The sequence below is a fragment of the Esox lucius genome, chromosome 3, assembly GCF_011004845.1.
Source record: "Esox lucius isolate fEsoLuc1 chromosome 3, fEsoLuc1.pri, whole genome shotgun sequence".
Taxonomy (NCBI): Eukaryota; Metazoa; Chordata; class Actinopteri; order Esociformes; family Esocidae; genus Esox; species Esox lucius.
Window position 1 is genome coordinate 16,694,878 of NC_047571.1, and position 60,948 is coordinate 16,755,825.

Sequence of the window (60,948 nt, forward strand, 5' to 3'; positions counted from 1 at the left end):
TACTTTACATTCCAGGTCAAATGTGTTAATTTATCTGTTTCTCAAGTGTCCAGACACTCACAGAAATTGCAAATCCAACGAAAGATTAGAAATTTCTTATTTCACAAGACTAACTTCAATGTTTATTGTAAGTCGACATCACAGTGTGAATCACCAAGAAAAAGCTTCAGTCTGAATGACTCAAATGTATCTAAAAAAACAAGATATTCAATGAGTCCTTTGGAACAGTGGATTTTAAAATATAACAGAGAGAGGGAGAGTGGGAGAGTGAGAAGGAGCGAGAGAAAGAGAGAGAGATAATTGTCATGAACAATATGTGGTAGGTCTATAAACAGGCTGGGTTAGCATCCCTGCAGGCGGTCATAAGGAGTAACACAGAAAAACAATTGGGCCATTCTCTTGAACCAGGGTTTGGAGAGAAGCTGGTGGATCACGCTGCATCTGGCGGGACAATCAGGCCTCAGAAGACCCCCTTAATTTTATTTGTTCCACTTGATGGTCATAGAAGAACCATACCATTCACCGTTAAAAAAGCAGGTTTCAAAAGATGTATCCCGATCTCATCTATCTGACCATTAGTCAGAGGACAGACTGCGGGGCAGAATTATGAGATATTGACACATTCTTTAAAACCTGTATTCTAAACAGTGAATGGTGAGAACACGCATGTCTGTGGCAGTATTAAAAAGTACTTTGTGGTGTCAGTTATTGTGTTGTTTGTAGCAGCAGTTCCAAACCTTTTCTCGCAAATTTGAAATAGTTCATGCATTGAGTCAGCTGAACTGTGAGTCATGCTTTATTGCTGCCCCTTTCATGAAAGCCCCATCCCTTCTTTTTAATTATTATTTGATTAGATAATGATTAAATGTGTTAGTCCATGTGATATATGCACCACCAGAATGATTTAAATGTGTTTGTCCATGTGATATATACACCACCAGAATGATTTTAATGTGTTAGTCCATGTGATATATATAGACCACCAGAATGATTTTAATGTGTTGGTCTATGTGATTTATACACCACCAGAATGATTTTAATGTTAGTCCATGTGATATATATAAACCACCAGAATGATTTTAATGTGTTATTCCATGTGATATATACACCACCAGAATGATTTTAATGTTAGTCCATGTGATATATACACCACCAGAATGATTTTAATGTTAGTCCATGTGATATATACACCACCAGAATGATTTTAATGTGTTAGTCCTATTTAATGTATATACACCACCAGAATGATTTTGTTTAAGTTCTGGGACCTAGTAAATGTTTCCTGCAATTCAACATAATTGAAGTGTAGTTTAACAACACTCATGATATCATTTAGATTGATGGCTGCGACAACTAGTGAAACTACTGCTGTTATTACTACAAATAACAATAAACTTGATTTCCCTAAATGTTATTCCATTATAAATATGTTTTCTTATGATATTTTATATGAAACTTCAGTGAAAGTATCCATATACTGTATGTGTTTATGGAAGGTGATTAAATAAAAGAACAAAATAAAAGCATCAGCATCACCTCTTGCCTTTAGCCTTGTTCATCTTAGATGAATGTATGGATTGATATTGTACAATATGTATACATATAGTAAAATATATATATTCATTGGGGTCTGGGGATCTTCCTAAGTTTAGGGAGATCCCCAATACATATATTTTACCCCTAAACTTTAGGAAGATCCCCAGACCCCATTGTTGGCAACCCAGATTAGGAGAGTAAGATTGAAATCTTTGGGTTAAATAATTTTTGGGGATGAGATAACTATTTGGAACCTAACAGACCCATGCAGTCAAACCACTGAACAGCCTCTATGTCTCCTCCCTCGTCTTCTGCACCACCACTTTAAAATGAACTATTTATGCATTGCATGCCCTTTTCATATCTGATAAATCAGCCAAGCTATTAATAATCATGGCAATAAAGATAAATAGTAAGCCACAACTCACAAGAGAAGGAGATAGCAATGGAAATATTATGAGAAATACAACACAGGCATTGCATTAAGTAAAAAGAAACATAAAGAAAGTCGGCAAATGCTCAGAGCATATGGGGCATTTCCAGAATACCCCAAAACAGCTGTTTCATAACTATTTTATTGGGACACGCCTTCTTCCAATCCTCTCATGGTTCGTATTTTGGTGATATTTCAATATGAAATTCTGACTATATGGTTTCCATAGCTGAAAGAGAGTATCTAGTTAATGTCAATGCCTGCACCTGCCTTACAGTGAGGTCGGGCAGTAAAATCCTGTAGGCACCTGGTTCAGTCCTGGTCCAATCAGAGGAGCTCGGGAGAGCACCTGGAATAGCTTGACAGTGACTCATATGTACGGATCTAGAACCTACCTACAGGGGAGAGCAGCTCAGCAGCCCTACAGAATTAGCCAGAAGGAAACAAAAGTGTCTGTCAAGTCGCATCACTCAGGTCAGCAGCTTTTGGCCATTTTCTCTGTCTGGATTCTACCACACTGGCGTCTGTTGGAAGTGGAAGTTCTACTGTATCCTATTGGCATTGTACTTTTTGGTGTGATTTTAATTTTTTTTTCAAACATGCAATGGTACAACATACTGTAAAAGTATACAAGATGTAGCCTGAGGAAATCAGTTTTAATCTTCGGTGGCACACATCCCAGAATCCTCGGAGGTTGTCAAAGCAAGGCAAATCTGGGGATTGAGTGGAAAACATATTAGAGGGTAGAACTATAAACTATTACAGTGCCTGCTCAATGATTGCTGTGATTTAAAAATTCAGTTTCAGACGTCTGCTTATGCATTACTATGAAGACAGATTCAATCAGTACACTACTATCAGTTCACCACTCACATAGACACACACTCCTGAGGTATCCAGTTGATTAGCCTAAATTGGATTACAACTGATAGTTGTCCACAAATAATCAGCACTTCTTTTTAAGAAAGTAACATTGGCTATAGGCAGGCAAATAGAAAGCAGTTGGCCCTCAAAGGGTGGAACAAGTGGGTGCTGATCAATATAGCCAGCATGTGTTAAATTTCAAGTTTGTTTGATGCCTGGACAGGTTCAGAAGGAGCAGGTTCAGCCTTGAGTCTAGGTTGAGTCATCCTGATATCTTTCTACACCTCCACAATAGAATCAAAGCAGACTGGAGAAATAGCCTGACTTGTGCTGTGTTGTACTTTACACTTTGAAGTAATTTGAACATTACTGTTTGAGGCTGACAGACTATAACTCCACAAAGGTTGTTATCAGAGTAAACTTGGCAAGTAGTTACACAAAAGGCAAGTAGTTACAGCGAAAATAGTCAAAAGAATCCGGAATGCTAATTGGCTGATCACTATGCAATATGAGATCGTATACCATGGGTATGATCTCACATCACAATGTATTGCTGTGACTGCGTGATAAATGTATCATGGCTAATCACCACACACATGATATATTGGCCAAATACCACACCCCTTGTGCCATATTGCTTTTATATATATATATATATATATATATATATATATATATATATATATATATAAATATATTCTCACATAAATGGTACATTTAATGATACATGAAATTATATGTCCTTTAATGACTAATCTCCTTAAGTTGAAGTAAGGACATTTTAATGAGAACCTTTCTAGAATACCCATACATGTTTGATAGAACCCTGATAACAGTCCTTTCACTGAAGAAGAATGTCAAACATTTTAAAAACATTTCATTAATCTTTATTTTAAAAAGCATCTTAAAAACATTAAAATCGTTCATTCAGTATCACAAATCATACTGTCAAATATACAATCATGTCAGTCACACAATACATTCAAATATGTAAAAATATAAATGCATTTTTTTTTTAGAAAATACATAATTGCTTAGACAAAGTGAGGCACTTGATAAAAGTATTGCTATCTTGAGTGCTGGCAAAACAGTTACTGTGTCATGATTGTGCAAGATTTGTAATACTTTCGCCTAAAAATAGTCTTTGCACGTGTTCCCAAAGTTATGATGGCTTCTAATATTCCATTGGCTGTGCACTGTCTGTCTCAACTGTTTATTACCACACACCAAGTGGAATAAGTATATGGTTTCTTAAAAAAGGAAAAAGATTATGTTATGAGTGGAAACATATCCTCTGAGAGAGATTGGTGTCAACACCTAAATGTTGGAGAGGGCACATTTAGAAATATCTCCACTTCCCAAAAGTACATTAATAGATGACAGAAGGCTCTTGTTATAACAAACATACTTTTCAACACTGATTGCAATGGCAGAAAAAATACTGCTTAAAATGAAAAGCACATGACAAGGTATAACGCTGAAAGGAAATGGATTGTCAGTAAATCAGAAAAAGATTGTCTTGCATATTTGGTGACAAAGCCTCAGTAATATCCCCTGAATAGTTGTTGAGGACTGGAAAGTAGTAGAGGTCTCTGGTGGTGACACGGTACCCCAGCTCAGCAGTCTCAATGTGCTACACAACAACCAGATTCCTCATGCTTGTGCAGAAGAGACATTCTGGAGAAGGTTTTGGAACAGTTCTTGCACTGGTATTTTTTCACATCCGAATGGGTTTGTAGGTGAGCTCTCAGGTTGGACCTGTCCGCAAACGCCCTACTGCAATGGGGGCAGGAAAATGGCTTCTCTCCTGTAAAATGGGAAAATGAAATAAACGTGTCAGTAGTTGCAGGCAGATAAGATATAAATGAGTTCAATGATCCACTCCACAAATCTCTGCTCTGCTTTTTGCTCCATAATCAAATTAAACCACAGAATGTATTGATACAATTACTCTCATTGTGACAAAATTAGGAAACATGAGATCTATATTCATTCTTCTCTGACTTGAATCTTATGGCTTAGCATAAGATTCAAAATCTTTAAGGCTACTCAGTGAAGAGTGAAACAGAACATTACATGTACAACATGGAACAACAACTGCTGTGATATGAAAACCAAGACTTATCACTTATCACATACCTATTTATGTAACTGCAGAATTGCAATGCAGTTTGCAATTGACGTATAATACTGTAAACATATTTAAAGACTGCCAAAACCTGTTACAGTCAATTACATACAGTCGAAAGCCCAGTGGTTCCCAACAATTTTGGTTTCTGTATCACCAACTGAATGTTACCCCTCATGTCCATCTTACAAGTAAGGCTATGGTCTCATTAGTTTTCTCAAGTATGCTCTGTTTATAGGCCAAGTACTCTCAGGGGGCCTAGGACCTTTGTTTGGAAACCACTGAACTGTTGGACATAGTTACTCCAACATGCAACAGCATACCATGTAGATATCTTCAACATTTCCAAGTACGGTACAGCACAGTAACATGGTACACCAAATCTTTAAGCACTCACCAGTGTGGGTTCTGATGTGTCCCTGAAGCAACCACGGTCTTGAAAAAGCTTTGCCACATATTTTACAGACGCATGGCAAAGTGTGAGTTCTGATATGCATTTTTAGGGCTCCAAGACTAACGTACTCCTTTTCGCAATATTTACAACTGAACGATTTCCTTGTCTGATCGTCGCAGTGCAGTTGCTTATGCTTCAGCAGTCCAGGGTATGTTGAATAAGACTTGTTACACAAACTACATTGGAATTTATCTGCTTCCACTCCATGAGGGTCTGTGAGTTTGTTTAGCATCCGCTCGTCTTCATCGCTCCTGGGGCTCTCAGATCCACTGTGGTCTTTGGATGAGATGTCAGACAGCGAGGAGGGGTATCCAGAGATGGGAGAAAGGTCACTTGAAAGCGGAGATAACGGTAAACTGCTTGTAGTCCATACTGTGATAGGGTTGTACACCACTGAACTAAGTATCTCCGGTTGAGGGATGACAGGCAGTGGAAGGCCTTTGTACAGATATGGAGAAATAAATACTGAAAGTAGAAAGGAAAAAACAGATTTAGGTGATTACAAGTAAGTTAATTTCCATAGACAGTAATATTAGGCGACTATGTCCATGTATGATTTACTTAAAACAAGAACTGAATTAAATCTCCCCACTGCAGAGCGCATATTAGAAAGTTACAAAGTATCAATGACGCTGACATAAAGACACTTTACAAAGTATCAATGACGCGGACATAAAGACACTTTACAAAGTATCAATGACGCGGACATAAAGACACTTTACAAAGTATCAATGACGCGGACATAAAGACACTTTCAAACGTTGTACCCGGGTAATAGCCTGACCGCTGTCAATTTGTCAACTTTGTTGTATGTCAGTGTAATAATCCACGTAAGAATCACTGTTGATTGATTGATTTAGAAAACGTTGTTGCTTTACCTGTTGGACTTTCCAGTTCGCTATAATTCGGCTTCTTAGAGGAATTAATATGCTTCTTGACAAGAAACGAGCGTGGCATCTTGGAAAAATAAATGGGGTTGAAACTTTGGTATAAAACGTTTTTTGGTAAATATAACGGTACCCTCAGGGCGCGACAAATCACTGCAGAGACGGAAATCCCTATTGCATAGTCCAGTGAAGTTTCATGGTGTACTGCACGCAGTGCTGTTGTAACAGTACAGCAGGCAGCAGTAAAGAGCTGTAAATACTCTATCAGGTGCATGGGAGGAGTCTCTCAAAACGTATTTAGATGTCAGGGGTCTTGGGTGTCTTTAAACCAATTAAAATCTGCTTTTCTACGCGTACTTTAGAAATGGGCGGGGTCAAGACCCACCCTCTTGGTAGACAGGTGTTTGTGTGTGGACTGGAACGCACCGTACGGTTTGGAGAAGGGGTAAACTAACGTATCAGACTTAAAATAAAAGCCTGAGTGGATTTCTAATTTCATGTTTCAAAGGGAAACAGAAGCTAGATTGAAGAAACCAGTCTCCCTAAAAAAACAATTGTGACAGTTTAATGGGGACGCTTTATGAAAACCGTGAATAGAAGTGGAACGGCTTGAGGTCCAGTGGTGCTGTTAAGGCTTAATGTCGGGCAGCTCAAATCTAAGGAATTAATATCCATTCAACTGTCAATTGTCGAAATGTACTCCATATTGGTAATGAGTGTTTGGCGTCCCATTGCTCAGAATGCATCAAAATGGACAACATGTGCAATGTCACCTGTGAGTAATGCAATGTAATGACGGATATTGCTGTATAAATTTACATGTTACATACGTTGTATTAAATTGCATTGTTCCCTATGTTCTACAACAAAACGCACATCTATTTAGGCTGATGAAAGGTACGTATTCAATCCAGTGACACAAACATCCAGAAAAAGGTCGAAGTGGAAACACCATTACTCATTGAAGGGGTTGTCTTGAGGGGGAGTTTCCTCTGACATCAGCCTGTATGCAGACGAATCATGCATTTCCATGACATTAATCTAATAAAGTATAACCACATTGACCTCTGTCTGCTGAGCCTACAGAGCCCAACCTGCTGTAGAGAAAGACCCTTATCACTCTACGCCCCCTTGTGTCCAGTTTAGTCTGGGTGATGAGTAGGCATGACGAAGCAGGGACCGAAACCACAAGAACTTGTTTCTATAATTCATTTGAGGCATCCCGTTCTGTATCCCAGAGTAAGATAACACATCCCCACTATTCCAGAGGTCCATATGTCCATATGCCTGGTAATAAATACATCGCCCTTAGAAACAATATAAGATCCAACACAATAAGCGCACACAAGCCGACAGAAACGGCGCAGGAAATAACCCAGTGCAGGAGAAAGGCATCCGACATCTTTGTCTCTCTGTGTTGAAATGACTCCATGTGCTCTCACCAAGCATTCATAGCTGCCGTAAGGATTCACCGCGGGTCCAGACTGCTTTCATTCCTGTCTCAGCCCTTAGTTTCACACTACTTGATTACTGTGCTGAGGGGACTAGGCTCAGTCTGTCCTGTCTTAGTTCCAGTTGTTTACGCTGCATTAGTTTATGTGACGGGGGACAAGGGTCAGTCTGAATTATATGCTGAGGCATCCTTTTGGATCCAAGGAACGCTAACTCTGAAGATTCTGGTGTCCTGTTAGAACGGAGCCCTTGGATGACTGTTAGATGTGGTCCTGTGGTCGTCCCTCTTATTGTCCACCTGATTGTGCAGCTAATGTGGTTTCTTCCTACGGACTCCAGACACAGCCTACCTGCATTTATCCACCCAGTGATCTTCTGAACAGGCCCAGAAAGATCATCGACTCTTACAATATTCAGCCGGCACAGCCGGAAGAGGACTGGCCAACCCTAAGAGTCTGGCTCTTCTCAAGGTTTCCAACCCTCCTGGGGAGTTTTTGCTAGCCACTGTGCATCAATGTGTGTTGTTTCAGACTTGGTATCTTTAAAGGGCTTTATAAAATACAGTTGACTGAGGGATTGTGGGACGTCAACTCAAGCACAAAAACCAGGGGGTTTATATTCAGTAAAATCACATAACCTAAAATCACATGACCATCCAATCAACCAATCAGATTATGTTTTGTGTGTAAAATGCAATTACTCATAACTGTGACAGTATTTTAAAGTTAACTGTGAACTGGCTGTCTTATCTTCAAACAACTAATTGGGGAGAGTTAAGAAGTATCCTTTATAAAGTGTAGGACAGGCTGTTGGCTAATTAGCTGGGTGTCTGCATTTTTAAGGATGTTGCCACCGATACCTTATGTTCCTAGACCTTATGGATAAAGACTTGGCCTCAGTGGACTGACATGTCACAAAATATCACTCGCTTGTTTGTTTTTGTTGTTATTTTAGCACTTAAGATTGTAAAACCTCAAGTGCTAAAAGAACAACAAAGTTTAATAAATGACTATTATTATTATTATTATTAAACTGTCTTGATCAACTGACTGTATTACAGATTAAAGGATGTGCTGCTTATTTGTTTATTTTAGCATTGGGCATTGTTTTTTCTAAATAGACAAACAAAAAACACCCACAGTTAATTGACATAAATTGTTCATGGTGAAAACCACCAATGTATCATAAAGGATGTGTACATTTTGGATTAGCTATATTCCACTTAACCCTAACCCTAACCCAAAATACACAAGTCAATACTTCAGCTTACCACATCTAAATCAACACAGGTAGCCAGTATACAAGGGTTACTCACAAGTTGTTATTACAGTGCTGTATTGAAGGATTTGTTACTAAGGCAGATTGGTTTGCTTCCACTTCAATCTAATCAGCTCATGTTCAAGGCAGTAAGGTTATAATTGATTACACTTTTTATAAATATGATCCAAATCATCTGAGAATAATTATTTGTAAAATTAAGAGGTAATGGCTATGAAATGACATCACGGCTAAGAAGCCGTATGTGGTACTAGTGTTAATAGCATTTAAATTCCCATTACTGTTTCATAAGGGCCATTTTAACTTTCAGGTCCATGATCCTCAATTTGGTTCCACTTTAATCAAGTGTGTATAAAACTGTTGGAAATTGAATGCACTTACAAAGGTGAATGTAATTATTAAAGTCACATTTTTTTTTTAAAACCTCTTAAATTAAATACAAAAATGTTGATACATGCTAAAATGTATATACCTAAAATGGTTATTCTTATGTTAATAGGTAGGTATGATTAAGTACACATTGTCATGGATTTCATTAAACAACCCTTTGTTTACTGGTCGCATATTCTAAATACTAGAATACACCAATGCCACGAAAAAAATAAAAGGAGTTTGAGGACACAAGCCCAAATACACATAGTTACAATCAACCAGACATACTCGCTATAAGATGTCACTTTATGATGTTTCTTATAACTGTAAAATTATTACAGGCACATTCTGTACAGTACAAAACTGACACTATTTCATACAACTCATGACGGTGACTGATCGAAAACATGCCTCTGCTTAACAGTGTACATATAAGAAGTTCTTAGTTTTCAATTTCTTTAGCTCTAAATTCACCCAGGAACATCAGAATGAGATCCACATACGATATTCTGGACACCATTTGAAAGGCTTCATGGCTCTGAGCCAGAGCAAATTGATTTTTCATGCTGATAAGCCAAGAATTCTAAGCTAGTTCACCCTGTGCAAATGACGTCACATATTTCACGCACTTCACCCTAGCTTCTGACTGACAATGGGGGGTGAAGGGAAAGACTGAGCTGTGTCAGTGAGTATGCGGGAGTAGATTTTGCACCCTTCACAGATCACGTTGTACAAGGAGGTCCCCAAACAAGGAGCCAATTTCAAAAGAGCGTTTTGTTACTACAGTAGTGACAGTTGTTAAACATGTGAACCAAGAACTTAAGTCAGACATACACAGTGTGGAGTGCAGAAAAAAACCAGACACTACAATAATTAAGCTACATACAGTACATATAGGCCTTGGGGAATCTGGTAGCTCAGTTGGCAGAGTATGGTGCTTACAATTCCAGGGTTTTAGTTTCATTCCCCACAGGGGACCAGTACAAAAAGTATGTTATTTACAATATTCATCTTCATCTTAGCATCAGCTAAGTGACTTAAACGTTAATGTAAAATGTCGCTCTAGAAAAGAGCATCTGCTAGATGTCTTAGATGTAATGTAAATGCCTATATACTCTCTAGATGGCTATAGAGCTCTGATTGCACACCTGCAACTGAAAAATCTACACAGCTGGTCCCCAATTAATAAGAGCTCCAGTGTAGAGGATCTCAAGGCACTGAACACAGCTGTCTGTGGATTTTTGAGGAGCTGCAAGTGAGTTTCCTGATCTGCTCGGAGTTTTCTGATCTGCCCACACTGAATCCTGAAAAGGCTTCTCTGAGTAGCACAGCCGTGAGAGACCGACCATGTGTCAAGGAATGATAACGGGTTAGAAATAGATTTTTATCTTGATAAACGTATTCCAATTAAGCTAAAGTGTTGCACACTAGATGGGTTAAAAAATACCGTTTTTAAGATGTTTTGTTTTGGAATTGGATGCAATGAATCTGATTTTGCGGTAATTTGCTTCTACTGCAGGTTGATCAGGTCCGGGTCCCATTCTCTAAAACCATACCGCAGTGCTCGCGGATAATTTCCTTTAAAAGCGCTCCGTGCATGGGATACCTTTTGCTTGGACTTATCTAAGGCTATGTACATATTAGATGCTCAAATATGAAAGTAAATTCACACCCTATTTTATCATCGGAAGAGATGTGAGTGGTCCATGAGTAAAAGAACAACTGAGGCGATTGACGTGAGTTGAAACAAATCGCATGTGATTTTCAGCCAGTCATTTTGGCACCAGTGCCATCGTAAGGGAAAATATGACACTGTATCCCATGCCTGCTGGATACGACTGTCGACGGAAAGGATGCCCGGTCTAGTTTCTGCTTGAGAAATATGAAAAAAAGACACGCTTATCGTGTAAGTCTGGGAAATGTAATGTTTTTTGCACATAGCCTCCGTGTAGTGGATATCGTGGGCGACGGTGCCACAAAGATATGTATGATTTCGCAGAGATTTTGTTTGGAATCTGTAGCTTTCACTGAATAAATAAACACATTTCAGGAAGGATTGATGTAAGGGGCGGACTGGATCCAATATCTTCACCACCTGTTACCAGAAAATCAGGTAAGCTACAGCTAGACCTTCCAGGTCAACCACTAAATGTACATTGTATAATATAATAGAATGTAATTTTAACTTAAGATAACGGTGGTCATTCACTGTAGGAGACAAACATAAAGCCTAATTATGTAGCCTACATCTAAAAACGTTCACTTATATTTAAACGGAATTTGTGGACTATCACTTGCATGAAGCCTTATTCACGTCTTTGCCTAACAATCATCATATCTTCTCATGACTGCGTAATGTAGCCTACGATGGGGTACAGTCAGTTTAGATTAATTTATGATGGAAAACATATATGCAATGAATTCAGGGTGCAGAATGCGCCTTATATTGCCTCCGACGGGTCCAAATGTATAAGGCATCCGCAGTTCCCCCAGCGATTGCTGTGCCAGTCCTTTTTCGGTCCACATTGATGTAGATAAGGTTAAGTTCGCAGGCTAAACAGTGCGGATATCGACATTTCAGCCAGTCTTGTTAATTGTTCGATTCTTCTGCCATGGTAAAGTAAATGTTTTCCACCATATTAGTGTTTTATACATGGTTGTAGCCCTTTAACAGAAAAAAGATTGCAGTCGGAGTGCATACTGCAGTATGCTGCAAATACTGCGTCCAAAACATTTATTTTTTTACTTAAGTGATTTTGCAGTATGACTGAAATTCACCTAAAGTACATTGACGTTTTCAGCACACGACTGGACCAAAATACCACGATGAACTGCAGTTATTGCACTTTTACAGCAGTTTCAAAACGGCTATATTTTTTTGTAAGGTTGCTAGTCTGCAGATAATCATGTGGAACAGATGCGATACAAGCAGGTCATAATATCAGCAGCCCCATAGCAACCAAAGTTCTTTGCATTCTGGTTTTAATACATTTTTGTATTCATTATTTGCACTTTCTTTTGAGGTACTATAAAGTAAATCATTCAACTACTACCCAGATTACCGCCATGTCTTTACTTTTCAGAACTAGAAGTGATTGGTCACAAGATAAATATTGTAAATAAAGACACTACATGAACATAGCTCTGGCAGGTTTGAATGAGTGTTAGCCTTACTTGAATGGCCCTTTGAAACATCTATGATCTATGCCTGTGTAATATTTTATAAAATAAAGAGACGGGGCAAGTAAACTCAGTAACGTGAGGAATGTATAAATGAGTGTAGAAATAACTACCATGCACTGGCTTGTAGATGGAGGTTTAGACCTAGCTAGATGTAATCAACACTTTTAATTTGTATTTCATGTAAGCAGTTCTGAGCTCAATGAAACTATAGTTGCTACACCTGTTAGGACTATATCATGGCCTTATCATCAATATGCTGTAATTGTTACAAATTCTTCTGAAGTAATTATTGAGCCGCCTAGGTCAGTGGTCAGACTTACAAATCTGATGGATATGTGTCAGGTCCAGGTTCCTATGGAATGAAATCCGATGACATGCCATTGGTGTCTTTGTGCTCTGACTGTACCCCTTTATATTATTTATCAAAGATATGTGGGCAAAGTGACAATGTTTTTGTCAAGAAAATCAGTCTTAAGGGAAATTAGACCATAATATCCTGTGACCAGGTGTCATTTAGCCTTTCACTTACCTACCGTCCCACACTAATATAGTACAATGAAGTATAGTCTTCAAATAAATAATAGGTCCTACTTATCTTGTGATCACATGATATTCCTTATCGCCATAGGGGAGCCCTTGTTGGTGTGAAATAGAACCCATTGTAAAGGGTTCTACCTAGAACCCTTAATTCTGGATTATTTATAGGACCCTCTGGAAATTATACTATGGAGGGTTCTGCCTAGAGTCCTCTATAAATGCTACTAACAACTTTTTTGTAATCTAAAGCAGAGATATTTAACTGTTACCCTATGATGTCTGGGGCCTGATGGTTGTCTGTTCTACCTGCTAATGTACTGCCTCCACCAGGTGTCAAGTCTAAATGAGCCTCTGATTAGAGGAAGACATGTTTTTTGGAGTTTGAGGGATCTAAAGGTTCTTTCTCTTTCTTCTATGAATGGTTTTTATTTCCTTTAACCAACATTTGGTTAAGGGAGGGAATTACTGGCGGCAATTGCAATGTCAATAATATGCACTTGGGGTCGGCCCAAGGATCAAACCTTGAGGAATGGCCATAGATACTGCCAGAGGTGTGGAAAGCAGGCCTTTGAATTTGACTGTTTAATTGCAAGTAGAAACTGTTGTTTAGGATCTTTAGAGATGCTGCGATGCACCCATGGCACTGAAACTCAGAGAGAACCCTGTAAGACCCAAGATGGCGGGGTAGCTTTTTATTGACCAGGCATTCAGATACTTTAGAAAGGCATGGCATTGAGAATTGAGATTGGCCTCAAGCTTGTCATCCTCTACGAAGAGTGGAATAATGTCGGCAGTTTTCCAATCCTGTGGGATCACAGTAATGATGTTTTAAAGGCAAGCAATTGGGGCTGGGATATTTTACCAGGAATTCTTGGATTTTATGGTCTCTTTAAAGTTAAACTCTTTGTGAAGATGCATTACATAGCATAGCACTTTCCTTTGAGTGTTAGGTCATCCAGTAAACAAGTACCCTACAAATAAAGGAGTTCTATAACACTTTCTAAGCTGTTGCTGTGGGGGAACCGTTTTGTTGCCCCATACAGAGACAGTTGTTTTTTTTACCTTGAAACCAAAATACAGAGAACTGTTTTAGGTGTATGCAGGCCAGTACACTTGGAGATTAGGATGCGCTCTTCCAAGTCATTGTGCCCGGTCTCCCTACCGTAACCATATACAGTGCATTTAGCCAATGCTCTTATCCAGAGCGACTTACAGTTAATAACCATAACCAACTGAACAAGAGTATCTGAAGTCTCTCTCCACTGAACTACTCCAACTGTTCCCAAAAAGAGACAGCAATTGAGCACACAACTGAAATCCTGTTTATTTTGTTGGTGTGCGATTGGCCTGTCCTTAAGGAGAGAGAAATTATTTAAACCCCTAGTTTATTAAATATTACCATCTAAATAACCAATGCAAAAACGTAGTTTACAGCAATGCTAGATATCCTGCACTTAACGTTTTTGGCAGCCTAATCTAAGTGTCAGTGTAGTTGCCTGTTATGTTTCCACCAGTGTTAAAATATTTGTATAGGTGAATTGACAGAGAGAATCCATGCTGTGCATATAGATTTCCTCTTAATAATGTTTGTGTAGGGGAAATCTGTATGCACCTATTTGCCACCTGGCTTTGAAGAAACTTGCCTTATCCATTTTATCCCCAACTTCGAAGGAATTCTGTTATAAAGACAAACAAGCTTTGATTATAATGTAGCAATATTCTCTACAAAGGGTGGCCAACCATTGACAGGGGAGCTACAGGGTCTCAAATCATTTTCTTTCTTTTTGGTGGTTCAAACCTGGAATTCTTATTTCTCTTTACAATGCAAACTTGGAGACACTGTAGATCTACAGCCGCTGCTTCTCAGAGGTGTTTTATCAGTTGGTCTATTTTACGTTAAATTCTTAATATTTTTAATTTCACATTGGTGTTTTTGATGTGTCGGTGTTTGAGAAAAAATGTGTTGTTGTGCTAAAAAAGTCAATAGGTAATGTGGACATAGATATGCTAGGTGTGCCTACATTTGTAGACCAAGATAATTTCAGGCTGTCACATATCTATGTGTTTTGTATTTGCTAAATTGTTCCAAATAAAAGCCAATTCCAATGTTATAAGACAAGATCCTAAAGTTATTCTGTATGGCTCCTGCCTCTGAAAAGAAACATGGAGAGGGTATAGAGAAGGTAGATGTCAAGGTGAGGTTGTGGCCAAGCACATCTGAACAGGGGTAAAAGGAAGGCTATATCCCATCTATTTCTGTAGGCTCTGGGGAATGCCGATACAGGCTGATTCGGTCGGCCATCCATTCATATGAATTTCCCCAGACGTTGAGTAAATTTTATTCAGGACAAATGCTTTAAGGGTTTGTGTAATGAACAGTAGCCCAAATATATTTGACTGTAGATGTTTTATTCAGTCAGTCAATCAAAATAGTCAGCCAGTTAGTCAATCTGTCAACACAGTCAGTCAATCAGTTTACTTCCAAGTGTCATCTTTGTTTATGAGTCACTGTTGTACAGAAAGTAAATTGTTAGTCCTCAGTTACCCCAGACAGAGGGATGAGTAATCAAGTGAGTCCCCACCAAGTCTAATAGCAAAAAAACAAAACAGACAGCACTTATTTAAAATGCCTCTTATCAAAAAGGGCCTTGAGGAGATTAACTATATAGGTCTTGGACTCAAAAGACTGCGGTAGAAATTATCCTATTTTTCTTCATTCTAAAATGTAGAAAATACCTTCTTCCTCAGGCTTGAATTGCTAGCATATAGAGCCTTGCAACATTGTTCATCAATGTGTGACTTGAAAGGCGTGTGGTTAATATTGAGGCGGGAGACAGAGCCTGCCACAGCTGTGTATTTATTAGATTTAAAAAAAAAATTGACCAAATTGTTTTAGGGAATCTCAATGGGACATATAAAAAGGAAATAACTAAGAACTATTTGTAAGATTCTTCGTTTCAGAATTTACATCCAGAAATCCATTTCCTTGTTTAAATGACATGCGCATCTTATAAGAGTTATGATAGATGGTAAGAAATCAGCCAATTAAAACCAGTGGCTGTTTTCACCACTCTTGCCATTCAAGTCTCTCTCGGAGGCTGTGAAACTAGATGTCTTGACAGAGAGAGAGCCGGATGGTGGGCGAGAATATCTCAAATTGAATGCCAAGAACTTGGTTGCACCTAGCCAATTAAACCAACTCTACAGTGAACTTCATCCAAGGAGAATGTATATTGCAATACATCTTTTTGACAAAGGTCAATTCTTAAAACACACCATCTATATGTTTGCCCAATGTGTCTTCATGCCTTTCTAATAAAATTCAACCACTGATTGCTTGCTTGTGCCAATTTAATCTCTCTTTCCAAATACTGATTGTTCAATCAAATCATGTTCTACTACATTCTTTGTGTGCAATTTGTATGATCTTAACATGGTATATCTAAAATCCCACAGTACATCTTTAATGTTAATTGTTTGGAATTCAGTCAAAAGAGAAAGCCACATAGTGAGGACAAACATAGTTAGAAATATATTTTTTTGTAAATAGAAGAAGCATTAACTTTTGGAACATCAGTGAAGTTGGAAATTATAGTCCACAAACCCTCGGCTGAAATCTGTGGATTAGGTTTATTGTGGAGTTGAGTATAATTGGTTCGGTCTCACCGTGGTTGGTCTCCAATCTCTGGCTTATTTTTTTATTTATTTTTTACGAATTGCTTAGCATGCAAGTGACAAAAGGTAGAAACAAACGAGGCATTGACTTAAAGATTAGCTAGCGTATCTCTGCCACTGGATTTCTGTCTGGTGCTGGCAGGTATTTTCTAGATTCACAGTCACTAAGCAGCCTGATTAATAGCCTGCTTGTTGAGTATATTAAGAACTGGTCTCTGCTCAACCCAGTTTAGGCCAATTTGCTTTACCACTACATGGATGTCTAGAGCTGTGTTTGTTTCTTACATTTTTTATAATCAATAACACACTGGTGCTTTTCACAATACACAAAACCCATTATGCTTAATTCCAGATGGAAGAACATTTGTCCCAATGCATAAGCATCATTCACCTGTTTTCACACATCTATTTTACATTCACACTTTTTAAGTCTACGCACAACTCTCTTTGTAAAGCACAATTGTTGCCATACAGAAAACGTTCAATAACCAAACTCAAATCATCACAATTCTAACAATGTCAACAAACAGTTGTCCAGGTTTAGACACTAACAAGCATAATTAGTCTACAAGCAATAAGGATTTTGGCATGAAAAATACCACATATGAGCTCATCTTTGTTTTAGAAGCTTGGATGACAACATCAGCGAAAGTGAGGTGGAAGAAAAGTAAGAATGAGAGTGAGACAAGGAAGAGGATAAGTAACAATTATCCTTAATGAAATGTATGCGTGATATGACCATAAATGACTGTAGTTCGACCAGATTCTTGTACATGGTACTGTATGACAATGTGGAAAACTGGGCAAAGAATACAGCCAGAACCAAAGCCTTGCCTCTGTTGCATCAATTGTTCCTACTTCAGAAATGAAAATAGGTAACTCGCTGTAAACCTATCTGACAATTGTGCTGACTTCCCTGTTTTCTGTTCTCTGAATCTGCATGCATTAGCACACAGAACAGTACAATAAAATTACATTAACCTGAGACTTATATTCATTTTCTATAAAATACACTTTCTTGCATTGTATCTGAGGCCCAAGAACTAGACACTGCGGACATGGTTGTTGTCGAAAAAGTAACGGTTTATGTTTAGTGAAATCCAGTCACAAACAACAATCCAAGACAAAAGGATTTTCCAAGCTATAAAGACCATCTGCCCACCTCAAAATGATCAATCCTGATATTTTTGTATTTTCGGTACACTTCAATGTACTCTTTAGAAATAATGCAGTCTATTATATGCAAAGTGCAAATTCAGTTATTGTTATTGACAGTAAGTCATTGAAACAGTTGGTTATTGATTCATAAATACCTTTTTCATTTATATACGTTTTCAGTTGCTCTCACCAATACGGACGGGGTATCAAGTTGTCATTTTATTTTTGGCTATTTTGTGACTTTTGAAGGCACAGTTTCATGTGTATTCCAGATCATATGGTTTTGAGTATTATGTTTAATTTTAAGAATTCTGAGGTACATTCAATAAGGTGTGAGTTTCAAGAAGTGTGTTTTTAGTTTTGAGAAAATGTAGAAGTTGTTCGGGAAGTATGTATTAGTTTTATATGGTATCGTAAGTAAATTTCCGCTCATGTTAGCACAGTGGTGATATTTCTGTTCTGTCAACGAGCATAAATGTGTGCAATTCTTTTAAAATGTAACTATCCCAAAAAAGTACAAAACAGGAAGTACACAATTTGATTTATATCCCTGTAACAGCCAAATGACATGTTTTTGGCTCATTGGCTAAAAATACATTAGGTAATTGTATTTTAGACAAACAATTTATGATGTTATTTACTCATTACAGATGGTTTTGACTTTGTTTTAAAGGGTAAATGTGTCAGTTTTATATTAGGCAGTGGGGAAATGCCATGCAAAGGCATTGAATCATTGCTTGGTAATTGTTTTTTTATGTGCTGCTATTCAATATTTTTTCAATTTGTCATTAAATCGTACTATTTAAGAAAACAAAATTTGATTATTCTGATGTACACATACAAATATGTCCCTTTATATTGTGATCTCAAGTGAGGCATTCATTCTAGTAATAATAATAATAACATATTTACTTTTTGAACAAATGTGTCTCTCCCTACAACCCAGTCATACACGGTCATATTACAGAAGGAATAGGCCACGTCCTCTGACAGCGCAAAGCTGTTCCTATCAGTCTAAAGCTCACTGCAATACACTTGGGTTATTCATCTTTCATGTCTGTGTATCCTCACAGTATGTTGTCATATCCACACAAATCCCCCGCAACTAGGACTGGCGTGTTACACATCTAAACATGGATGCAGCTTGACTTCACTGTTGTATTTAATCAAGAAAAATACATAAACTATGTAGAATAAACAAACCTGGGAATGGGAATCACCTCAATGTGCATGAATACCTAGGAGTTAAATTCATGCATTAAGGTTAATTGAGACAACCATGTCAGATTATTTGCTTCACTTAACTCGAGCCATTAGTTTATATGTTGGTAAATTATCTTGTGTTATTAATGGAACATGATGAATTAATTTCAATTAAGTAACTCAGAGCAGAAAATAAAATATGAATTCATAACAAGGGGCTAAGCAGTTGATCTCTTTACAATAATTGACACCTCTTAATAGTCACTATCTAGGGTTTATGTTTAAAGCTCACCAGTTGGTTTGGTAATATTCTAAGGGATGGGCCTGGGTTTTACATTATAATTTTTTAAGGTCTACATTTTTAAGCTAGACACATCTATACTATATCAAACAGCACACTATCTGGTCAAAATGAACCCTACCTGGATATTCACTGTTATGATGGACAGAACCAGGCTACTGTTGGATGTTAAAGGCTCCTGTTGGATTTAATTTGGCACCTACCTGATAGTTCTTGGCTGTGTCACGGCAGATACCATTCATCATAATCAGGAAGGTCAAGAAGCAGCTCCATAAATGTGTCCATCACTAATTTACCTCTCACTTTCATTGTTGAGGCGCCTTGGCACAGAGAGGCCATAATAATGGCCTTTCTATATTTATCGGTTTAATGAACGACTTAACCGTTTGGTAAACCTATAGATTTTAAACTGTTTGGATTTTGAGATATACCTACATAGTTAAACATTTTTTAATAATTGGTATAATTTTCACAAGTATGTGATTTATTTATAATTCTATTCTGAAATTTCTAAACAGATCATCAGAAGGGCTCATGCAGTGGAAAGTCGCTCTTAGATACTATTTTGAATTATAGTTTTGTGTACAAAACATTCCTGGCGCCATATTCACAAAAACATTTTATCTTACCACTAGGAGGACTCGTAAACAGCACTAAATGTTCCTAGCTGAGAGTTTCCTCTTAAAACCTATTCACAAAGCTGCTAAGACCAACTTTTACTAAGGAATGGGGAGAAAGGGCGGGGTTAACCCTGTTGCTATGGATGATGATGTGTTCCACGAACAAGCTTACAGGTATTACTATGCCAACAGTGATTGGCTGATAGGGGAGGGGTCTCTGTCAGTGAATTCATCGTAGCAATACTGTAGAACAATGTGTCATGTTGCCATATTTTAATAAAGATATTCTAATGAAAATATAGGCTAAGTGTCACTGATTAAACATGAAACCAGGAATGATATACTGACTTGTCAAGATACAGTGGATATAAAAAGCCTACACACTCCTGTTAAAATGCCATGTTCTTGTGATGTAAAGGAATGAGACAAAGATAAATCATGTCAGAACTTTTTCCACCTTTAATGTGACCTATAATGTGAACAATTCATTTGAAAAACAAACTGAAATCTTTGAGGGGGATAAATAAAAAATCGAAAACTCACAATAACCTGATGTGCACACCCTTAAACTAATACTTTGTTATACTTTGTTGAAGCACCTTTTGATTTTATTACAGCACTCAGACTTTTTGGGAAGGAGTGTATTAGCGTGGCACATCTTAACGTGGCAATATTTGCCCACTCTTCTTTACAAAAGTGCTCCAAATCTGCTCCAAACATTTTATGTGCACAGCCCTCTTCAGATTACCCCACAGATGTTCAATTGGTTTCAGGTCTGGGCTCTGGGTGGGCCATTCCAAAATTTTAATCTTGTTCTGGTAAAGCCAGAAGCCAGAAGTTGTCGTGCTGAAAGGTGAACTTCCTCTTCATCTTCAGCTTTCTAACGGACGCTTGAAGTTTTGGTGCCCAAATTTCCTGGTATTTGGAACGGTTCATAATTCCCTCCACCCTGACTAAGGCCCTGGTTCCAGCTGAAGAAAAACAGCCACAAAGCAGGAATCTGCCACCACCATGCTTCACAGTGGGTATGGGGTTCTTTGGGTGATGTGCAGTGTTGTTTTTGCGCCAAACATACCTTTTGGAATTATGGCCAGAAAGTTCAACCTTGGTTTCATCAGACCATAACACATTTTCCCACGTGTTTTCAGGGGACTTGATGTTTGTTTTTGTAAACTTCAGCCGGGCTTGGATGTTTTTCTTTGTAAGAAAAGGCTTCCGTCTTGCCACCCTACCCCATAGCCCATTCATATGAAGAATATGGGAGGTTGTTGTCACATGGCCAGTACTTGCCAGAAATTCCTGCAGTTCCTTTAATGTTGCTGTAGACCTCTTGGAAGCCTCCCTGACCAGTTTTCTTCTTGTTTGTTCATACATTTTGGAGCGACGTCCAGTTCTTGGTATTGTCTCTGTTGTGCCATATTTTCCCCACTTGATGACTCTTCACTGTGTTCCATGGTAATGCTTTTGTACCCTTCTCCTGACTGATATCTTTCAACAATGAGATCCCTCTGATGCTTTGGAAGCTCTCTGTGGACCATGGCCTTTGCTCTGAGATGCAACCAAGAAAATCCTACTAGAACAGCTGAACTTTTTGTGATTAATCAGAGTCACTTTAAATGATTGCAGGTGTGTAATGACTTCTATAAAATGTGTGTTTTAATGTGATTGGTTAATTCTGAACACAGCCACATCGCCAGTTATAAGAGGGTGTGCACACTTATGCAACCAGGCTATTGTAAGGTTTTTATTTTGTATTTGTTTTTAACAGTGGTGTGTAGACTTTTATATCCACTGTATGTTCAGCTAATTGTCAGCCTCTTACATGTCTGGCAGCCCGTAAAGAAATGTCCATTTAATTTGTGCAATATACACTGTATATAGCAACTACACTGTATATACCAACTACACTTTATGGCCCAGCTATGGCCATAAAGTTGACTTTGTGTTTTTTGTAATTGCGAATGAGGAAACCAAATGATTTGTCGGACGATATGAGATCAGGAGAGCACATTTATTGTTTGATGTAATAGTCTACTGACATATGACTGATGTATATGTAGTATGTCTGTGCTGCATAGCTGCATTTTCCCTGTGGCCAAGTAGAGTAGAGATGTCACAACCTTTATCACAACCCTAGGCTTAGGCAGTTGCTTAGGGCCCCTGACCTTTAGGGGGCCCCAGTCCGCTAGTGAGCCCTGGACCAATAGGGATGAGGGGGCCCCCAAATCAAATTAGCCTTAGGGCCCCCAACAGGCTAGGGTTGGCCCTGACTTTGTTCTCCGGTGTTATTGGGTTATTCTTTTTGTTGGTGAAGTGACTGCATCAATGACTAGCTCTACTATGATCATAATACCCTAGTGATTAAGGTGATACCTTTGTAGAAGCTCAGTATCATTAAATGTTTCCAAAACATCAACCTGATTACAAGGCGCAGCAGCCCTTTAAGGATTGTTTGTGATTTGGTCTTCTTTTCACAGATTTAGGAGCTGGTTTTAGCGCTAAAACGCTTTATTTAATACTCTTAGGCCAAAAATGTAGGCCAATTCTTTTAAGAGTTACTCCTAAATCAGCAAGTTAGGAGCTATGTAACATTCCTGATCTTCCAAGCTCACATCCAAGAGGCTAAGACAGTACTGTATCAGTTCACAAATTACATTTAAAGGTGATCAATGTTAGATGGTGCCTAAATGGAATGCAACTAAGTGCTGTATTTTTTATAGTAGCCAGCATAATAGATGCTTGTTTCTAAATATGATGCAAACCCAAGTGTTTTTCATTTTATTTCATTTTTAAATTCATATTTTCTAAAAAGGTTAAAACGCAGTTCCAAATTAAAACACAAATACAGTAGAATGCACAAAGACATTCAAAACATTAAATACATGACACAAAATCAAGTACTTGCATGAAAAGTTACAAAAGCTACAACTCAGCCAAAGTTATTTCAATCAATCTTTACATAGTGGCCCAATAAATACTAACTACAACTATCAATATACCCTAGTATGGTATATTAACCCTATTGTATAGGGTCCAAGTACAATTGACAGTTACTTTAACACACAGGTCTAAACTGATGCACTGTTCACCAAAATAAAATAAATTATATGCAGAAAGCACTAAGACATTCAATACAAATATATTGTACTCTATATAATGTGGGATAGCTTTGCACTTACCTATTGACATTCTTGAATATTCTTAGTATTGATGTTCCATTTGAGCTGCTGCCCAGCCTCTCTTATGGAAAGGCCATGATTGACAAAATGGTCAATAATTGTGTCACATATTTCATCTAAAACTATTAGGGTTGGGCACCCGAACTGGGTACTTTTAAGGATAAGGACTGAATTACGTTGGTACTACTGAGTACCGATTCATGTAAAATCTGTCGGTGCCAAATTTCTGTACTTGAGGGTGCATCTGGGTGAGAGAGTGGGGACACAAAGAGTAGAGAGAGAGAGAGAGTTCGGGAGGGGGAGAGAGAGTGAGGGAGGGGGAGAGCGAGGGAGCAGGGGGAGTGGGAGGGGGAGAGAGAGCGAGGGTGGGTGAGCTATATGGAATTTCAGTTTTGTGTCAATTTTGCTTTCGATGTTTGGCCATGATATCTTGTCTACTTCGCAATTAATATTTTCATTGTCCATGCACTGCTGGAAGAATCCTTTGGCATGTCCAATCCAACGTGACATTGCTCACTAGTGATGTTTATGACAGCTTATCCATGGGCTGAAAAGCCTGCCTTATTAACAAAGATGTACTTGTGATGATTCACAGCAGCTCATTGTAATTTTGACCCTGTCCAGGGGCTTTCTGATCTACTTCTCTGACTTGCTGTCTACCTTCCATTTTGAAAGTCAATGCCAGTGGTCACAGGATTTATATGGCTATATTGTTACCAGTTGTGGTTACTACTATGGATGGAATTTTATAAAGTTTGTGAAACAGGTCTTTCAAGAATCTTGGTTGTACTCAGTCAGTGTCAGATGCAACTGAGCATCGCAGGAGTCACATAAATATGTAACTATTTTGAAAAACGCGGTTACGTTCAGTATGAACATATCCGCAGTGCTGTTATGTTCAATATCAACATATCCCAGTGTTGTTGGTCCCACTCCCACTCAGTGTTTTTCATTTTCTGTCGATTACACCAAGAACCACTGTAATAAGGTTAAGGAGTGATTAAGGACCAGTACCACTGGGGATATGTTGATAGGGAATGTAATTGCACTGATTTAAGTTCATACTGAACACAATGGTAGTTTACATATTAGTTGTATACAATTGGTCAGATGTGCTTTGAATTATTATTTTTTTTGATAATCTGTTGTGTTTTTGTACTTACCACATGATTGAGTGAATGATACCAAAGCGACTAAAAACACTATAAATCAATGTGGTTAGTATTTGTATTTCATACATATAGTTTGGCTGTATGGCATCAGAACTGGACCATGGAATAATGGAAGAAGGTGGCTTGGTCTGATGAATCACATTTCCTTTTACATCACATGGATGGCTGTGTGCGTTTTCGTCGGTTACCTCGAGAACACATGGCACCAGGATGCACTATGGGAAGCAGGCAAGCCGGCGGAGGCAGTGTGTTGCTTTGGGCAATGTTCTGCTGAGAAACCTTGGGTACTACCATTCATGTGGATGTTACTTTGACACGTACCACCTACCTGAGCATTGTTGCAGACCAAGTGTATCCTTTCATGGCAACGGTATTCCCTGATGGCATTGGCCTCTTTCAGCAGGATAATGCCCCCTGACTCAAAACAAAAAGTTTTCAGGAATTTTTTGAGGAACACATCAACGAGTTCAAGGTGTTGACTTGGCCTCCAAGTTCCCCAGGTCTCAATCCAATCGAGCATCTGTGGGATGTGCTGGACAAACAGGTCCGATCCATGGAGGCCCCACCTCGCAACTTACAGGACTTAAAGGATCTGCTGCTAACGTCTTGGTGCCAGATGCCACAGCACACCTTCAGATGCCTAGTGGAGTCCATGTCTCGATGGGTCAGGGCTGTTTTGGCTGCAAAAGGGGACCTACAAAATATTAGGCAGGTGGTCATAATGTTATGGCTGATCGGTGTATATATAAAGAAAGAACAAATAAAGGGACAGAATGTGCTAAAGAATCAATATGGAAAAGAACCAGCACTCAAGTTATTCACACCAAAATCTTATCAAAATATTCTTATCAGGTAACCTATGGGCATTAGTTATGTTATGTCTAAGGAATTAGCTAAGCTGACAGTCTCTAAAAGCAATGACTATCACTTCATTTTCCCTGTCCCATCACTTACTTTATACTTGACTGAATGAGGAAAGCTACTGGGGGAATGATGGGAGAGGTTTGACAGACCCTTTTTCAAATGAGGAAAAGTAGGAGGCAAGGATATAGGACCTACAGTAGCACAATATGCAACTCCATTACACACACACACACCCATACACACACACTCCCACACACACAACCACACAAACATGGCCTTTCTACGAGTATCATTTGAAAACCAACAGTGTATTTAATTAGTCTGCTCTTGAAGCTAAGAACTCCTCTGTAAATGTTTATTGTTTTTTTTCTGAGGTAAACTTTTGGATTCCAGTCTGAAAACCAATAAACCTGTTCATTTATTTTTCCTAGAGAAAGAAAATAGACTTTTTGAAATCGAGCAGAGACTGGATAAGGATATGAACACTATTATGAAGTAATAACATGGCATGGGTAATGAAATGTTTTAGTGAACAGTCATCTCACTGCAGGGTCACAAGACTGCTTATGCTTGTTCGGTCACCAGTTCTTTTAAGTAGACTCTAAATTAGAGAAATATGTGCATCTGGTTACGATTCCATGAATCTGTAGGTATGAGTATATTTTTGATAAAATACTGTAAGTTATTTTGAGGAACGCATGGAGGTAAACATCACAGATTAGTGCAATGTCAAAATGTGCATGTGCGTAAGCAGTTTTTCAAATTTCAGGCCAGTCACTGACAGTTACTCAATTAGCCCTGTCAGAAGAATATTTCGTATTATAAGTTAGTCAAGCTGTCTAAACTGGTAGTAATCATGGCTGAATGACTACTGAGCATGCAGAGTTTGAAAATAACATCCTGTCCATGGCAAAATGCTCATGTACAATATGTATAATATGCATTTTTGAATTGGAAACATTATTTTGTTTGCATATCCCATTCTTGATGCTGTCACAGCCAGTGGATGAGTCATTGTCCACTGTGACTCTGGATGTTTAAGGTTAACTGGCTTGATTAAGGGCTTAACAACTATTGCTCACCTTATTGTCCTCACATGGATTATTTCAGTTATTGGCCCTATTCTCATCACTGCTTGGCTACTCTAGCCACATAGCATAACGTCATTACAGAAAACCTGCTTAAAAACAGGAACATTTTATCAATTCCCCAAGGCAACATGTGCAGAATTGACAGATAATGAACTTTAACTTACGGTCATGCTTTTAGAATTGAAAGTGTGTTGGCATAGGATGACTGGTAAATAAAAACACTGGATAAACATTTAGCTGTCGCTTATTTGAATATATCTGGAGTTTACATGTTAACAGGGTCTGTTTTCTGAAGGGGCCTTGTCACAAACAAAAATGCTAGGATCAAACATTTTGAGCTATGAACTAATACTCATCTTCAGTCAGTAGTCTTTGGAACACCAGGAGGTTTGTGGTTTTGTGGTATGATGCATTCTGCTTGGTAATCAATCCCAAAGTCTGATTGATACTGAAGCAGTAAGTAAAAAATCTTTAAGAATGGCCATCAAAGCACACTTATGAAATGGGTCTAATAATTTGTTTTCTTATTCATCTCCCCATGTCCTCCCTTTCTCAACCATAGGACCTGCTTATTTAATGAGGAAATTAACATTGTAATTCAAATATATACTCATGGTACCTATGGCTTTATTGATGTCTAAATATTGCAAGGACTTCAAAAAGGTTTAATGCTACATGCCAGTCGTCATTGATTTGGCTGAATTCAGTATGTTTGAGTATATCATCATTTTCTAGGCAAGTTTCCTCCACTACTGGACCAAACCAAACAGCATTTACCTATGAACTGTGACTGCATGTGATGTTGATTAACTAAGAGCTGAAAAGAGCAAATACTGTTTTGATAATTGTATGTGTCATGCCAGTCTTTACAAATAGATGTACAGTGGATAAAAAACCTGGTTATTATTAGGTTTTTATTTTAAATGTTTCCCCCTCGAAGAATTCAGTTTGTTTTTCAGTTGAATTGTTCGCATTATAGGTCACATTAAAAGTGGAAAAAAAATCTGACATGATTTATCTTTGACACATCACAAAAACCTGGCATTTTAACAGGGGTGTGTAGACTTTTTATATCCACTGTAAATATACAGTATGTCAGAGTTTGTGTCTGCAGTTTCTAGGCAAGGTGATGTCTTCATTAGCCAAAGCCTTCGAAGTGACTTTCCCTAATGTTGTGTCAAAGCCAGAAGTGCTATTTGAGAGGCTCTGTGCATGGAATTGGTTTCGGTGGAAAGATCTGATGGCGTGCCTACAAGTTGCGCTGACTCAACATAAAATGTACAAAAGGTTCAGCTCAGTGTGTCTGACTGGGATTGTTGCAGTGAAGTGCTTGTACTTGTCTGTTTGTTCTCAAGGGCACCTGCGAGAAGCAGGTCTCATTCGTCTTTAAACATATGAAAAACATTCCCTAATTTAGAAGATAATTTTAGGACTTAGATGTCCAGGTGTAGAAAATCATTTTTAAAGATTGCCTGAAACATCAGAAAATATACCAAATTAGTTGGCTACAGGCTCCAGATGGAATGCTGAAGTATAGAGAGACATTACAAAAGCTTTTCCTAGGTAACACTTACCACAGTTTAATTACAAATTTAAGGATGGTTGTTGTTAAAAACCAAATGGACCAAATAATTTGTTTAAAATGCCTTTATTTTGTTTATCACGTATAACTGAAATGCAAATTGAAAACCGGAATACTTTCTGGCCACGTCAAAGATCACCTTCCATCAACAATCTTTTGGTTGTATGGCAGCAGGGTTTCCCTTCCTCCTTTTTGTTCTCCAAGTATTATAGTTAATTTTTATAAGACATAGTTGTATTTTTATATGTATCTGGTGGTTTCACCACTCACAGGATGTAATCTTTTGTGGGCAAATGTGATGTGCTGCGGGTGTGTGTTTAGTGTAAGATTAGAAATGATACAGGCTCAATAGGATCTAATTACCTATCGATTAATCTTCCAAATCTCTGCTCAATTCTTTTCATAGCATTTGCCCTTCCAGAGTGTTTCATATGGATTAACTTAGGTGACTTTACAAAGAAGATTTAGTTCAGATATATTGATATATAAGACATACTGATTAACCTCACTGTCTGGCTTCCACCATATGGCTGTCATCCCAAATTACAACATTGATTAATAATAAATCCGTTATGACAACATCAAGGATATGGATAAATCAACTGATACACCACAGAATACTTGCGTTGTCTGCCTACGTTCAAAGTAGTTACTCATTGTTAAGTTGAATTACAGTGGAATGTGTCTTCATGTGTATTAGTAATTATTGGGTATTTCATGTGAACCGGTAATTAATGTGCGTTACACATCCAGACAACCTGGTCCTAATTTCAAGGTGTCTGGAAGTGCCGTCCAAATGGGAGGATGAACACATGGAGGACACCACAGGAGCAGTAGATGTTAAATCTGTATAATGTAATCAGGGTAGGGAAGGAACAAATGACATGTAATGGCGCACCATCAAAACATTTCACATTCTGTCCTGTTGATCGCCCATTACTGGGTAATTGCTTATTTTGTATTCAAACAGGTTGAAATAAATGTTCACAATTATTTTAAAAACATGGCCCCTGGTCAATCAGACACTTGTTTGGGCTCTATTAAGTTATTGTTTGCTGCTTTTTAGCAGTTTCACTCTCGTTTAGGTCCTCTTAGTAGTGGGAAATATTTAATCATTGAGCAAGATTGATGTTTTTTTTTTCCGGGTCTAGAAAACTACAACCAATGACATCATGAGCAGGAATGTAATGTGGTATAGGGGGTTCCACTGGTCTAAGAAGTTGCCTCCGATACACATGTACTGTATCAGCATTGCTTTCAGTATGACCCACTACTCTTTCGCCCAAAATCTCTCTTCTCCTACCCCGCTGCCTATCAAATAAAGCATAAAAAAGCTTGTGTCTGCAGCTTTTCATGCCTCACCCAGATGCATTGCCCTATGCCCAAACCTGCACAATTCAGCTCTGGAATCTTCGAGATCCTCTCAGTGTTTTGGTAGTTACGTTAGATCCAAACCCTCAACTAATTATCTTGGGAGTCTTCGAGGCTCTGGGAAAACTGAACACAACCCAATGACAATGTATCTCATAAGCCAAGTTTACACTTTGCATTAATATTTGGGTGTCATTATCTTATCAAAATGATCCGATTACGTTTTGTTTGATATGGTAATAAATGTCTTTTATGTGCCCATTGCATCTGCACAATGAAAAGATTCACTGGTTCCTCGTATGTTAATTATTCCAGTCTGCCTTTGAACTCCACTAATGACAATAGGTGAAATGGACAGAAAACAGTAGACTTTTACAGTCAGATGTTTTATCCTATCATCACTGTCACTGTAACGGTCCACAATCTCTCCCATTCTCAAAAGACTCACCACTCCAAAAAGCTGAGCATCTGGCTGCGTGTAAAAAATATAATTAATGCAAATTATTCATAAACCATTATTCAACACACCACAAATTGTTGACCAGCCCGTTCCATTTTCCATAATGAATCAAGACCGTAGTCATGAATTGCTATCAATATCACAACATGGGGTTGAAATAATAGCCTTGAATATAGAATGGAAAATGTACATAACATGACAAGGTATCATTTGAACTGTGAATGAAATGCGAGTTGAAAAGGGGTCTTTATGGAATGATCACTGAAACAGATGGCCATTGCAGCCCGACAAATATCATGTCAACCAAAATGTGCTAACAAGAAGACAATAACTTGTGCTGAGATTTCATTTGAAACACAACAATACTCCTCTACAGAAATGTTCATGCCTGGCCTACAAATGACGGCTACTGTAAATGGAAGAATTTGAGTTAATTGCTCCAAGGTATTTATATTATTGGACCCAGGGGTACCTACAGCCTGCAGCTGCTTGGTCGCAAACTACTTTCTGAAATTCACCCACTGCACTTGTTAAACAAATTGCCTCTGTGCATTCTTCCCCCTTACCCATACACTGGTCTGGAATACAAGCCCCTCGGATCACTAGCATTTGGCCGGTCTTCAGTCTTTTTGCATTGTGTTTTGGTACCATGACGGAAGCCACCAGGACACAGACCCTGTGGGTTATTACTGCTGTGCCGTAGTGTTTTGGGATAACCCCCTTATATGTCTTCACAGTCTAGTTTTCCACTACCACAAATATGAACTAAATTGGGATGTTGTCTTTTAATCTCAGCTCTTGTGATTCCGGATGTGAGTGGAACTGCTCAGGTCCATTGGGCTCCCTCCCTAACCACCATAAGTGTTGAGACAGTGCCTGGGCCACGCCAACCTCCACTTGCAGCAGCCCGTGCACCAGCCAGCCATTGCCCTACGGCGGTCTAACACCAAGGAGATCACAGGTCAGGCTCTGACACCAGCTCCAGGTGGAGGGCCTTTATTCCCCCACAGCCATGCCCAGGAAAACACCTTTGCCACGGGTAGGATCCGTTCTCACTTGCCTGCTTAATGGCTAGACCTCAACAGACAAAGAGCCGGGGGCTTTTCTACTGAGGTGAGCATTAGATATGGTATGATACAAGATATATACCCACCAAGCATAATGTTGTTATACTGTAATTCCCTTTCAAGGATAGTAGTTTGTTCACTGCTGAATTCAGGTCTAGGGAAACATGTTTTTCTGTTTATCTTCATCCTTAACCTTTGGCATTTATTCATGGTTCTATGTTTTGAAGAAAAAAAGTTACTAGCAAAGAAAAACACTGTACTACTTCTACTGTGTCTTGTATTTGGGTCTGTAGAGTGTATTAGCATCACAGGGCTACAAGGCCAGTCCTTCTGAGACTGGTGTTCAACAGCTTTGGTTGTTGCGTGTCTCACTGTTTTAATTATTACTGTAAGAAGGTAACGGATTTGGTAACACAGTCAGTGTGGTGATGGAAGCCATGGATTCCATATTGAAACATTTATCAGGACAGATACTTAGGCTCTCACCTTCAGCTTATGAATTATTCATAGACATTTAATGGTCTATGGTTTTCTCCCTGATTAGTCCATGGGGTTCTGTACAGGATTGTACTTGAAAGTGAAATTGCAAAGAAAACCTATTACTCTGGATTCCTATTGTTTGGTCCCATAGGGATGACAAGGCAGTAATAAAAATAGGCAGACCATGCTGGTAGGTTTGTGTTTGCATTAAGTGGTAACTGGTGCTCCATGCAGTACATGGACAAACTGTCATATTACTACAAGTGAGAAAATTCGTTTAATTGAATATCTGATGGGTATTTTGTTCAGGAAGCTATTTCAATTTTCTCTCCTCTTTTGACAGGGCAGTTTCCCTCACTGTACCATAGCACATGGATTTCAAGACTTCAAATGAAGAGGTAGCTATAATTTCAGTTGAATAGATTTTTATCCCTCAGCATTTTACAAAGATAATAGGAGCAAATTGGACTGCCACAGCAACTAGCTTCATGTCTTTTTACTTTACAGTGTACTCAACTGCTTACACATGTTAACCTTTGCGCTACAATAAGTGCCATTTAATTATAAGAATGTATCACTCCCTTAGGTAGATGAAAATGTGACTGTCCTTGTTGCATATCTTGTGCCTGGTGCCTTACGCCTTCAGCGTAATTTGTAAATGTACACAGACAGTATCTGATTTGAGTTGATGATAGAGATAATAATGGAGCGAATTGGGCTGGTGGGGTAATGATAAAACACATGATGGGATCAGAGATAAGGGTAATTACATAGATGCTCTACAGCGGGTCAAACAATATTCATCCGAGCTGGGTAGAGTAGGAGCAGCTCCTGACCTACCCAGGGCTACATCATAACACTGATTCTCCTGATTCTCAGGATAATGAGAAAGAATTCCTCCAATTAACCCCCCTTCTCGCTTTCCCTCTTGTCTCTGTTTTTCTCCCTCTCACTTGCTGTTTTGTGAGACACACACACACACAAACAAACACAAATGCGTATATGTGCACTGTAATTGTCTTTCTTCATTTGAGTTGTGAGGTTTAACTGTGTGGATATATTTAACCCTTGTGCGCCCCTCAAATTTACTATCCTTTGGACACCTTTGTGGACAAAAATGTACACGTACAATAAACTGATATAATATATTGATACATTAATATTTCTTTCAGCTTTTTTTTTTCATAAATCTCTTATGGAATGTATGTTAAAGAGTTTATTAATTCTCTAATTGAAAGGGTTCGTATGCCGAGCTAGTGTATGTCATTTTAGAGCTGCAATGTAGCTTCCACTCCATGACTAAGCGTGTGGCTACCACGCAAACCTTCCTGGTTGTGTCTTGATGGATGTATCCTTCTGTGACTCTGCTGCGTGTGTCGCCAAGGATACAGAGGGACATTGCTTGCTTGGCTTTACATTAGTAATCATGTCAGGTGAAGGTGCTTCTTTTATTTAGACTTAACTGTAGTCTCAAGGACAGGGCACGCATTGCAATTAGCTGGTGGGTGGGTTTATCAGAATGCTAATTTATGTGGATTTGCATGTTTTAAATGGATCACGCATATCATGATTTCATCCCTTCCTCTTGTGTAACACTGTATGCATATCTAGTGACTAGGCATCATTTATGGAAATCTTTTAATATAACACAACTTTAAATGAATAGAAAAATTAAGGATTCACTATTTCATTGAAAATGTACTCAGTTAAGTTATTGTAATTATTGTTTTATATGGTCCCAGATTAAGAGGAATATAATTGTAGAAATATCCTTTTTGGAAAGGTAAGACATCTTTTTTTCTTATTTTTTAAGGCAGAGGTTTTTACAGGATTAGTGGGATTCACATTAATGATTAAGAGAAAAACAAATGGATCTCTTCCTGGAAAAAAAAAACAGTCAGGGCCTTGGTTACATAAGTCTGCACTTTTTGGAAGTACCTTTTGCTTGGCATAAGGCAGTAAGTGTGTTTGGAAGGTGTCTATCAACTTACAGTAGCACACCTGGATTTAGCCATGTTATCTTCTTTGCAGAAGAGTTCAAGCTCAGTCAAATTGTGAGAGGATCTTCTGTGAACAGCCTAGATCAGTCCATAGATTTTCTCTAGGATATCGTCCTTTTGATTGTCCTTTTAACAGCAGGTTTTGAGCCAAATTATCTTGATATTTGGAGCTAATTATCTTCTCGATCCTAACTGGAGCCCCTGTCCCTGCTGAAGAGAAACAGACCCATAACATAATGCTGATGCATCTGTGCTTGACCATAGGTTTGGGTGATGAGCCATGTTGGTTTTGGGCCAAACATATATTGGAATACATTTTCTACCATGGTCTCATCAAGGAGATTGAATGTTTTCTTGCTTAATGTATGCAGACTTGAATATTTTTTTGTGGCAAATGGCTTCTGTCTTGTCACCATACTCAACAGCTCAGACTTGCACAATGGTTTAAAATGCAGGGATTTCCCAGTTTCTGATGGAAATTCTTGCAGTTGCTTTAAGGTTGATGTTGGCCTCTTTGTAGACTCTTTAATAAGCTTTCTCCTTTGTTTGGACATCCTGTTATTTGCAATGTGTTGGTGGTACCATCATGCCTCCACTTCATAATGATGGCCTTCAGTGTTCCATTATGTTTGTAATGCCTTTGAAATTATTTTCCATTCCTACCCTGATATGTCCTTTAAACGATAAGATTCCTTCAGCTCTTTTGTTAGCTCCTTATGGACCATAGCTACTGTATTTGTGCAGGAACAGATGAAGGAACTCTTGAAGGAACAGATTATTTTAATTAGAGCAAATCAGAATCACTTCAGTTGATGTCAGGTGATGACAAATTACCTTTGTACATTATTTGGTGTGTGATTGGTTAGATGTTAAGACCGTACCAACACCCCCATTAAAATGGCTGTGTACTACTATGTAACCAAGTGACAGTTTTTTTAATTTGTTTTTAGTTGTTGTTTTTCACTTAAATCTTATTGGTTACAACAACTTATTAAAGATGAAACATTGCCTTGATATCAACCTTTACATCAAGATAGTCAGCTTTTTCAGTGAGGATGTGTAGACTTTAGATATTGCCTGTATGTCTCTAAGCTATGCAGCAAGACTACATTTCTTCTTCTATTAACATTATCATGAATATTGATATCCTTTGACGTAACATGCAATGTAAATTAAACCCTTCCTTGATTACTAGATAAACTTTATTTCATTTCAGCTTTAATTCACATAATATGACTGCATGCTTTTATGTCACCATTTTGAAATTAACAGATTAAGAAGAAATAGATTACTACATTTCTGTATTATTATTATCTCTGTCGTTATATCATATTTCTCCAGTGTATTTCTAATACATTGTATTTAGATTTTATGGACGTTAATCTGGGCAAACTGTAGAAGAATGATACATAATTTTTCCACTTGGAATTTACTTTGCAGATAAAGACTGGGGTTTATCTGCTGCAAGATGGTAACGAGGAGCCTTTCAATATTCGACTGCACTTGGCTAAAGACATTCTGACGATTCAAGAGCAAGATGTCATCTGTGTGTCAGGAGAACCATTTTATTCAAGTGTAAGTACAGTAATCTGCCCTGCCCATCAATTAAAATATGCATGAATAAAACATGACAAGTAAGATGCTTAATTTCATTGGTCCATGCTTAAGCGTGTCTCAACTCCATTGGTCCTGCATACATTCCCTGTTCTTTTTTTAGTCCAGTAGTGGGTTTAACCGTTGTCCTCAAACCAGGTCTAAGCGTTTAATGTGTATGTCGTGATGCACAGAAAAACAAGGAACACTCCTGTCTCATATTAGGTACCATTTAAAATGGACATTTCTCTTTTTATTACTATTGGATTTCAGCTATGTGGTTCATGCATTTAGATTTACAGTATAAATGCTTGACTCTTAAAATATGAATTGGGTGCACAAAGTAAATAGCCAAGTGGGTACATTTCCGCAGCACATGAGACATGCATGATTGTAAAGTTTGACGCTGTTTTGGTCCTGTGTTCTCCACACACTCTAAGCATTGTAAAGGGAACGCATGTTCAGATGCTACGAGATTGTTTAGCTGAATCTAAGTATCTCAACAATAAACACTGATTCTTTGCAGGAGAGGACTGTAACGATCCGAAGACAGACAATTGGAGGTTTTGGTTTGAGCATCAAGGTAATTAAGATCTTTATCGATTTGTCTGTTTCTTCCTATTCTCTGTAAATGTAATGTCACCAAATGCAATTGATCTTTTAAAGCCACCATTGATTCATAACAGTAGACTAAAGGCAATTTAGGAAGACAACCATATTTCATTTTTTTGGTAATATTTTCCTTTATATATTTATGCAACAATTGTTGTAACTATTGACTTCAAACCCTAGGGAGGCGCAGAGCACAAAATCCCTGTTGTAATATCGAAAATATCAAAAGAGCAAAAGGGTAAGCCATCTTTGCAAGTTCTTTGTTTCCATTTTGTTTTGCATTATATAATATTGGACTGGTTTATTCACCCAAACATAATATGTATTATACTATCTGCAGCCGAACTGTCTGGGCTGCTGTTTATTGGTGATGGAATCCTCCATGTAAGTAATGATGAAAACATTTGTTTACTCTTAGTGTTATTCAAATCATATCAGAATCAAATCATAGGATTCTTTTGGTTTGCAGACACAGTGAAATGTTAAGCCAAATGCTCAAGTTGCCAGCTCCACATTGTAACAGAACGTCAAACAATATCAGGACAATTTAAAAACTGTGAATGTCAGCTTTCATTGTTTTTGCATCAATTCTGTTTTTCATCATGCCAACCTTTACCCACGCTGACAAGTATACCCTTGTAAAAATGCCGATGCTGCCAATCCTGGACCGTAGTGACACAGTTTATAGGCTTTATAGGCTGCTTTGTAGCCAGCGTCCCCTTCTACACATCACTGTGCTCTTTACAGCCTAGTTAACTGGCCCTTGCTACATTCTCTACACCACCAGCCTGTTACCAACTTATTTACATGTTCCACTTAAGTAAATCTCTGCATGCTTCTGTAAATATCTGACGCTGGTCACTCCTTAAGTCCATAATTCCATTGCCAATCACTCATTTTAATTCTCCACTGCAAATAACTGGAACGATTACCAAAACACTCTGACGTTCATCACACCTCCCTATTTCAAAAACAAACTAACCAGGCTGCTGTCTGAGTTATCCACTAGTTGAAAATCAAATCTATTGGTTTGTGTGTTTTTGCTAATTGGATGATTATGCATATTTCCCTTCTAGTGGATATTTGTATGTTTGTAGTGCTCTCCTCTTGCATTTGCATGCCATTGGCCTGGTCTTCAACTGGCTGGTTAAATAAAATAAATGAAATGGCAGGATCTGTGTATTGCTGGTAAAATAGCATTTCACTCATAACATCAATTTGATGGATTGGATATTGTACTAACCATCATTTGTTTTCAGATAAATGGAATAAATGTTCGAAGCTATCGCCACGAGGAAGTGGTAAGAAGCTGAAAGCTCAGTACCTCGTATTAAACTGATACTCTCGTAACACCTGCTTATCTTGTTTCACATTTTAGACCTCATCTTTAAAACATCTCATCTGTTTTACACATTCCAATTTGTAAGAAAACTATCAACCTACCAAATATTGGAGACTGTGTAATTCTCCAAAATCTACCTACATCTATGTGTTCTAAGAAGTAACTACATCCATCATCCAGTTATGTTGTTGAAACGAGTAACAGAGGTAAAAGTCCAATGGCAAGATTGAAAAGTCTCCTTTCTGTACTTTCCAGGTGCAGGTGTTGCGAAACGCCGGAGAGGAAGTCACACTGACTGTCTCTTTCTTGAAGAAGACACCAGCTTTCCTGAAACTGCCCCTCTTTGAAGACTGCACTTGTAAGTGTCTTAAGCTTTGTGTACACTGCAGGCCTTCTTTCTCAAATCAATTTGGATTTTCTAAACTGCAAGTTACAAGTTTAACATATTTGTCCATTCTGACAAAAATATGCAATGAGGGTTTGCAATGAGGCTTGAAGTATCTGATTGCATTTAGCTTTTTGTCTGTTCAGACCGCTGGCAGAAATAACTACTCTAATTCACGTCAATAAATTGGATTTGGGTCACGCAAAAGAAATGACAGAAAATAATAATGTCATCCACATCATCCACACGTGGATTACCAAAGATGACGTTTCATGCAACGTCTGACTATTATTTGACTGATATTATTACCAAGGAAATACCTGAAGGGACTATGGATGTAAGAGTCTGCTGTGTGATAAAAAGTTGTTTTGTTTTAACTGGAAACAGAGTTTCCCAGAAATGTTCCACTGAATATTGTACTAAGGCTAAAAAGAAGATGTGACTTATAAATGATGAATACCTTCTGGATGTCATTCTCCTTCTCAGGTGTCCCCAGTGACCAAAGCAGTGGAACGTCCTCCCCTCTGTGCGACAGTGGCTTACACTTGAACTACCATCCTAATAACACGGTACAGTAGTGTTATGTTAAAACTCCAGGCGGAATCTTTCACTCTACAAATGGTTGCAACAGTGCCATTTGTTGGTTGTGATCGCGCAGTGGCATTCACAGTGAGAAGGTGGCAGTGAAAGTGCTTTGAAGCTTTTCTAACTATTTCTCTGGGTTATATAATAAACTAAAGATATTCGGTAGTTCCACAAGGGCTACACTTCAAAAATATTTTAGACTTATTTTCTTTATGACAAATCTTTGGATTTGAAGTGTTATATGAAATGTAACAAACTTTTCAAACTTTCAGCTTAAAAAGGAGCATATTTTACTCCCTATCAAATACACCACTGAGAAATTAAAACAGGTTTTCTGCATAATTCCCCCATTTTGGGGTGACAAAAGCAAAGCCCTGTTATTAGGCAGATATGCTTGTTTGCGATGTTAGTGATTACGCACGAGAGCTGTCAGTGGCTGGTTTAGGACTCTGGAGACTGACGACATGAAGACAAAAGTGTCAATGCAATATAACCTAACGGTCACGAGGCGCATAAATCTAAATAAACTGATCCGAGACAGCCAAAATACTAGGTTTGCCGGAATCAACAGTTTGGTTCATAAAGAAGAAAAACAAATGTGATCTCAGCTAGGGTGGTGGGTGGAGGGGTGTTTGGGCTAAGGTGTCCAAAAACATTTGGAGTTCACCGAATCTAGCATCTGCTGCTTACATATCTTAGTAGGCCATGGGAGACAATATTATGTATGTTTCAAACGATGAGGTGGTCTCAACTCTGTCTGTATAAACCCCTCCAGGACACACTGTCCTGCTCATCTTGGCCCACGTCCCCTGGGCTCCGCTGGGAGAAGAGGTGGGTGGACCTGCGCCTTATCCCTCTCCTCCACTCCCGTCTGTCACAGCACATTCCTGGCTCTGACGTCTGCAGGTAAGCGGGGCCGAGGTAGGGGGACCAGGCACCGTTCATTGTCAAAACACAACCGAGGGCTATTATCTGGCACACTGTCACGGCTGCTGAAGGTTCAGTGGCCCCTGGGCCTCGGCTCTTTCAGAAAGGTCCCCCGGTGAAGAACTTTGGAGGCTCTGAGTTGAGATGACATGTCTCCTCTAAATACCTTGAGACTATTTAAAAGTCAGCCATTGGCAGCTATGACAGTGATCCCTCCATTTGCTTTAACTCCTTCTTGGCTGTTTTTACTTATTTCTCTTGAATGTACAGTAATAGAACTGATTGTTCATGGTTCATCATAACATATTGACAGAAAAGCATCTTGCAAGACCCAAGCCTAGACCGCTACAATGATATCGATATAAAATTAAACTGGTGTGCATTTGTCTGATCCTGATATCTATAGGAAAAATGCTTTTCAAGTCGTAGCCGTGGATGGGGTTTGCAGTGGTGTCATCACATGTCCTACTGCTGAAGACTGCCTAGATTGGCTCCAAGCAATCGCAAGCAATATATCAGCGCTCACCAAGCACAACGTGAGTAAAATCAAACCAACCTTACACTGGGAACCGAATACAGGTGGAAAATGGACCATTCTGACAGTAATCGCCCACACTGGAATGTGATGGCTGTGAAGTGAGGCAGTGTGTTCATGATGTAGGAGCTCAGGCTCTATACTTCACAGTCCTGTGTGGGTTTACTGGGCAGCCTTTTTGAACTTGCCCTGCATGTGGGATCACTAAACCTTGTTGGCCACCTATTGCGAATGTCTTGATGCCTGAGTGAGAGAGAGGCTGGAAACTAGGAGGGATTTTAATTTCCATATTGTTCTATAACATTTCCATATCCTAAAACTCTAGTCGTGGACAGAAAGTTGAACATTGTTGATGTACAGTTACAATGTGACATCATACCCTGCTCTCAACAAAACGAGCCTATGTAACACCTGACCATAATTACAATATGTCTCTCTAAGCTTTCTTGTACCAGTCTAAAACTGTAGGATTTCTTTTCATAACCTAACCATTTACAGGTTGACATTAGCTTTCAAACCATGACCATCTGACCCAGATGCAATATACACAGAGCAGTTTTTAGACTGTAAAGAACAGTAATTGTGTGATGTCGAGATGTGGGGTTTGTAGTCCAAATGAACTACAAGTGTGCTTGTTCACATTCTTTAATGTCACAGTTAGCTCAGAAATCACCTCATAGTCGAAGACTAACTTTGACAACTTTGGAGAAGTGTGTCCACTAGGAGACACTAGTTTCTTTCAGTCAAACCTTGTCTTTTCTTCTATCTCCCACCTCACATTGTCAGGAATAGTCTGATCATATTACTGCTTGTATGCACAGCGTTTTCAAATGTTGTTATCTATGTGGTGAGGAGTAGAGCCCATTCAAAATGCCTATAAAAGGGCACTGGGTTTTTAGATGGATTCAGTCATGACAGGTGGACGAATGTGTTCTCACCTTTGGTCTTGTAATTTCCCTATAATATTCAAAATGTTCCCTTTTAATTCTTGCCATGGTTATTTTTGTGCATTTGTATAAAACGTTTCAAAGTATTCTTATTCAATTCCCACAATGGAAATATTTCTATGACTGTTGGGGTTGTTTCCTCACGAATCACAATCAGAGCATTTAAAAAAAGGAGTCTTAGGTAAATGTTATGATTTATTGGAAATGCAGTATGATTTCAAAACAAAATGACAAAAAACGCATTGACACTAGGTATATCTTATATATCTTATATCTTATCTTATATATAAGCCATGGGTTTGATTTTGATAGAATTTGCAATAGAACATTATTACTAGAGTAATGTGAATTAAACATGGCTGTAAAAGGGATTTAGTAACAAAACACAGCAGTTGACGTGTAACAATGTTGTTTAACAATGGTGTTAAAAAACTACTTATCAATACATTTACACCACCATTCAAAAGTTTGGGGTCACTTAAAAATCCATTAAATAACATAAAATGTATCAGAAATACAATGTAAACACTGTTAATGTTGCAAACGGTGGCGTTTTTACCAGTAAAGCTACAAAACTCCCTCTTGCTACTGATGTGTTTATTTAACACATCAACAAACAGTGTGGCTCCACAAAACACTTTTAACGACAGAGCGACTTGCTTATACCAGGTGTTGTACTACACATACTGGAGAGAGAGAGACATTCTTGTGTAACTGCTCTCCTTCTCTCTCACACACATGTCACATTTACAAACCTAAATTAGGAATGCAACCAAGCTCAGAACAAATGTGTCTACAGGACCAAACGTGAACAGCAATGAGCTCAACACCACTGAAGGCCACAATGAAGCGGAATACAGATCCATTCTATGACAACAACCTAAATAGATAAGCATGGACACACTGACACTCATCACCATCTATATCAATCGATCCAGCACAAAAATATGACCAATGCACAGACCAGCAGCACAAAAGCAGGATGATAAAATATGCTTTCACTCACCAAGGCTGAGGGCTCACTTGAAGAGAAAGGTGGCCTGGCGGTTCTTCCTCTGGGCAAACTTTTTCAATGAATTTAAGGTGGAAAAGTTCCTCTCTGACTCGGATGTAGTCATAGGTGTTGTTATGATAATTCACCATAGTGACGTCTCAGCAAAAGCCTCCTCTAGGTTGTTTGAATGGACGGATCTTAACAGAGACAGGGCCGTCTTACTAGTGTAAGAGGGCCCTGGCTCGTCTGTTCCATTGTGAACGGTGGCAGCCCATTCATCAGTTTGCTTCCGCATATTCTGGACATTCTCCTTGAAATGGGGGAGCGCACAGCTAATCCCAGATGCACTGATGCTCCGTTTTTGCAGTGTTGTATAAAACATCAACTTCTGGCATAAGGAAGAAAAAAAAATCCAGCAGCTGCAGAAAGGTTCAGTCCCTGAGTTTTTTTTGACAGGCCGTATGCCTGACTTATGGTGGCCTCATCCCATCCTGGTTGTGTGCGTATGTCCTCCATATACAGGAGCAGCGCAGCGCGGTTTTCCCAAACTGCATTGACAGTTATACTCTTAAAGTTCCATCGTACAGCGGGTGGCCTTGGAATGCGTCTCTGTGTTGCCTCAGCAACACGTTTTGGAGCGCCAAAGAAAAAGGTGACAAAAGCAGGCAAATATGCAAAAAGTACCTTCAGGATGCTCATCCTTGCTGAACAAAGTTCAGTGCTATGCTCACCAGCTGAACCTGACCTTGCAGCAGTGAACAAACTGGGCATGTGGGTATGCCTCTTCCTAACACAAATGATATGCAATTTAGGAAGAGGCTAGATTCATAGATAATAAATTATAGGGAAATAAAATTAAAATGAGAAATAAAAATGACATAATTTTGGAGCATCTGCTTAGGCGTACAGAGGCCCATTTTCAGTAACCATCAGTTCGGTGTTTCAATGGCAGGTTGTGTTTGCTAATCCAAGTTTATCATTTTGAAAGGCTAATTGATCACCTAAGTCATATATAAATGAATGTATTTTCATGCTGTGTGTCGTGAAACATCCACATAAGTCCAAATACCTGAGATTGCCCTTGTATTGTCTGTAGTTTACATTATATTGTAATGATGAAGAGAGGAGGCAAGCAAACAAAAACTCCAGAGATAGTATACCTTTACTGAAATAAATTTCCTTGTTTGAGCATCTTTCTAAATGTATTTATTTCTCTGGGTGTGTGTGTGTGGAACAAGTTAGTACTTGAAAAGTGTAGCATATCTAAACTGTTTCTGGCTGATTGTGTGGAACAAGTTAGTACTTGAAAAATATAGCACATTTAAAAGGCTCAACTAAGTCTCAAATGTGTACTATGCTTAATTTCCGTTTTGGAAATCTTTCAAATCTATTTATTTTGTTGTGTGTGTGGAACAAGTTAGTACATTGTTTTACTTCCAGATGGATAATTCAAAGCCCAAGCCAGGAAGGAAATCTAAAAGCTAGACTGGCTGTCGCTGGCTAACACTACGTCCCACACAGATAAATCCTCATTCTGGCCTGGGTGGGTGGTTGGAGCACTGCTGAGAGTGTGGTTATGAATGTTGTAAAGAGCATCTCAGCACCTAGTATTGTATTAGTAGCGTCTGAGAAATGTAATTATAATGTCGCCTGGTGGGGGCAATGTGAGGGAGATCGAGTCTCTACAGGGCTAATGTGGCGTAGGCTAATGTAGAGTGGAATAAGTGAGGGGTCACACTCAGCCCAATTCTGATGAGTCACTGTCACTACAGTACCATGTGGAACACTACAGTGCCATGTGGAACACTACAGTGCCATGTGGAACACTACAGTGCCATGTGGAACACAGTGCCATGTGGAACACTACAGTACCATGTGGAACACTACAGTACCATGTGGAACACTACAGTACCATGTGGAACACAGTACCATGTGGAACACAGTGCCATGTGGAACACTACAGTACCATGTGGAACACTACAGTACCATGTGGAACACAGTACCATGTGGAACACAGTGCCATGTGGAACACTACAGTACCATGTGGAACACAGTGCCATGTGGAACACTACAGTACCATGTGGAACACAGTGCCATGTGGAACACTACAGTACCATGTGGAACACAGTTTCATGTGGAACACTACAGTACCATGTGGAACACAGTACCATGTGGAACACTACAGTACCATGTGGAACTGTGGAACCCCCCCCACCCCCACGCACACACACTTCTTCCATTGTCGAGGTGCAAAGGAGAGGTTTCCAAGGCACTGGACAGGTTTAATCTGACAAACACTGCAGAATATAGCCAACAACCACACTCATATAGTGCTTTATTTTACTCCAGGGCAGAACTCACCGTCTTGCTCGTCCAGTCCGGTGATAAAAGGCATCTCTGCATGACATTGAAAACATTGGCTGCTGTCCTGGATCACAATAAAAATGTGTAATTTTAGAAATGAGATGCTATTAAATTAAAATGTTATAGCTACCCTCTTCCAGAGGAATACTTTGTGTGGAGGCCAGTCAGGTATAATTTGGTGCTCTCTTGGTTCCTGTGAGTGTTCTATTGATAGCTCTGTGTAATAGAAAATGCAGATACCTGGGTTCAAATACTATTAAAAAATACTCAAATACATAATTTGTGCTTAATTTTACTTATGTGGTTTAATTACGAAATAGTATACTCCCATATTTGTGAATCCCTCCCATCTGGCAGTCAAGGTAGGCTAGAGCAGAAAGTCAACCTGTTGGAAAGATTTGAAATAGTGTTTGAACACGGGTGTAGCTGCTGGTACCTGTAATCTAGCAGAATGTTTTCATTTGCAGCCTCACTGCTCTCTCTATCTCTATTCCTCCCATGGCTCCCCAGCTTTATTACAAGCAGAGACTGAGGGAGGGAGAGACAGAGAGAGGGAGGGAGACTGGGGGAGAGAGAGAGAGACAGAGAGAGAGAGAAAATAAATGTGTGTTTGTGCTTGTTGAGGGTATGATAATAACTTCAGAATAATGTTTCATTTCGATGTTAAATAAATCTAACAGGTGTTTGTTCTGCACCCACTTCATCTTTTGAACAAAAAATCTTTCAAGAAAATACAGTAGCAATAACAGTTATTGGGGTCCATATCTGTTGGGCTATTAAAATAAATGAGCGGTCTACCAAATAAATGTTTCCCTAAAATAAATTGTTATGAGTTTCTGGGTCCCAATCATCAAACAAACATTTGTCTTTTTTTTAAATCTTGGAACAAATTTTTGTTTTTGAGTACACAATTATGATTCTTCTTTTATGTTTACATACAGCATACACTGTATAATATCAGCTAGACAACTATAAAAACGGAGTTCCAATTTGTCAGCTTGTCTGGGCTGTAGTATTACATACTAGACAGAGCTTGACAGTGCTTTCTTTTAAATAAATGATGAAGCTATATATGAAGTAGTGTTTATGTTAGGATAAGATGCGAATGTTAAAAATTGAGAAAGTGGTGTCTTGGTTAAACAAACATGCAGTATAAATGTCTTGCCTCTGGACTAACGTCAAGTACTATAAAATATGATCAATATATAATGGCTTAGTAAGATTAATGCTTTATTTTACAGGTGAAGAAGATAAACAGAAACTTTCCAGTTAATCAACAGGTAAGATGGAAGTTATACTACTACTAATACTACTACTACTACCAATACCACCACTACTACTACTAATAATAATAGTACTATCATTACCCCCACTACTTATATTACCATCACCATTACTACTACTACTACTACCATTACCACCACTGCTTCTACTACCACCACTACTACTACCATTACCACCACCAGTAATGCTACTACCACTACTACTACTACTACTACTACTTCTACTATTACCACCACCAGTTCTGCTACTAACACTACTACTACTATTACTATTACCACTACTACTATTACCACCACCAGTACTGCTACTAACACTACTACTACTATTACCACTACTACTACTACTATTACCACTACTACTAATACCACCACCAGTCCTGCTACTAACACTACTACTACTATTACCACCACCACTACTACTACTACTACTATTACCACCACTACTATTACTACTACCACCACTACTACTACCATTACCAGCACCAGTAATGCTACTACCACCACTACTACTACTATTACCACCACCAGTACTGCTACTAACACTACTACTACTACTACTACTACTTCTACTATTACCACAACCAGTACAGCTACTACCGCCACTACTACTGCTGCTGCTACTACTACTACTACTACGAGTAGTACTTCTACTATTACCACCACCACTAATACTACTACTAATGCAACCATCACCACTGCTACTAGCATTAACACCACCAGTACTGCTACTACCACCACCACTACTACTACTATTACCACCACTACTACTACTACTACTACTACTACTAATACTAATACTACTACTATTGCCATCACCACTACAACTACTACTACTTTTACTATTACTACCTCCACTACTACTAATGCAGCTACCACCACAACTGCTACTAGCATTACCACCACCAGTACTGCTACTACCACCACTAGTAGTACTACTCCAACTATTACCACCACTACTACTGCTACTACTACCACCAGAACTGGTCCTACTACTGGTAATACTACTACTACTTCAAATAATGGAACTACTACTGGTATTACTATGGATACTGCTACTACTACTACTACTTCTACTGTTACTACGACATATTAATCCCTCTATATCTGGAAAGTCTCTGGGTGGGCATGCACATGTCCTGGAGTCCTAGCTGATCATTAGGCTATAATGTGGTTTGATTGGGGTTCAGACAGAGGCCTGATGGATGGTTTACCCCACCTGACACTTGTATGTCCTATTGGTAATTCAATCATTGAGGGCTATCACAGGGAGGCGGTAGGCTACTTCAAGCTGTAACATTGACATTATTTTCAGAACATTTATTCAGGAGAAATATATGCGCAGCAGGGATGTGTCTTTGTCAATTTCTAGTCGGTAGGAGACAGTAAATTGTACATGTTTCCTAAAAAGTATTGAGGTGCCGGAACAAAAATACTTTTTTTCACAACATCCCTCTTTTTGATGTCACATAAAACACTGCTATGGAAGGAGTCTCAGACTGAAACATATTGAATGATAGCGCAGTGGAAGATTCACTGAGATGTTAGGCAATCTAAATTCCTAATCTGCAACGATCAACTAAATATGTTTTAAATTATTACCTAAAACACAATGCCTGCAATTGACTATTTATTTTTTTGCTGTGGTCTGGTATATATGACATGCATATACATGAACAATTTAGTCTAGGATATTTCTGTTGCAAGAAAACTGTGTCGTATTGACTACAAAGTGGTTCTAATAGGCTAGTTTATATATCTTCATCTTTTTGACTATTTGCCACACATGCTCAGAGACATAATGCCCATAATGCAAGCACTTTCAATACTTAATTCAATAGTGAATGCAATTTCAATACCTCATTCAATGCTGCATGCACTTCTTTGGGTGAGCTATCTATTAAGTTTAGCTCACCCAGTTAATTCTGTGGGCGATACTCAGCCCTGGTTGTGCTTGGTTGGTGTCCCTGTGGGTGATGCTTGGCAAAGTGGGTGGAGTGACTTCCTGCCTGTTGGGTCCTGTCCAGGGCCTCCCCCAGATAGGGCCACAGTGTCACTGGATCCCCTGGTCTCAGCTCCAAGGTTTTAAACTGCTAAATTATTGTGCTGGGGGAGTAGGGTCAGTTCTCTTTCTTCTTTGTAAATCAAATGCGCCCTCTAATTTTTCCTTTTTCCTTTATCATGCTCTGTTTACACTTACCATCTGGTTGTGCTTTTGATTGTGCTTTTGATTGGGATGGGATTATGTTTTATAGAGTGTGGATACATCCCACATGCATTTATTAATTATTTCAATTTCTACTCTTAAAATGTTAGTCCTCTTCAGCACAACAGAAGAGGACTGGCCACCCTTCAGATCTTGGTTCCTCTCTAGGTTTTTGACCCTTTTTTTTTTTTACCCTTTTCTGGAGTTTTTCCTTGCCACTGTGCATCAACCCTGTTGTTGTTTGCTCATTGGGGTTTCAGGCTGGGTGTTTTGTAAAAGCACTTTGTGGCAACTGCTGATGTAAAAAGGGCTTTATAAAACAAATTTGATTGATTGAGGGCTGTGATACAGAGCCAGCTGGAAAGCTCTATTGTAGGGATTTTTAAGTGTTTTCATTTTGTGGCATTGAAAACTCAATGTTTGAACTCGCCAGTCTAAAACATTTGACATTCAATTTTGAAATAATCATCGCTGTTGACAATAAGTTATCATGACAGTCTATTGTACAATACATAATATGATATTGCATTCATTTTTGTTTGTTTCAAGAAAGAGGGAGAATGTAGGCATCATAAAGTCAAAACCGATAGAAATCATCTGGGAGGGAGTATAAAACAGGTTCCCTTTGTCCTCACTTCCTCACCATTCCTTCCACCAGCCAAGAAATGGATCATGAACTTGTTGAAATAATGAATCCATCTTCAGTCCCCCAATGACAAAATCATGAAGTAATTTGCCATCTCATCTGTTATCGTCGAGGCAATTAAAATACACTGGAATTGAACAAGTGCTCATGCTGGTTCTGAATCTTTTTGTAGTTTTGTCATCCAATCAAAAGTTAGGGAGAAAAATGCAAGCAAACATTTTCACTGTGGCTCGCTGCATTCCTGACTTAATTTATTGTGCTACCGCTCTTCCTTTCCATTTTTACCACTCTCTATTTCTCTCAATTTCCCCCGCTTCTCTTTTCTCTCTTACCCCACTCTTCCTGTCTGATAGATTATCTACATGGGGTGGGTTGATGAGAAGGAGCAGGACTCCGTTCAGGACCGAATGTATTCTCCTAAGTTCCTCGCCCTACGGGGCTCCTCACTCTTTAAGTTCTCAGCACCTCCTGTAAGTTGTATAACCTCCTGTAAGTTGTATAACCTCCTGTAAGTTGTATAACCTCTTGTAAGTTGTATAACCTCCTGTATGTTGTATAACCTCCTGTATGTTGTATAACCTCCTGTATTTTGTATAACCTCCTGTAAGTTGTATATCCTTCTGTAAGTTGTATAGTCTTTCCTTTGGTAACAAAGGTAACATTTTATTTTAATGCCTGGTTTAAGATGGTGCTTTCCTAGTATTTAACAATGGCTGGGATTCGTTAAAATCTGACATAACAATGTATAAGCAGGATCTTTATTGACATAATTAATTCCCCAAACTTACAATTCTGAAATTGAAACCATACCTGTGAACAGGGTTGGCTTGCTAATAGGTTTTTATACAATACCCAAGGCTTATATGTGAGTTAATTTGACCACAGATATTCATATTATCAACAAACTACCTGACAGTGTGTTAACGTGTTGGTTAATATGTGTGTAGTCCATTGACAAACCAAGAGTATATCTATATTAGTATATATAATTAGTATATATAATTGATGTTAGTATAATATTTGTATAGTATAGTAGTATAGTATTACTATATTTTAGTACAGTTATATTTACTGTGGATTGCTGCAGGTGACAACATGGGACTGGACCAGGGCAGAGAAAAGCTTCTCTGTATATGAGATTATGTGTAAAATTTTAAAGGTAAGGCAATAACTTTTTCACCTATAATGTTTAGAATTATTTGAATTTTATTCCTGATACATTTTACTCCAGGTTCATCTCCTCCCAAGTTGGTGATGTCTAATTTGTGACAAAGGCTTTGTTACATCATAGCAACTCCCAGCAAGCAGGGGACAGTTGAAGATCAATAATTGTTTCCTCTAATGCACATCACCCACAGCCATTCTGCTCCTATCTCACTGTTTGCTCAACCAGAAAGTATTTGCCAGAACTTATGTGCCCAGAGGTGAAAGCATTGGTTGGCTAACAACAAAGATTAAACTCAAAGTTGTCTGTCTGACCCACTACAAGTAGTCGCTTAAGTGCAATGAGACAAGGCATCTCTACCAACTGCCCTCACACTATCCCCTGAACAGTCTTCTACTGGACCTGCAGACATTGAATACTGAGACCAGGTTAGATCCCATGATGCAATGAAGCAGATGGACTGTGAAGCAGTTACTGTAGAGTTGCATCACTCTGTTTAGATTATTAAACTTGTAGATTTCATAATGTGTTCAAAAGACAAACCATTCAAAGTAGAAGACCTCTATGCTCATTTCATCTTCGCAAGACTATTTCTCAAAACACTGGTTTCTCTATAATATGTCTGTGGAACTCACAATGTTGCTACTGGAAGTGGTTCTAACTGGAAGTTTCTCAAACTTTTCCCCATGCACTTTGTGTTTGAAATGCGGAGCAGCAGGTCCCGTGGGTGGAGGGTGTTGACACTTGATTTAGAAATCCTCACAGCCGCAACAACAGCTCCACTTATTCATTTATCAAGCAGCCGTGTTCACTCCAACATACTGCCTGAGCTGGTCATTCGGAAAACATCACACGCACAACTGTGACTCGCTGCATTACCTATATGTGTAACAATGGTTTTAAACAGCCTCTGAATTTTGACCTGAATGCTGATTGAATTCCAGCCAATGTTTGTCACTTCCCCTCAGTGAATCTCTAAACTCCTCATCTGCATACAGTACATGAGTCCTAGCCTGTCTCATGTGCAGATTAAAAGCATGGTGGCAAATTATGTTATTACCATTTAAAATATGACTGAAAATGTCTCAAATTTGCTAACCCGTGTGATGGCAAACATGACGAACATGTTTCTCTCAGGACAGTGACCTATTGGACAAGCGAAAGCACTGCTTCAGTGTCCAGACGGAGTGTGGAGAAGACCTGTTCTACAGCGTAGAGCTGGAGTGTGAGCTGCTCATTTGGGAGAAGGCATTTCAGATGGCTACGTTCCTGGAGGTGGAGAGAATACAGGTACCCTAAATATATTTCAAGGCGTTTAAAAAAAAAAAGTTGGGACGCTGCGTAAAATGCAAATAAAAACAGAATGCAATGATGTGCAAATCATTTATCCCTGTATTTAATTTAAAATAATACAAAGACCACATTTAACATTTTGCATTTGATGCCATTTTGAATTTGATGCCAGCAACACGTTTCAAAAAAGTTGGGACGGGGCATGTTTTCCACTGTGTTGCAGCACCTCTTCTTTTAACTCTAATCTGTGTTTGGGAACTGAGGAGACCAAGTGCTGTAGTTTTGAAAGTGAAATGTGTTCCCTTCTTACTTGATACAGGATTTCAGCTCCACAACATTTCTGGGTCTCCTTTGTGGTATTTTTTGTTTCATAATGTGCCAAATGTTTTGAATGGATGACAGGTCGGGACTGCAGGCAGGCCAGTTTAGCACCCGGACTCTTTTACTGCAGAGCCATGCTTTTGTAATATGTACAGAATGTGGTTTGGTGTTGTCTTGCTGAAACAAACAAGGCCTTCCCTGAAGATGTTGTTTGGATGGCAGCATATGTTGCCCCAAAACCTGTATGTATTGTTCAGCATTAATGGTGACTTCAAAGTTTTATTTGTCAGACCATAGGACAGTTTTCCACTTCACCTTTTGTCTTTGTACAATTGAATATAGGGTTTAAATTATTTACACATCATTGCATTCTGTTTTCCTTTACATTTTACACAGCGTGCCAACTTTTATGGAAACTGGGTTATATATGTTGGCGAGGAACTTTGGAGGATTTTATATTGATCACATTTAAAATGTATATTGTTGTTAAGTTATTGAAATGTGTACTCTCAGGAAGTATGTTCCTCAGCTGTGCATGTTCCCATATGTTGAATAAACAATTAGCCTCATCATTTGCACAGGCAGCCCAGTTCAGATTTTTCCCCCATTAATGGCTCTTTAGAAAATGAATGACCATGTATCTTTTGAGTAATAGGGTTGTATAAAGTTGTGTCTGATTAGATACAATGTAGTTAATTGTGACGTACCACAGCTAAGGACACCTGCACTCAAAATAGACAACAGCAACTCTGTCCATCATCTTATGGTTGTTTACACTACCATTAGAGTACAATGTCAAATAAAGTGGTGTCTGTTTTCACATACTGTACTGTATGAACTTCTGTGGTGGAAGGAACTACCTATGCTGCAAACTAATTACAGATATCCACACCAATTCATTATAGTTTATATGAAAATACAGTAAATGTCATGTGTAAAGCATCTATGTCAAGCATCCCATGAGCAAACATTTAATTTCACAAAAAGACAAACATTGCAGGTAGCCAATTTAACAGCTGGCAATTCAAATATGTACGTTTATCATTCTCCTATATCATGTGGAGTATTAACAGTATACTTGTTAGCACTACTACTTCTTTTCTACTTTCAGAATTTATATTTCGGGTGGTACAGTTTCTTTAGGGTGTGTCTCAGAAGATGTTTCATATTGTCAACCTTTGTTTATTAGCTTGGGTGTTTTGTCCAGAATGTATTTTATTGTGTTTTTGTATTCAGACAGCCTCAGTCCATCACAGTTGTCTAACATGTTTGATAGGAGTAACCTTAAGTGACCCTTAACTGCTTGAATTGTGTTAAAATCATGATGTGCAGCTGATGATCTCATCAGGGTGTCTACTGTAATCAGGAACACCTATCTTGTTTCTTCTTGTTGACTCCATGACATAGAAACCCACGATTGTCTCAAGTGTTGTGTTGATCTTGGAGATTATTGTTTTGGGTTAATTTTCTTACTGCCTTTTTAACTCTAATGTACCCTTGAATTATACAGTGAGATATAGACTAAACCAATGTTGTGTTAAACCTGCAACTATTTCATACCTACTATGAAACATGACTCTTCATTTTACAGCCCTCTTATTACACACAGTACTGTGCAAACATCTACTTGAGCCACTTGAGAAAATGAATTAATGCTCTTTATTTAGACTGTTATTGTTTATTTGAGCACAAAAACAGTTTTGTCAGATTGCTAGAAGAACCTGGTCATGGTGAAGACAGAAAACATATTGAAAGACCCAAAAAGCTGTCTGGCACACTTCAAAGACAAACCTACTCTGTAGGTGAAACACAGAATTAGGCGGCATTAAACAAATTGTTCAACTACGTTCTGTCTACCTGTGGATACCGACGCCACATACTTTTACAGCCATCTTGCCTTAAAATGTTACAGTAAACAATAAGTTAAGATGGTTGACCGGGTTGCTGTTGTCTTTGGTTGAAGTTACCTCACAATTAAATACATTGTGTCTTTGTCAAAACAGACAGCACTTCATTTTACAACCCTGTTACTAAGAATGTGGTAACTGAATAACAGAAACAATTAAAGAGAATGCCAACCCAAGAGGGTGACATAAAGGGATTCACTTGGCTAATTTGTTAACTACATTGTAGGTTCATTGGGGTTTTCTATCTATTACTTGTAAAGAGAATGGTGTATTTGTATTTACAAGTTAATAAGATGAAGTTAGTTATAACTACATTCTCTGACTTTGCATTCCTTGGTATTTCCATGGAAATCAACTGAAAGGGTGGTGTGACTTGAAATTTGCATAGTAATACAGATTAGCTGTTAATTTGTTCTACTTACTATGTGTCAATAGTATTCATTTCCACAATAATAGATATATTGCATCTACATTCTTTCTTCCAAGTAATTTATTAAAAAATACAGAATGGCCTATTTAACATGCAGTTTTATTATTTGTGTTAAAGCTTAATGATGGCGCATTTTAGCGTTTACTTAACACTGAAAGTAAAATAGGCAATATTGTATTTAGGATACCTGTAATATACACCTGTAATATATTCATGAACTTGTTCATCCGGAAATTATTCCATCTAAAGTGTCACTTGAAACCAATCACAGCTCCGAAATGTGAGGGTAGGGAGTGAGACAGAGCTAGGCAATAGTAAGAAAACGGGCAGCATATGGCCAAGCTTGGTCATTCTCTCGTAACAATTGATTTACTGGATGTCCTTTTGGCATGTTTCATTGAGCTTCTGAAGGTACGCTATGCTGTCTCATATATGCCTCTGGTAACTAATGTCATGCACTGTTGCCTGTCCACAGTGCAAAACATATGCTTGCATCATGGAGAGCCATCTGATGGGATTGACCATAGACTTCAGTATGGGCTTTGTCTGTTTCGATGCTGCTTCAAAGGTAACATGCATTATGGGTACATTAACATTATTTTCTTGTGAAATCAGATATGTTGTTAAAGGATACATACACTTTTCCCCGTAATCAGTGTTGTCATATATATCCCATTGGTGTATCATCCAGGGTCTTAACCAAGCCTAAATGTCACGGCCGTGGGTAGGCAGGACACGAGGCGCAGAGCTATAAAAAAATTCCTTTTATTTGTCTCCTTCCAAAACTAACAAATACAAAGGCAAGTCACCAATCGAGAACTGTAGTGTCACACACACACTAACAATGATCCACACAAAATGGAGAGCAACAGGATCCCCAATTAGAGGCAACACAGTGCGGTTGCCTCTAATTGGGGGATAACCAAAACTGCAGTGTAGAGATGCTTAGAGGCACTTCTGCTGTCAGGCCCTGACTATCACCCCCAGGCACATAGAGATGCCTCCCCATAGTCAGGACCTGACACTAAACCTGCTAACCTTTTTTTAACTGAAGGCTACCAATGAGCACATAAAGATTATTAGGACATATGTGCACCTCTCGCCACCTTCTGGTTATCACACTGCTTGCACAAACAGGATGCACTTGCTGGCATCCACCTGCTTGAAGGAGGATGTAATCACCGGCCAGCAACCATGAATCAGCTTGCAGCCCGATCCCCAATCGCCGAAGATTTACGAGATGAGACCCTGTCCAGCAACTCTGGATGATACCATTTGCACTCAAGACCCCCGGCCCTGTCAGTATGTTGTGGCCAGGATTTGAACTGGCAAAATGTATGCAGCTGCTCTGCCATTTGGGAGCCCCTTAAAAAGGAATCCATTATTACTTTACAGAGCAGAGAACAAATTGAGATTTTTGCCACAAATATAATTTAGGTGTTTTTCTGACTACATTACTAATCCACTGCCTTCCCTTAAACGCCCACCCACAATGAGGTCTCAATGAACCCATTCCAACTCTGTGACTCACAAGTATCCTGCCAATCCCGCCCACAATGATTGACTTACAGACAAAACTGTTGAGAGCAATGCTTCACTTGGATTGGAATAGTTGCCTGTATGTATTTTAGGTGCCAGCTTTGTTTATATTTGGGTGCAGGAACTCCAAATTGGTCTTTTTAATGTTCTTTGTTCATTTTATGATTTATTGGATATATAATATACCGCTGCAGTCCATTCTGTATGTGTACAACTGAGGCAGCCAATTGGACTCCAGAATGCCTCTAGGTCACCCACCATTCTTTGGAGCTAACATTTTGTCAGAGGTGTATACAGACATACCTGCATCTACCATTGAGGACACTATGGTCATGTGCTGTGCCAGTCTTTCCATTAGTTTTTTTACACACTGAATAAATGTGGTGAGAAACAGATAAGAAATAAAAAAGCTATTTTCTAAAGCAAACATTTTCTCGAATTCAAGATCACCACCTGCTTTAATGATTGCCATTGTGATGACTTGTTTGTTGTGAAGGCTGTGATCATAGTTCTATAAAACCTTCAGGTCCTTCTTTGGCAGTGTTTCCCGGGGTGATGAAGAGTGGTAGCTGCAGTGTTTTGTAAAGTTAGTGAGAGACTGCTGATAATGAAGACAAGCATGATAGGTGGCTAGAGAAATTGCATATTTCTTTTTAACTGTTATGTAACCAGCTTACTTTCATTTATCTCTAGATATCATCTAAACACTGGGAATGTACATTTTGTACACTTAGCTAGCTGGCTTGGCTGGTTAGCTAATGTAGTAAACACAAATTCTCACATTCTTGTCTTGTAGTTTAATTGAGTTTAATTTCAAAGTGATTAGACCCTGACTAATATCCAAGCAACCGTAACCTTTTTGAGTTGACAATGGGGAGCTACATTTGTATTTATCTTCACTTCATGAAATCTTGACTGTTGATTGAAATTACAAGGGTACAGTAGAATAATAGATTTTGTGGAGGATGTTTATTTATATAAATTCAGTGATTGACCATGAGTTTTCTTTCTAGACTGACACGGATAAAAATGGAAAGATACGGCCAAACAAAGCTAAACTTTGGGAAGGCAAGAGACACAGGAGGACAGATAAATAAAAAGAGAGAAGGTGAGGTGATGGAGGAAAGAGAAAAAGCTGTTGCCAAGGAAAAGACTAGAAATGTAGCCTAGACATTTCAATCATACTCAGATTTTCCTAGCTCAGCAGAAACTGAAGGTATCACTAATACAATGAACTTCGGTGGAAACTGCTTCTCTATGCTAATAAGGAGAGTGGATAGTCTGTGAATCTGTGCAAAAGGGCTTTATAGACAAAAAGTGTGCAATGTGTGTTAAATATCATTATAATTGCATGTTCACAACTTTTCTATATTTAGGGGTATATTTATTGAACAGGGAATGATGACATTAGCTTTGTTCTTCATGACAAAAAATACTCAAATATCCATTGCTAAAATGTTGTGTAACCAGTGGGTAATTGGTATGTTTCTGTAAAGCTGTATTAAAAATATAACTAGTCTTGATGCAATTACAATGTTTTACCATTCAAACTATGCTGTATGTTTTGTACTTTTTCTGCATTGTGTTCATTTTGAAATTCTTAGCACATGTTTATGGATGACAGTTTTTCTCCAGTCCAAATCCCTTCCTTTCTGCCTGGAGTTCACTGGCCTCTTACCAAGAACTACTCCACCAGAAAACATAATGTGAACAAACAGGACACAGTGACAACTATATTGTTCGCTGTGTTTCTTGGCCTAATTCCTACACAGTGAATCAAAGGATTTTTCTCCTCCCAGAGTCTCGCAGTGGGCTGGTATACTAATGACAGGCAGGGTATTGTTTACCAGAACAAGTGTAATGTAGAATTCATATTTAAACTGCCATTGTTATACAATGCACATAGTGGAGAATGTTTAATAATTGAATCAGATAGAAAGCCGGCCTTGGCTTAGGCACTCACAGGATTCATATCTGTGTGGAGTCCCTAGAGCGAAAGTATTGCCTCCTATTGCATGTTACTTAATTTTCCTGTTTCTTATGTGCACATTCCTTTTTCATGGCATATACAGTTTTAATTCTATTCATGAACAAAATTCAGACAGAAAGGGATACACAGGGAAAATGTAAAACCTAGTGTTGTCCAGGTTCACATGAGGGTCCTTTGCATTCTGGGAGGGGTCACTGGAGGTGTCAACCATGTAGGAGAGGTCTTGTAGAGCTCAGTCTTGTTGAGGTTGAACTTAATACTGTGTGCTGACTTTCAAGAAAGATGTTCGAAGAGGAGAAGGAGAAAAGAGGGTCATCTTTAAAGCAATAAGAGGAAAACCCCAGATATGACAAGAGACAAATGACTTGGTAAATCAGGAGAAGAGCAGAGGGCCTAGAACATAGCCCAGGAGGACACCAATGGTAAAGGCCTGTGGAGCAGTAACTGATCCTCTGCACATCATCTGGGTCTCTGTGGCCTGCCAGATAGGATGGAAAAGAGGATCTGGATCTGATGATTCACTGGGCTGAAGGCAGCAGACGAGTCAGCCTGGACGGTGTGAAGAGCCTCGGTGACACAGAAGGTGGTCTTGGTTGCGTGACCCTTCCTGTAGCCTGACCGGTTAGGAGCAAAGAGATTGTTCTGCAAGCGATAATGACGAAGGTCGGAGCACTTAAGTGTTTCGGAAGGAAAAATAAAGAATGATTACCTATCAGGATTTTGAGGTCATAGGGGTCAAGAGTTGGTGTCTTGAATAGGGAAGCAACTCTGGCCATCTTGAAGTGAAAAGGGATACTGTGGTCTGGGATGAGATAAGAGAGGAGAGGGAGAACATTGCCAGGGATGGTCTAGAGAAATGAGCAGGGGATAGGGTTGAGGGGTGGTTGTCAGGGATGGTCTGGAGAAATGAGCAGGGGATCTGGTTGAGGGGTGGTTGTCAGGGATGGTCTGGAGAAATGAGCAGGGGATCAGGTTGAGGGGTGGTTGTCAGGGATGGTCTGGAGAAATGAGCAGGGGATCAGGTTGAGGGGTGGTTGTCAGGGATGGTCTGGAGAAATGAGCAGGGGATCAGGTTGAGGGGTGGTTGTCAGGGATGGTCTGGAGAAATGAGCAGGGGATCAGGTTGAGGGGTGGTTGTCAGGCCACCGGACAGCACTACTTGCAGGATTTAATTTGGAGAGTGCAGCAAAAAGAGATTCATGCAAAGATTACTTCTTTGTGAATGTATGATAGCGAAAATTATAGATGGATCATTTTAAAGGGACTAATTAGGATCAAGTAGATAAGAGCTAATTAGTTTACCACAAAACAAGGTTCTTTCAGTTTGAGGAGGTAAACTTTATTAACTATCTCCAACTGTGTTTACTCCATCCCCATATATAGGCAGTGCTGTGGAGATACAAATTTTCCCAACTGAAAGGATCATCTGATGATGGGAAGAGCAAGATCAAATTTCTTTTTCAAAATCAGGACAATAAAGCTATTGAAGCCAAGGTAACACCCGTCTGCTGTGTCTCTGACTAAAGTGAAATCCACCAATGCAGATCCTTTATATCATAGCCATTATTGTCCGATGCCAATATCAAAAGCGATCCTACTCTGAACAAATGTTTAATTAATATACCGTAACGTTACCTCCTATTTTCTGTTTCCCAGGAGCTGGAATTTTCTAATCTCTTTGCTGTGCTACACTGCATCCATGCGTTTTTCGCTGCCAAAGTTGCTTGCCTGGATCCAATGTTTGTGGAGAGCCATGGTGCCATCACTACCGCGGGGGGTATTTCCGGTCTCACTGGTGTCTCCTGTAATACACAGACATCCAAAATCAAGTACACCACCTGACACATCTTCCTCCCCTAATTCCTCACTCCTCCATCATGGCCTGGACAGACTGAGGAGAGAACCTAATCCACTGTGTTGTAGCCTGCCCAAGGTCGTCCAGTGAATAAGGACGTGTGAATCCAACATGTTAATGGAACACTTATTGGCAGACCTTTTTTTTCCTCTAGAAAAGACGTTTTATATTGTTCAGAGAAAGGGACATTTTAACAGTGTGGATGTCTGTGTGGACGTTTGGACCTGTGCATTGCATTGTGCATTGAACAATTTGTAACACAAAAGGAGTGTATGCAGAACCAGTGGACACAGAATGGAGGAAACTATTCTGAACATAGTTATTTGTCTTTTGGTAGATCCTCAGACAGTCCTCGACACGATTCACACTTCACAAGATAATCAAATTTCCAATGTGAAAAATGGGTAACATCTTTTCTACAAAATTATTTCAATTTCTTGAAAGTTCAAGTGGATTTGTTTTTAACAGGCAAACAGGCAGTATAAGTATGTGGCTATGGACATTTTGCTGTCTTCATGAAAAAATAACATTTCAAGAAGACGTCTCATGATTTTCTCATGATTAAAGCAATCGGAAGGATCACCCATTTCTATTGACAATACATCTATTTCCCTCCTCTTTTAATACATCTTTTACATAAACAGATTGATTTCCTAATTTCCTTGAATAATCATTAGATTAATGACCATTGATTAGATGGAGATGTGAACCACAGTGTTACATAACTTTGTGTGTTTTCCCTGTGTGTTTGGATAATGTAATAATAACATGGAGGCACTTCATTTTCCCCAGTGTATGTTTCTCAATGAAGAAACTGTGAAATATTTGTGTATTATGGATTACACACTCATTTGACTTTCATCAACCCTATGGCACTTTTGAATTGTCCATGTAAAAGATTTTTCTTGTTATGTACTATACATACAAATCACATAATGTCAAATGAAAGAGAATGGCTCAGGTTTGAAATGTACAGCAGGCTAGTTCTTTTTTTTTTTATTGATGCGAAGGGTACAGGGATGAGTGTTGCTACTGTATGATGAGTCTGTCAAGAAGAAGGTCAGTCAAGAGGTGTTTTTAATCAAGACGTACAGTGAGCAGTAATCCCTCTTGGATCCAACCTGGTCAGGACCCAGATTTAGAGCAGATTCACAAAGTTAAATCATTGACAGTTATTCCTAGCTACAGATCACAGTCAGACAGATTCAGAAAATGTGGTTGTATGAAAATGTCTATACCTCCACTCACTGGAAGATATTCCTCTTAGTACAATCTTAAAAAAATAATAATAAACCCTTTGTGTAATGTTATATTTCTTTTTCTGTGATGTAAATAAAAGTGGACATTCAAATTAACAAAAGGGAAAACATAATATGGTCGGTTACTTGAGGGATTACTTTAAAGAATTGCAATTTTCTTTCATTTTCTTTTTTCCTACACAGAATAAATAGGCCTAGTTTAGACCCTCATGTTCTCTACTAAATTTGATGATGATCAAAATTGACCAATCCCAGGTGAATATTTTATATACTGTATATTTTTTATAATGGCTTGTAAATAAATAGTGAAACAATATTAAAAAGATGCTGGCTATTTGGCATGTCAGTGTAAAGATGTTGACAATAAGAAGCACATTGCAAGCAGATTGTAATATGTAGCATCATGTCCAAAGTGCTTAGACAAGCTACTTTAAACTGTGTTTATTAAAATTATAATTAAAAAAATGTTTTATGCTGATAACTAACCTCAAAACATATTTTGAAAGGCTTAATCTCAATGTGCAATGTAACAGGATGTGCTTGAGCACTATTCCCCATAATGCCACAGAGTAAAAGGCTTTGGGTAAGGAAAATCTGATCACAAAATGAAATGGGGCTGGGCAGGAGCATAACAATAATTTGATTTAAGTGTTGAAATTAAAAGTGGTGCTGTATAGTCTATGAAAGGAAATTGATGATGTGTAGTGCTTCAGATTTGCGTTAACATACTATTTGGGTGGAAGACCTCAAAACAAGGAATGGAAGATTTCACAAAAGATAATGGTTTTATTAACAAATATATAGTGTCCTTAATAAACAAATCATTTTATAATATATGGCTGACTTGTGAATAGCTTTTTAATCCTAACATTTTGATCCTAACACATTGCTTCACATGAAAACAGAGATGGGATATCAAATTATATATTAGTTCTTGTGAATTGTTAATAATGTGTTTTATATTACCGCTGAATGAGGCAATTGTATTAACTGTGATTTACTATTTTTAGGTAACAATCAGAGATGGGCTAGTGCTTGGTTAACTCTGTTGCTATGGTACTTCTCTATAGAGAAAAATTAGATAAGACAAAAATTAAACCACGACTCACTGAGTTCTTGGCAAACAAGAATAATTAAAACCAAAATACTTGGTTGAAAAAAGCCTCTTGCTAAATTAAATAGCTGTGGGACTCTACAGCAATGAGAAAGCATTAATGATTTTAAAAGTCTGTGACCTTTATTTTATTATGTGCCTAAAAGAGTACAGAGGAATCAGCTGGCACATTTTGAAAAAATTAACTGCCTACACAATTTGGAATATCAACATGAGTTTGATAAAAACACTGTGGTCGGGTATTTCCTTTGAGATATCAATCACCTCTGGTACATGGGCTATCCAAGCAGGTAAAAAATATCCTGAAAGTTT

The 60,948-nt window shown here is 38.6% G+C and overlaps 2 protein-coding genes across 7 annotated transcripts; one reads left to right on the forward strand and one right to left on the reverse strand.

Annotated features, from left to right (window-relative positions):
• Positions 1–3,708: 3,708 nt before the first annotated feature.
• Positions 3,709–6,529, reverse strand: snai2 (snail family zinc finger 2). Its single transcript, XM_010885810.3, has 3 exons — positions 6,294–6,529; positions 5,359–5,880; positions 3,709–4,640 (listed from the first exon to the last, which is right to left on the reverse strand). Exons 1-3 carry the CDS (start codon positions 6,370–6,372, stop codon positions 4,459–4,461), a joined length of 783 nt encoding a protein of 260 aa, XP_010884112.1. The 5' UTR covers positions 6,373–6,529; the 3' UTR covers positions 3,709–4,458.
• Positions 6,530–10,671: 4,142 nt separating this feature from the next.
• sntg1 (syntrophin, gamma 1) lies at positions 10,672–60,334 on the forward strand. 6 transcript variants are annotated; one of them, XM_034288528.1, is made up of 22 exons: positions 10,672–10,773; positions 10,924–11,140; positions 11,257–11,310; positions 11,455–11,517; positions 30,596–30,913; positions 31,691–31,745; positions 34,788–34,922; positions 35,467–35,523; positions 35,733–35,790; positions 35,893–35,936; positions 36,812–36,853; positions 37,150–37,252; positions 37,766–37,848; positions 38,640–38,770; positions 39,198–39,327; positions 44,873–44,911; positions 48,117–48,233; positions 48,851–48,922; positions 50,066–50,218; positions 53,355–53,447; positions 57,792–57,902; positions 58,065–60,334. In XM_034288528.1, exons 6-22 carry the CDS (start codon positions 31,719–31,721, stop codon positions 58,248–58,250), a joined length of 1,581 nt encoding a protein of 526 aa, XP_034144419.1. In that variant the 5' UTR covers positions 10,672–10,773; positions 10,924–11,140; positions 11,257–11,310; positions 11,455–11,517; positions 30,596–30,913; positions 31,691–31,718; the 3' UTR covers positions 58,251–60,334. The 6 variants fall into 6 exon arrangements, with proteins under 6 accessions (XP_034144419.1, XP_034144421.1, XP_034144422.1 ...); XM_034288530.1 differs by lacking the exons at positions 10,924–11,140; positions 11,257–11,310 and having other exon boundaries at positions 10,676–10,773; XM_034288531.1 differs by lacking the exons at positions 10,672–10,773; positions 10,924–11,140 and having other exon boundaries at positions 11,147–11,517; positions 31,696–31,745.
• Positions 60,335–60,948: the final 614 nt, after the last annotated feature.

Bases quoted from the DNA above. Each gene is read 5' to 3' on its own strand.
- snai2 (XM_010885810.3), bottom strand. From the start codon at position 6,372: ATGCCACGCTCGTTTCTTGTCAAGAAGCATATTAATTCCTCTAAGAAG. The intron at 5,881-6,293 runs GTAAAGCAACAA...TTCTACTTTCAG, and splicing joins CGAACTGGAAAGTCCAACAG to TATTTATTTCTCCATATCTG. The intron at 4,641-5,358 runs GTGAGTGCTTAA...CCCATTTTACAG, and splicing joins ACACATCAGAACCCACACTG to GAGAGAAGCCATTTTCCTGC.
- sntg1 (XM_034288528.1), top strand. From the start codon at position 31,719: ATGGATTTCAAGACTTCAAATGAAGAG. The intron at 38,771-39,197 runs GTAAGCGGGGCC...TGATATCTATAG, and splicing joins CCTGGCTCTGACGTCTGCAG to GAAAAATGCTTTTCAAGTCG. The intron at 57,903-58,064 runs GTAACACCCGTC...TCTGTTTCCCAG, and splicing joins ATAAAGCTATTGAAGCCAAG to GAGCTGGAATTTTCTAATCT.